Source organism: Gopherus flavomarginatus, chromosome 3, assembly GCF_025201925.1.
Source record: "Gopherus flavomarginatus isolate rGopFla2 chromosome 3, rGopFla2.mat.asm, whole genome shotgun sequence".
In the NCBI taxonomy this organism is placed as follows: domain Eukaryota; kingdom Metazoa; phylum Chordata; order Testudines; family Testudinidae; genus Gopherus; species Gopherus flavomarginatus.
In genome coordinates, this window is record NC_066619.1 from 145,559,044 (window position 1) to 145,631,132 (window position 72,089).

Below are 72,089 nucleotides of genomic sequence, written 5' to 3' on the forward strand. Positions count from 1 at the left end.
AATGGGGAAGTAGGTAATGAAATGTTGTTGTTCTTATTGTATGAGTAAAGGGCAGTAGAACTGTACTTAGCCTGTGCTGATTGAGGGCATCAAGAGAGATGGTGGGGAAGATGTTTTGCTTGATGGTCTGCCTGAGTCACAAGTATTATTTGACCTGCCCCCTCCACTGTTTAAAGACAGAGCTGATTAGGCTCCATAGATAGTCTTTTGTTTCGTTAAGTGACCACTGCAGCTGAAATCACTGATAATCAGGTCTAAGTGCTTAGACCTGCTGTGGGACAGTGTTTCTGTGGAAGAGACAGCCCAGTCTGCACTAGCAGCGAAGTTCCTGCACTGAGGGCTCAGCTGAAATCACTGAGAGCTGGGAGGAACCTCAAGAGACCAATGCACAGAGGTCACAGTGGTAGGTGGCAGCAGAAGGTGACGGCGCAGGGCCATTGGCAACAGAGCGATGGAGTGAATGGTGGCACAACAAACAATGGTGCCCACAGCCAATGGTGAGCAGCTGGAGGAACAAGCAAGATGCCGTCTTGCCCCCACCTGAGAGGTGAACTCATGTGAAAACACCTCTGAACTCTGAGTCTCCATTGACCAAAAACAACACTGGTGAGTGTTAATGAGGCTGTTAAGAATGCTGGAGACACAACACAGTTCATGTGAACAAACATGGCTGTGGCATCCTACTTTCTATTTAAACAAGAGAAACCACACACTACAAACTGGAGGCCAATGTTAAGTGCATTGTCACGTATTCATCCTGAAGTTGAGCAAATGCTCGCTATCTTTCTGCAAGAAACTCAACTGACTGGCTAGAAGCATGCGGTGCAACAGTGAAAGACTCAACAGTTGAAAAAGCGAAGAACTCTCTCACCACATTCAAAACATTTGCATACATGGCTGATGCGAATGGGAATCAAGTATTAAGTCATTGTGTACGTTATCTTGATGTCAGTGGTAGGCCAGTAGGTGCATTTCTAGATGTTTAAGTTATAGAAGACACATCGGCTTCATCTGTGACAACTCACATCTTAGAAAAGTTAAATGCTTGTCAATTGGACCCCAAACAGCTGGCTGCTTGTGCATTTGATGGAGCTGCAAACTTCTCTGGAAGACATGGTGGAGTACAAGCTTGATCAGAGAAAAGTGGAACCCTAATTTCTCCTATACACATTGCAGAGGCCATCTATTCTAACTAGCACTAGTATGAGCTACAGACTCTTCAAAAGATATTAAAAAAAGCTATAAATTTAATGTCTTCATTATATTCTTTTTTTCAGTAAAATCCCAAAAAGACTGAATGTCTTGGAAACAAATAGAAGATACACTGGGATTGAAGTTCAAATTAGTCCCACCTGGGAAAACCCTCTGGCTTTCTCATGAGTGATCCTTGGCTGTTGTCTTAAAATTACTCCAGCCATTTTTACTGGCTTTGGAAAATATCTACCAAGATGGGATGGCTCTAAGTAGTGAGGCTGGTGGATTACTTTGTTACTACATTCAGAAAAGACTATTGCCATTCTCTCTCTTCTTAGTCTGCTGTTGAAGCCACTTGGGTCATTAAACAATGCCATCCAGGCATCCTCTACAACAGTAGCAGATCTTTGTCCAGCAATAGAAGCTACATTTGGATCAATCAGAGAGCTATCCATTGAAAAAGTACTGGAAGAAGCAAAGACTTCAGTTAAGAAGTTGACTAATGAAGGCACTTATATTGAATCCTTAAGTGAAGAGGACAAGCAGTGTTTATTAAGACAACTGGAAAAGTACAGAGACTTGATTCTTAAAAATCTACAAGAGCAACTTCTAGGGTATGTCTACACTATGAAATTAGGTCAATTTTATAGAAGTTGATTTTTTAGAATTCAATTTTATACAGTCTATTGCGTATGTCCACACTAAGCTCATTAAGTCAGTGGAGTGCATCCTCACTACCATCGCTATCATCGACTTACAGAGTGGTGCACTGTGGGTAGCTATCCCACAGTTCCCCCAGTCTCTGCTGCCCATTGGAATTCTGGGTTAAGCTCCCAGTGCCTGATGGGGCAAAAACTTTTGGGTACATATTGTCTGTGCCCCCCCCCATGAAAGCAACGGCAGACAATTGTTTTGTGCCTTTTTTTCGGGGTCCTGTCTGCCGGACCCACTCAGCCCGCTGCCTGCCTGGATGATCGGAACCTCAGGCAGGCAGCGGGCTGAGCAGGGCCAGTGGATGGAGCCCCAGACTGGCAGCAGGCTGAGCGGCTCAGCCCACTGCTGGTCTGGGGCTCCATCCACCAGCTCCTGCCAGCCGGGGTCCCGCTCAGCCCCACTCAGCTGGCAGACCTTGGTGAGGTCGATTGGGGTGCCTAGACAGACATAGACTTATAGACTTTAAGGTCAGAAGGACCATTATGATCATCTAGTCTGACCTCCTGCACAATGCAGGCCACAGAATCTCACCCATCCACTTCTATAACAAACCCCTAACCTATGTCTGAGTTATTGAAGTCCTCAAATTGTGGTTTGAAGACCACAAGCTGCAGAGAATCCTCCAGCAAATGACCCGTGCCCCATGGCTATCCTCCTCTTAGAGCACCAAATGCGAGTGACTCCGGGTCATTCTCTTCTTTAAGTTTCATCTCATGGAGCTTCAGTCCTGCCTGGAATATCATGCGAGCTGGAGGCTTCTGCCTCAGGCCACTCTCCCAGCTGGTAGCACCGCGCAGTCGCACCTACTCCAGCCTGCCCCTTGCTCCCATGGCTCATGAAGCCTGGACAGCAGCAAGGAGCAGTTCAACTTGTGGAATGACAAATCCAGAACAAAGGATCGCACTCTATGGGCCACATTAAGATTATTTCAGTGCCCTAGATAGCATTTAGTACCTATAAAAGGCTTCAGGAAAATTTCCCCTACCCCTAACAAAAATGTTAATTTATTAGAGCAAGGGTAAGAACCTGGGACTATAACTCAGAGAGAGCTTCCATGTTATTTAACTCATAATTGATAAAATTCAAAGTAAAATTTCACAGTGTGGTCTGTTCTAAGACTAAAACTGCAGAAGAGGAATCAGAAAAAGGAACAGTGACCTGTTTCCACCTGGGGATGTTTCATGTGTTAGGTGAACATGATGACTACTACACTACAGGGCTTTTGTGTGTTAGGTAAACGTGATAACCACTACATTATGGGGCTTCTTTTTTTTGGCCACAGACCTTGCCGAATGCACAGGAATGTTTTCTCTAGCTACAGAAGCTACCTAATGCAATGTCTATATCTATGGCCTTCCTGCTCACAAAGTGGTCATGCCCCCGCCCAATGCTGACACAGTGAGGAGTGCATGTGACACAGCAACCTGGCTCGGGCAGGATCGCTAGCAAGACACGATGCTTTTTGCCGCTAAGCAAACACAGAATTCTTTCCAGGTCTCTGCCACTGAATGCCTCCGTGCATTACACTGTGCCCTATCTGTGCGGAAGGACTGCATGAGCTCAGAAAACATGTCATCACGAGTGTGTTTTTTTCACCTTCTAATCTGCAATAACCTCAGGGATGGAGATGATAGGGGGAGAGTAGAAACATTCTGGGGGGACTGCAAGTTCACCTGTGCTGCTGAGTTCACCACGCTGGCCAAACAGGAAACGAAATTTAAAAGTTCCCGGGGCTTTTCCTATGTACCTGACTAGTGCATCTGAGTTCAAAGTGCTGTCCAGAGCGGTCACAATAGATCACTCTGGGATAGCTCCTGGAGGCCAATACCACCAAATTGCATGCACACTACCTCAAATTCGACCCGGCGATGTCGATTTCAGTGTTAGTCCCCTTGTTGAGGAGTACAGAAATAGATTTTAAGAGCCCTTTAAGTCGACAAAAATGGCTTTGTCGTGTGGACGGGTGCAGGGTTAAATTGATCTAATGCTGCTAAATTCAACCTAAACTCTTAGTGTAGACCAGGGCCTAGATTCTACTCAACCTCTATGTAGCTTTTACAGATCCCTGTCCTATAAAACACCAACAGTTGAGTGGAATGAGGCACTATCAGCAATGGGGCTGCCATGTGCTCAGGACAGAAAAGGGAATTGAACACAGAGTGGAATATCATATGACGAATGAAGATTTGACTTCAACTTCTTTTTTATCATCACTAGTGGCTTGACCTGATATTTATGCTATGTTTCCTGGGATGAAAGAAGTAGGAATTCATCTGTTGCTACTTCCAGTAACAACAGCTACAGTTGAACATTCTTTTTCATCTTTGAATAGAATTTTATGTTCTGAAAGAAGTCACCTTCTGCCTGATCATGTGAATGAACTAATGAGCATATCAACTGAAGGAATGGAAGTACCGGACACACGATATGCCACCAAAGATGAACACATTGCATTCAAGAAATTCATTAACAGAGCTGTGCAAAATTATAACAAGAAACAAAAAAGGATGTAGATGTCATGCTTCATAGAAGGTTGGAGTAGCCAACTTTAATTTGTGTGATGATTTTAAAACATGAGTTAAATCTAATAAAATGGTCATGAAACACTTTTCAGTTTTTACTGTGGTGGCATAGAGCCCCCCTTCACACTCACCCCTTATTGGCCCTGACCCCCTCCTCCCCGGTAAATTCGAACCCCTCCCCCAATTTCAATTCCTGAGGAAGAACACTAATCAGGACCTCAAGAGGAACTGGTGAACAGAATAGCCTGTCCTACCATTATCTTGTTCACAAATTAGGCCTAGTTTCAACACACCAATTTTCGTTCCCTGAATCCTGGTTCCACACTTTTCTTGTTTATCAGACATGATCTTAAGACAGTCCTTCAGTGATAGCAGGACTAATTCAGTCTTTGTCTCCCTTTCATACTGTTTCCCATCAACATTTGTTGTTACAGGTTATTGTGAATAAAGCCCGCCATTGACAAAGGCAATACAAGGCAAACGAGCTCCCTCATTTCTCTGACAGCAATCAGAAGGTGGGAGAACATAATGCAAAAACACGTCATCACATCTCCAATCCGGTCTGTGGTGAACACATTGCCATTCTCATGGTCTGATGGGTGACCTGCAGCAGGTGAAGGGTCATGCTCCTTCAAAGTTAACATGCACTGAACATTTTTTCAGATGTAATTCACAGTTTATAAACCATCAGTTCATTCACATTCAGTGGCCTCATCCCTTATAGTCTCAGGCTGTCTCCTCATCCACTGTTTTCTGCTTCTGTAATTACCTCATTCTCTTGTCTTTCCATCTCATCCCAGATCTGTTATATTTTGACCTTCAACATGTTTTCCTCCCCAAAAAGTAAAGCGCTGCCTTCCCACCCTGTTCACTAAATTCCTGTTTTACCTTGAGGCAGATGTGCACATGCATATGCAATGCAGAGCAGAGCTGAGATTCCTACATAGTTTATACTTGCAACTCGATAATGTTATGGTGCTCTCTTTTACAGGGGGCAGACACTTTTACGAGTCCCATTTACTTTGTATTCCAAAGCAGTTACTTAAACCATGAATTTACCTTGCTTGCTTACAAATAAGCAATTTATGTTTGAAATGAACCCCTTTTTGTGATTAAGCTTTCCCCTTGAGACATGGTATTTAAATAGGCATGCACCTCTTAGTATCAGAGGTGGTGATGGAAGGAGCAGCGCTGCCTTCGGTGCAATGCACATTATAGTCCCCCTCCTGCAAATGCTTGCATAACTTTACTTACAGAAGTAATCCCAATGTGCATAGCCCAGTGGGGCTATGCACGTCCATAAAATTAAGCATGTCTATAAATGTTTGCTAGGCTATGCTTATATCTCTTTGGAACCAATAAGTATTTATTCAGTTACGGAGGGGTGGGTGGGCGTGGAGTGTTTGCCACTGGATCCAATGATCATTTTAAATGATTGGTCCTTAAGTGCTACAAGCATACTACACATTATGGAAAGGTACTCTTGACTTCTGATGTCTAGGGGAGCAGTACCCAACTCATGCTCCTCTCTCCACCTCCAACAAGTATCAGAGATGGATGCCACTGGACAGATATTAAATAACAGGAGTGAAATCCTGGCCCTACTAAAGACGATGGAAGTTTTGTCATTCACTTCAGTGGGGCCAGGATTTCACCCCACTTTTAGTGGGTAAAAGTGGAATAGCCAAAAGTGATTCATTGAAACAATACATTGTGTATTTCATGGAAGTGTTGGTAGTGACTCCACAGTTACGGATGTGTTGGATTGGGCCACACATATTAAAAAGACTCACCCTAATATTGATGGTAACAGGATCGAGTCCCTAAATCAGGAATAATGTTCCTCTGTATCATACAGTGCTTATCATATTTCATTTCCAATTTGGCCCACTAACTCTTCACAGGACAATTGAACTTTTATTAGGCCAACGCCTGCAGCTCTTACCACATTTAGTGACTTACTGCACAAGTATCTTAATGGAAATCAGCGGGTGTATCTGCAAGCAAAGCACAATGTGGCATGAGTAAGAGGAACAGAATCTGACCCTAGGGACTATTTTTAGTAAATATTTACTAGTGTTTGCAGAAGGAAAACTTTGAAATGTTGCCCCATTTTTTTCTTTCATTTCTTTGGGTTCTTCCAGCTAGCAGGCCACAGGCGTCATAATGCATGCATGCCCTGGCAGCATATTGGGCACTTGAAGTTATAAAATTTAATGGATCACTTTTCCTAATTGAGGTGAGGATGCCATGCTAGTCATGAAGCTGGGAATAGCCAACGATAGAACTGACTGGATGGTATTGCTGTACAACAACTGAGCAAGTGGCAAAGTGATTGTGAAAGGTCTGAGGATGGTCTTGTACTAGTTCACAGAGCAGAGACTCTATGCACACTTGCAGAGTCCTTGAAATATTCCCATTCCACCAGAGGCTGCCTCGGGAGGGGATAAAACAATCTTGTTTCATAACAGTGTCAGAGCCCTGTGCTTCAGGAGCAAGCAAAGCCTCCAGACACTCTGAGAAAACCTCCTTAGAGGAAATCAGATTAAACAAACACTGTGCTAGGTACTCCAGATAGATTAGGACATGCTGCACCGAACAAGTCAGGGACCTTTTACCCAGAAGAGTGTTAGCACATGAAGACCATACAAGGCAGAATTATTAAGGGAGACTTATTGTGTGTTATGAATTATGTTAACTTGGATTGCAGTAACATTTAGGAGCCCAAGTCACAGAGTAGGAGAGGACTGTGCTAGGTGCTGTATGAATTCAGAACAAAAAGAACTAACAAGTTTGCAGTTTAAGCTATTGTGCGGACAGCACAACAAGAATATAATTAAAGGCCACAATTTTCAAAAATAGCAGCCGAACATTAGGCTAAAATTAGGATCCTAGGGCAAACTTGTCAAAAGTGACTAAGTCATTTAAGAGCTTACATTTGACCCCTAAATAAATAACAGGGACCTAAATAGGTAACCTGATTTTCAGAGATGCTGATCACCTGACAGTTCCCATAGATTTCAACAGGAGCTTCTGGCTGCTCTGCACTTTTGAAAATCAGGTTATCTGTTTAGGTGCCTACACTGAGGTTTAGGCCAGAATTTTCAAAAGCGTCTAAGGAAGCGTTGCAACTCCTACTGCCTTTCAGTGGGCATTAGGCACTTGAACCCCTTAGGCCTCATTGAAAATCCCAGCCTGGATGTCTAAATTTATGCCCCTAATTTTGAAAGTCTTAGCTGAAAGGTTTATTATTGACCATCATCATACCAGTGATTTGACAAAGAAAATATTTGTAGAAGTCTTTGACATTGTTCATGGTCTGAAGTTTCATTGAAAATTGTCGTGTTAGAATTCAAATAATAACACATAAGAACCCAGATCAGAAAGAGACAAAGTAGGCTGCTCCCTAAAAACAGAGAGGCACAGCTCTCCCCAAGTTGCACTAGTCTCTTAGTCTGCAAAACTGATTGCATGTTTCTCTGCAGCGTCCCCTAGCCTGCAAGCAGGGCCAGGAACACTGCCCTCCCTGACACACACTGTTAAAGTGATAGCTTGCAATTTCAAACACCGTCCTCAACATACCATACAAGACACCACTCAGCAAAATAGGGACCAGGTTTCCCTCAGGCCCACATAAGGACAAAATAAGGATCACATTCCCTCATATGTATGCATGACTGGGAGCTACATGTGCACTTCTGAGGATAGAATTTGGCCTGATAGTCAGAAACCCGATAATCTGAAATGTTGATTGGCCAATCAGAGGTTAAAGATGTTTTGTAATGTTGTTGATTACATACACTTTCATTGGTAGATGCACTTTTGCATCTGTAAAGCACTTTGGAATATTATTTTAACAGTAGCTTTAAACATGAGTAACTGAGCATATCCAAATGACAATAAACAATGAGAAGGTGAAGCACATTAAAGGATGCCTACATACAGCAAATGTATTGGAAGCTTTTTTAATGGCTTTCTGTCTCTCTCATTATCAGCACATAATGGCAGCTCATGCAGTGTTAGTTTAATGAAAGAGACAATTTAAAGCCAAATGAAGTAACCTATAGCTATAGTGAGCGCTGAGAGAAAATACTTATTTCTTCACTACACATTAAAAGCTCAGCTTCAACTTTTTATTTGTTTATTTTTAAAGTGGTAATTTTGGAAATGTATTTAGCTTGATTTATTCCTGAATCAAGAGAGAGTTCAGATAAAAGGTGTATTTGTCATTTAATTCCTGCTTCAGGGCTTCCCTATACTCCGGGACTTGAATGAACATGGGGGAGACCTCTTCATTTACCAGTAAGCTTTACATTAAATGGGCCAGCTGGCAGCAGAACAAGTGAAGGCTGGGAGCACAACCGGGGGAAAGTGCAAATGCTGGAGCATTGCTCACATCCCCAACCGAGGACATTTTTATCCCTGAAAAGGCGGGTCCCTATGACGACTTTGAGCAGAATTTTTCACCATGCTGCTCCTTGTCCTTAGTACGGAGAAGCAGAGTTAAAAGCTTGCTTTTGCCTTTCTCCATTTTGACGTATGCCCAACATAAGACACAGAGGACCTTAGGCAGTGTACGCTTGGCTGCGGATGCGAATGGAAAGAAGTAGCAGCTTTGCAAAATAAATAAATAAGAAAGATATGGTGCCTTATAAAAACATCTGCAAAATAGTCTCCCTTTTCTGATCTATTAGCAAAGCAGGCACTTTCTCCAATCATATTCGGAGCTAAAGTTTGTATGTTTAACCCCCCCCCCCCCCAAGCAGAATGGAGCCCTGATAATGCAAACATTTAGTCAGAGGCAGAACTTTATGCAGGTGAGCAGGGCTGGGCTAAAGCTTTTATTTATTTATTTTTAATTTAATCAAAAATTTAGTTGCTTCCATTTCACCGGGATCAAAATTGTTCCATTTTTCCTTTTTGGGGGTGCGACTTTTTTTTAATTGAAGCCATTAGTGAAAGTTTTCATTGAGTGTGTGGTAGAAGATCCCCTTACTGGTAGTCAGTTCCAAACTCTCATCCCTCCTACAGCCGTTGGGAAGGCAGGAAAAACGCACCCACCCCTCCCAGTACTGCTATCAGAAACAAACCGTCCCCTCCATCAGCAAACAGCCAGCCCCAGTCCTGGCTCAGGGACCTCCTTCCCTTTGGACGCTGGCTGATCCTCACCTGCAGTGCTGTGGAGGCTCATGATGTCAGAGAATGAGATGTGGACAGTCAGGCCTAGAGATAGGAGTGGGCAGCCAGATTCAGCAGCCAGAGTCAGAGGTCAGTAACCAGAGCTGAGGATCACAAGTTGGTTAGGTGGAGCAAGGCAAGGCAAGAGCAGGGCTGGGAACCAGGATGCACAAAAGCTATCACAGTTATGGGCAATTCTTTTGAGCAGCTGCTGAATTGCTGCTGCTGCTGGGCTTACGAGCCAGTCTGCTGACTCTTCTAAGCCATCGGGTGCTGTAGCCAGTCCAGCAGCCTACAACAGGCCGGCTACACCTGTTAAATCGCCTGGAGACTGGCTCTCCTGTAGGCCCTGTTTCTAGACACATGGTGACCAAATTCTCAGGCTGCTCCCTGAGCCTGTTGCTCAGCGGGGTGGGGTCACTTTTTTGATTGGGGGAGAAAAATCCCATTTGAGAAACTCTGACCAGTTGTGTATGTGAGCACTTCCATTGAGTTATGTGCACGCGTCCATCCTTGTTGTCCCGTAACTACTCCAGAAGCCAGGTATTACTCACTTTCAGTAAGGGTATGAGAATCTGGGCTGTAGCATATTGTTAAAAAATCATTGGATACTTGTGAATAATAAGCACATTTGAGGAACTATCACTTTGCTTGCACATATCCAATCAGCAGAAAAGGAAGCTAAATTAATTTGATAGATTCATTTGTTGCTGTGGTTTCCAGTTCTCCTTTTTAGATGAAGATTCAAGCACAGTTTTACATTTTGAGTTTCTCTTTGCTGATCACTTCTTTGCCAATTTGTAGAGACAAAGAGAAACCACACTGAGACCATGGTACTGAAGTCCTGTTCAACAAGATATGTAAGCACAGGCCTAACTTTTAAGGATCTGAGTAATCATATGCTTAAAGTTGAGCACGTACCTAAGTGCCTTGCAGAATCAGGGCCTGAGACAGTGACTTGTTAGGCAATGAGAAGCCTGTTTAGGAACTCCTTCAGGTACAGCTATACAGATAAATGACTACATTTTATTGATGATCTGCAGGTACTCTGACCTACACTCAGCTAAGTGCATTCTGGCAGCAGGTAGGAGGGAGTTCTGAGTTGCATTTCCTCTTCTGTAGACATGTTGCAAATTTTGTTATTTTTCCTCATTGAAACTGTGTATGTGGCTGTCCTGACAGCCCCCCGGCTGCCACACAAGTGTCCTTGGCTCCCAGTCACTTGTTGTCTGGCAGAGCCCAGAAAGATCTAGTACCTAAAGAAGGTGGTGTGCTTCCTCTCCAAGTTGTCATACAAAACACACCTTACTGTCAGACTGAGGAAGTGACACATACTGGCTGCTTCTTTCAGGGTGACTCTGCTTTCTGCCCATCACACCAAGCAGAAAGGGATGATGTTTGCCCACTAGAAGGAAGTGAAAAAAAACCACAAGTAATAATACTGCTCCATTTACATAGCTCCTTTTGTTCAGGAACATCTCAAAGCATTTTGCCCTCACCTTGCTGGAGTCACTATGTGAATTTCATTGAAAATCCTTGTACAGAACAGAACCTGCACACTAACTGCTGCAGTTTGACTTGGGTAGCTGGTGGACAAAATAACTGCAGGGGGGCAGGGGGGAAGGAGCTGGAAGAGAGTGAAATGAACTGCTGCCAGTAGACAGGCAATATGGCTCTCTGCTGTACCTTAATCCTCAGAGATGAGAACAGATGAACGTCTCATCCTATCTCAGATGGCAAGTTCTTCAGGACAGGGCCTGTCATTTCCTATATGTTTGCATAGTGCCTACCGCAATGGAATCCCAGTCTGATTGACCTCTAGATGCTACTGCAATATAAATGTTAAATAATAACATCCCCTTTCAGAAGTCACCTGGCCACAAATCTTGCCCCCATATGGTCATATGAGAAAAAAAGGTAATACAAATAATACATAAAAGTAGTAATAATGACAATAGTCACAAGGCAGGGATGGCTAAGGAGTTGTGCTTTACTGCAGACTTTGAGATTTTTTTCTTTAGTGACGAGTGCAATGAAAGCTTCATGTGCAATTTGAAGTACATTTCAGCTAATGTGTGAATTCCTTCGTTTTGTAACAAAGATTTATAAATGGAACCTAAGTGCATGGTCAGTAGGTCATATTGCTTAGATTGTAATTATCATATATTGTTACCTTGCCCTGTTAATAAAGGAAGAAAGTGAAATGACAGGGGAATGCAGTGAAAGGTGGTCACAGCTTTAATGACTCTATACAAGAAGTTTCAGAAATATGCAATACAATAAAAAAAGAGAACTCTTGGAATTGCTGACAGATGAAAATGGCATTCCAGTGTAGAAATTCTAACACAACCTTCTGTTTGTACTTTGCACTATACAGAGACAGATTTAATAAACTAATGAATGGATTTACTAATAAATTCTCAAAGTGCTATTGGGGATGATACATTGTATTTTTCATACAAAACAAACAGGTCAAATCCCTGCTGTTATAACATCCCTAGATATTATAAGCATATAGACTCATAGACTTTAAGGTCAGAAGGGACCATTATGATCATCTAATCTGCACAACGCAGGGCACAGAATCTCACTCACCCACTCTTGTAACAAACCCCTGACCTATGTCTGAGTTATTCAAGTCCTCAAATCATGGTTTAAAGACCTTAAGGTGAAAAGAATCCTCCAGCAAGTGACCCATGCCCCACGCTGCAGAGGAAGGCGAAAAACCTCCAGGGCCTCTGCCAATCTGCCCTGGAGGAAAATTCCTTCCCGACTCCAAATATGGCGATCAGCTAAACCCTGAGCATGTGGTCAAGACTCACCAGCCAGCACCCAGGAAAGAATTCTCTGTAGTAACTTAGATCCCACCCATATAACATTCCATCACAGACCATTGGGCATATTTACCGCTAATAATCAAAGATCAATTAATTGCCAAAATTAGGCTATCCTATCATCCCATCCCCTCCATAAACTTATCAAGCTTAGTCTTGAAGCCAGATATGTCTCTTGCCCCCACTACTCCCCTTGGAAGGCTGTTCCAGAACTTCACTCCTTCATCTAATTTCAAGCCTAAACATCCTGATATCCAGTTTATATCCATTTGTTCTTGTGTCCACATTGGTACTAAGCTTAAATAATTCCTCTCCGTCCCTGATATTTATCCCTCTGATATATTTGTAAAGAGCTATCATATCTCCCCTCAGCCTTCTATTGGTTAGGCTAAACAAGCCAAGCTCTACTGCCAGTATTACCTGTTAGACTGGTACCTGCACTACCCTTCCTCCTTATGTCCATTCTCCTACCCACAGCTATACCTTTTCTTACTTTGTTTCTTCTCTCTCAATGTTAAATTCCGGCGTGGAGATCACATGGACATCTCCCAACCATCTCCCCCAAATTCCTAGTTTAAAGCTCTCTTAATCAGTTGTGCCAGCCTCCATCCTAGAAGTCTATTTCCCTCCTTACTCAGGTGAATTCCATCCCAAGAGAACAGTCCTCTGTCCATGAATGCTTCTCAGTGGCTATACATCCCAAAGCCCTCCTTATAGCACCACTGTCTGAGACATCTGTTGGTCATCATAATCTTGTCACACCTTTGTTGCCCTTCTCTAGAAACAGGCAGAATCCCACTGAAGATCACCTGAGCCTCGATTTCCTTAAGTGTCTTCCCCAGTCTGGCATAGTCTCCCTTGATACGTTCCAGCGAGAATCTAGACTTATCATTTGTTCCCACATGAAGGACAATCAGCAGATTCTTTTCCGCTCCTGTTAGGATCCCTTCTCAGCCTCAGGTCCACATCCCATATCTTAGCACTCGGCAGACAGCACACCCTTCTGTTCTTCGGATCAGCTCTAGTTACAGGCCTGTCTGTTCTTCTCAGTAAGGAGTCGCCAATCACGTAGACCTGCCTTTTCCTGGTGACAGTGCGATTCTCTAGTCTATCCCCTGTTCCCTCTGGCTGCAAGTCCTCTTGATTCCTATCGTCCCTTGCAATCCTCTGCAACCCATCCTGTATTCTCCTGGGGCTCATATTTGGTATTATCTCTATTGACTCTTCCCCTCTTCCTATAGGACTAGCTGCTCTTCTCTTTTTCCTTGCCCTCTCACCTTCAGCGACCACCTGCTGTGCCCCTTCTTCATTTTCCAACCCCATAAACCTGTTCCTGACTTCTATTTCTCCTTCACTGGCCGGTCTTTTCCTCTGCCTGGTTCTCTTAGTCACATGCTTCCACCGTTCACTTTCCTCACCCAGCAATCTCACCTCAGAAATCTTTGGTCCTGCTTCCATCTGCAAGTTTGAGCTTTTCCCTTCAGCGTCCTCATGTCTTTGCTCCATCATCCGTTCAAACCCCCTTCTAAACTCAACCAGAGTTTCCACCAGCATCTCCAGTTCTCGGATCTTTTCTTCCATCAGTTTTATCAGGCAGCACTTCATGCAGACAAAACTCTTTTCAGGTATCCCCTCCATGATCATGTACATGCCGCAGCTTCCACATCCAGTCATCTTCTTTGCATCTTCCACTGCTGCCTCTGTATCAGTCATAGCCTTCCCACCTAAAACCTGTTAGTCCAGGAAACACAAAGGAAAAAAAACCACCACCACCCACAGCAAAACAAACCCCCAACGGGTACCGGGATGCCGGTAGAACACCACCCACTCCCTTCACTAACCTGTCTATTCCTCTGCCTAGGTCTTTTAGTCTCCCCTTCAAACTCCTCTTGTAAACTCCCACTGAAACTCCCCTGTTTACAGCTCTGTTTGCTGGCTCCTGTGCCGCTGCAGCTGTCTGTGTCACTGGCTACCTTTATAGGACCCCTAGTCAGAGAAGCCCCACCCCCTAATCAGGGCTCAGCTTCTCTCCCATATGACAGAGATGACTCGCATGTGCTATAGATAACATTCGATTAACCGTTTATTACAAGAGCTATTGATCACTTAATAATCCTTTATAAATATACCCTTCACGTAAAGTGTGACAGCAGGGAATGCTGACAAAGAAAAAAAGTTCCGTGACAGCATCTTTATGAGTACTAGGTGGTGTGTATTAGCAACCTCAGTGTAGGGATGAGTGACCTTTTAAAAATAAGGTAAGAGCCAAACTGAAACCAAATCTCTACTCAAGTTTCAAAAACTTCAGGTAAATTTCCTCTCCCTCCCCCCATTATTATTTATATCCACATACCTTGGTGCTTTCTGATTCCATCCTATAGTGTAGAAGTGGCAATTACAAAGCAATAAAGATCAGATTTTGCTACACTTACACGCTGTATAATCTTACTTTGTGAGTATTTCCATGTAGTAAGGTCCTATTCTGCATGAGGAAAGGGGGCAGCATCGAGCCCTGGGAGAGATCCTGTTCTTGAAAGACTTCCATACGAATTTTGCAGACCAAAAAGTTCAGATAAGCATCCAAATTTCTGGGTGGCATATCTAAGCTGAATAGAACATCCCAGATTCTTAAGGTTCACAGATTGTCACACTGCAAAGTTAACTATGTGACTGTTTCTTTTCCTTTTGTTTAGTTTTAAAGTTAATTACTGTTTGTCTCTTCTCAACAGCTAATATGAACTTGACCAATTTCTAATTAATTTCGTTGGCTTTTCATGGACAAGCTCCTAGTAGTTGTATCAGTTAAACAGAAAATTGAGCAACACCAAGCAATTTAAGTATAAAAAGAATTGAAATCATCCGCAGAAGTTTCTTCCTATTTTTTTCCATTTGTTTTCCTCCTCTTCAGAAAAAAAAAAGGAAAAAAAAACCTATCCCTGTACTGTCAAAAATGCTAGCAACAACGGACAACCCTAGACACATCATCAAATTCATCCATTTCATGCTCAGCCATAAAAATTTTACCCTGAACAACAAACACTTTGTCCAAACCATGGGAACAACCATGGGTAGCAGAATGGTTCCCCAATATGCCCACATCTTCATGGGACACCTTGAGGAAGAATTTCTGGATAAATGCACATAAAACCAGTGATGTACCAATGATATTTTCATCCTCTGAACAGATGATGTAAATTCCCTCAGATTTCCACCACAACTTCAACCACCATCATCCATCCATCCAGTTCTCTCTAGAGCATTCTCTCCCCAGCATCAGCTTCCTGGACACCACAATCAGCTTCTGCCATGGAATTCTGAAGACAACTATATACAAGACACCCATAGATCACCCCACTTAACTTCACAGATCCAGTAATCACCTCAAACACACCAAGAAATCTGTTATCAACAACCAGGCACTCAGATACCACAGAACATGCTCCAAGGAGAAAGTCTAGGATGCACACTTTAGTGCACTTAAAATTGCCTTCACCAAATAAGGACACTCCACCCAAGAAATAGATTTCATCATTGAAAACGCTACCCTAATATCCCTATCACAATATGTGGTGTATCTCATCCAGTCACCAAATGTCCCAATAACAGCTGTAAGGTGTGAAACAAGAGAAATGAACTCACACAGAGAAATGATAAAAGACAAAAACACTGTATCATGGTGAACACTCTTCACAAAACAATCACTCCAATCTGACTTGTCAGTCCTCATCCTCAAAGGAAACCTGCACAACACTTTCAAAAGATGAGCCTGGGAGCTTAAATTCACAACTTTGCTAGACACTAAAAACCATGGACTTAATTAAGACACTGGATGTATGGCTTCTTCCAACACTCTAACTGACTAATCTCTATTTTGTTCTAAGACTGCAGAAGTGTTAACTGGGCACTTCTCCTGGAATTCTCTTTTACAATATGTGTTAGCTACTTACACTAAACAATCCGTTCCACTTTGTATTTAGCTGTGAAGCTTGAAGTACCTTTCCCAGACCTGAAGACAAGCTCTGTGTAGCTCAAAAGCTTGTCTCTTTCACCAGAAGAAGTTGGTCTAATAAAAGATATGACCTCCCCCATCTTATCTCTGTAATACCCTGGGACCAACACAACTACCACAATACTGTGTACAGCAAGAAGGGAGTCGTCCTGTACTGAAAGGCAGCCTCTGATAGAAACATGCTAAGAATGGATTCCAGGAGCTTTACACGATGCCAGTGAGACTACTTTTCCTGTGTTGGGCTGTTCCAGCACCTCAGTCCTCAAGTCCAGATCACGATTCAGTAACTGTTATTTCCAAGGTAGAACATCAGCATTGTGCTCTCTATCTGTCAGAACGTCACTGCTTCTTTAGGGCAGTTTTGCTTGGACAGCAAGCAAGCAAGCAATGTGCTAGAGACCTAAGAGAGACACGTTATGCTCTAATAACTAATGGTTTGCTTGAGGCAGTGCTTCTGTTGGTATCACTTGCAAAGGGAGTGACTTTACATTTGTTGTCAACAAGTAATTTTATATATTCATCTTCAGAAGAGTTGTAGATAAAATCAAGATGCAAAACCATATTAATACTATGTAGCACCATTCTATTAACCTGGCCCAGGAAGACTGATTTTTCACATATAGAGACCTGGATTTAAATGCTGATTTTAATCAACAATGGATGATGAGTTTCTTGACGCGCTAATCCACAGTAAAAAGCCAGCACAGTTCAGCATTACTGGCAATAAGTGCTTAGGATGGGCCTCATATAGGGTTTGGCCTGACTGACACAATTCCCATTCAGATCTTAGATTCATGTTATTTTGACTGGGTTCTGCTCTGGCTTTTTCTGTATTAGACCCAGGTTACTCAGTGCGGTTGGGCACTGGCAGTGGAGTCTGGATTCAGATCCGGACTGAAACTGTTCACTGTTTAAATATGGTGTTCTGATGCTGCCCCACTTCTGCATAGGCTAAGGAGAGCTGGAGTGTCATAAGTCAGTGCTGAATTTGCATGACATTTGCCAAGTATCAGGACACAGCCCTTCATCAGTATCCAACTGACTTCTGCCCCTCCATTGGACCATGGTAGCCAGCAGATGTTTGCCCCCCATCAGACCATGGCAGCCAACCATCTTCCCCTAGAACACAGCATCCAGCCTACATCTGTCACCCCATCAGAACACATGCCACTGAGATCTGACCCCCATCAGAACTCGGTATCCAACCAACATCTGCCCCCTATCAGACCTTGGCAGCCAACCAACATCTGCCCCCTTAGTTTTATGGACACCAAATTTTCACCGTTTTTTTTCCAAAGTATCATCATCTTTAAGTTTGGTTCCTTTCAAAAATGATAATTTGCTGTTTGTTTTTACTATAACATCACTCCCAGAAATCCCACTTTCTAGGCAGGAATTTCCCCAAATTTGTTTTTATTTAAAGTAACTCCAGTGTTGTGGGTAGTTTTCAAGCACCTGTGGGCAATAAGTATTGAATGCTATTACACAGAGCTCCGTAATTTGCACTGAATTGTGCATCTATACCTGGTTATCTGGGAACTGCTCATTATCTGTGAATTGGTGGCATCCACTGCAGTTTTGTCACACATCTCTATTTGATCAGTTTGACTAGGCACATCCCTATTCATTTGCATTTGGTAGCTCTCTATCTTCCACGGGCACTCGGTTTCCCCCACTTATTTCTCTGCCTACCCTGGAATCGTTTATAACTGAACAAATATACAGGAACTGGGTCTCTAGTTGTTAAGTTTATCCAGCATGAAAGAGCTTTTAAAGCACTCGGGAACTGCTCAATCCCCTCCTTTTGAACTTATGGCATAGGTAATAAATATACATATATTCCGTTTAGTCCAAGCTAATGATAACACAATGTACATACGTATAAATAACACGCCTCAGCAGCCAGGTATTAGGTTGTGTGCATGGTTGTGTAGAATAAACATGGCACTTCCAGCTTTATAATTATCTCACAACCCAATACCATGTATCCTGCATGAGTGCAACCATTCCCTCAGCTGCTGCACCCTGCAAACAATTTCCTGGGTTGTAATCTGTTGATTTGGCCTCAAAGAGTGTTTTCTGGGCTTTGGGGCCTGTCACTGGTTTTCAGCAATGCCAATGCTGAACCGTACATTCAGATGTCACAGAGTGAAGGGGTGAAGTGTACTGCTCTGTACGGGCCCAATCCTGCTCTATTAAGGTCAAAGGCTAAACTCCTATTGAGGGCTATGGAAGTAGGATATGGTCTTAACTGGGCAAAATGTGAGCAGCCTCAAGTCCCACCGGCTCTGTTAGTCCAGTAAAAGGTCTTACCCACCTTGTTCCTCTCAAAAATAACATTGCGGCTTCTAGTGAAATGTGATAGACCGCCCATGTTAACTAAAGGGTGAGCCCATGATCTATATTTGATAGTTTATAGTACAATCAAAGTCTGGACATTTAACAGGCATTTGAAACATGCTTTATTTTAGAAATGAATCAGACCAAGATTTTTCTTTTGTAAAATACTAAGATGTTGCCAGTTCTTGTCCAAGAGCATACGTCTGTACTGCAATCACGCGTGTGAATGCAACTCGGGTAGGCATGTCCAGTGGTGAGCTGGAGCTAGTTCGCACCGGTTTGCGCAAACCGGTTGTTAAATTTAGAAGTCGGTTTAGAACTGGCTGTTAAAGGAGAGGGCAGACTCCAACTTCTGTTGGTGGATGGGACAAGTTATTGAGCTTTACAGAGCTCTTCCTCAGTCCTGGGGAAGGTAGCCAGAGTGTCCAAGCTAAATACAAGGAGGGATGTATTGTTAAACATAAGGGATTCACGTATGCTATCAAAGTTCACTTAGAATGAAATAGGCAATTAATACCTCTTCAGTCATAAGGCAAAGGAGGGTAGTGGGTGGAGGATGTGTTAAAAATTGTTGTAATGAGCCATAAAGACAGTGTCTCCATTAAGTCCATGTTTTTTAGTGTCCAGCAGATTTATGAATTCACGTTCCCAGGCTTGTCTTCTGAAGGCATTGGGAAGATTTCCTTTACGACTATTAAATGAAGAACTTAAATGAAGCTCACAATCTGGAGCTCTGGGTTCTATTTTGGACTCCACCTTAGACTTCCTCTAAAATAATGAACAAGGAACTTAATCATTTCTTGCTTCATTTTATCCATCTATTAGAAAGGGGCAATATTTCCCTGCCTCCCAGGTGTTTCAGGAGAATAGAATCTATTCCTTTATGTTTACATGACACTATGATGCTACAGTGATAAGCCAATAAATTAACTAACTAAAGTTTCTTTAAAAAGCAAATATCTATATATAAATTCCTGGCCATAACAAGTAGGCCAAATATTTCAGATGAAGAGATTCAGAATGTACGTAACAAAACCTGTATTAAATACTTGTATCATCATGAACTGAAATGTATTGTCCGTTGAGGAAAATATTTGACCTTGGCTTCAGCTCAGCCAACATTTTATTCTCAGGTCAAAGAGACTTTATATTTTTTCAGTGGAATTCAAGAGATGACTATTAGGTTAATATTTCTAAACTATTTCTCATCTGTCTAGTTTTATACCAAAGCAATGTGTAATACGAATTGGGATAGTCTTTATACTGCATTGCATTTGTTTGGATATATGAATCTCCAGTGGGAAAGATTTTTTCCATAAAGAAGTCTAGCATCAGATCATTCAGTAGGAAACAAATTATTTTGAAAAGTTTGCTTCTCCTGCAGTGCAGAAACAACAAGGGGAGAGAACCTGACCTGTGTGTCTAGTTGGTTTATTTATTTATTTCTCCCTCGATTGCTTCAGAAGTCCAAGAGCAAAGAGCATCTGTGAGGATTCACAGAAGAATGCATTTAACTAAAGATAGTGAACAACAACAAGCTAGCTATTGTAAATCCTGGCTGGATTAGCTGTTAGGCCTAAATCAACAAAGCAGATAGAAAGCAGACAAGATATCCCCTACAACATATTTCTGAGTGGCAGAAGAGAGAAATTTTCTCTTGAAAACCCTTATGCTATGGGATTTAGGTGAGAGAAGCTTATGCTAGAAAGAGGATAATGGAGAGCTGGAAGCCTGATGCTCTTTGACAGTAGCAGGGACTACAGGTGGTTCACATTTAAAAGAGACTCCTCTTAGACTATAAAGGAGAAATTTCCCAGGAATCAAATTGCTCTGGTGGGAAAGCATGTAATAGCCTCTCTGGAGCAAATGTGAAGGGGAAACAAATCCTGGAGTAGAGAAGGTTTCAGAGCAGTAGCCGTGTTATTTTGTACCAGCAAAAACAACGAGGAGTCCTTGTGGCATGTTAGAGACTAACAAATTTATTTGGGCAGAAGCTTTCATAGGCTAGAACCCACTTCATCAGATGCATGGAGTGGAAAATACAGGAACAGGCATAAAGACATGAAAGGATGGGAGTTGCCTTACCAAGTGTAAGGTCAATCTAATGCAGGAATCGGCAACCTATGGCACACGGCTCACTGGGGTAACCCCCTGGCGGGCCGGGCCGGTTTGTTTACCTGTGGTGTCTGCAGGTTCGTCCGATCGCGGCTCCCACTGGTGGAGGTTTGCTGTCCCAGGCCAATGGGAGCTGCAGGAAGTGGTGTGGGCCAAGGAATATGCTGGCCACCACTTCCCACCACCTCATTGGCCTGGAGTGGCGAACCACGGCCAGTGGGAGCTGCGATCAGCTGAACTGCAGACACGGCAGGTAAACAAACAGTCTCAGCCTATCTGGGTACCAGGGTACTTACCCTGGTGGGCCACATGCCAAAGGTTGCCAATCCCTGGTCTAACAAGACAATTCAATTAAACAGCAGGATACCAACAGAGTAAAAATGACTTCTGAAGCGGTAATGAAAGTGGCTCATTACAGACAGTTGACAAGAAGGTGTGAGTAACAGTAGGGGTAAATTAGTATTGGGGAAATAAGGTTTAGGTTTTGTAATGACCCAACCACTCCCAGTCTTTATTCAGGCCTAATCTGATGGTGTCCAGTTTGCAAATTAATTCCAGTTCTGCAGTTTCACATTGGAGTCTGTTTTTGAAGGTTTTTTTGTTGAAGAATTGCCACTTTTAGGTCTGTTATTGAGTGACCAGAGAGACTGAAGTGTTCTTCTATTGGTTTTTGAATGTTATGATTCCTGATGTCAGATTTGTGCCCATTTATTCTTTTGCGTAGAGACTATCTGGTTTGGCCAATAAACATGGCAGAGGAGCATTGCTGGCACTTGATGGCATATATCACATTGGTAGATGTGCAGGTGAGCATGCCCCTGATGTGTGGCTGGTGTGGTTAGGTCCTATGATTGTGTCCCTTGAATAGATATGTGGACAGAGTTGGCACCAGGGTTTGGTTCCTGGGTTGGGGTTTTTATTGTATAGTTGCTGGTGAGTATTTGCTTCAGGTTAGGGGGCTGTTTGTAAGTGAGGCCTGTCTCCCAAGGTTGGTGAATTCCACCAAGATTTCAACAATTTCCACCCCACAATCAACCTCAGCCTGAACCAGTCCACACAAGAAGTCCACTTCCTAGACACCACAGTGCTAATAAGCAATTGTCATATAAACACCCCCTATACCGGAAACCTGCTGACCGCTTTATTTACCTACATGCCTCCAGCTTTCATCCAGACCACATCACACGATCCATTGTCTACAGCCAAGCTCTAAGATACAACCGCATTTGCTCCGATCCCTCAGACAGAGACAAACATCTACAGAATCTCTATCAAGCGTTCTTAAAACTGCAATATCCACCTGGTTAAGTGAAGAAACAGATTGACAGAGCCAGAAGGGTACAGAAGTCACCTACTACAGGACAGGCCCAACAAAGAAAGTAACAGAATGCCACTAGCCATCACCTACAGCCCCCAGCTAAAACCTCTCCAGTGAATTATCAAGGATCTACAACCTATCCTGAAGGCTGATCCCTCACTCTCACAAACCTTGGGAGACAGGCCAGTCCTCGCTTACAGACAGCCCCCTAACCTGAAGCACTGGCATAGCAATGTGAAGGGAAATTATTCTTTTGTGCTATGTTTTGTTCCACCAAATGCTATAAGGCCTTATCCAAAGCCAGATGACCTCAGCGGGAGTCTTTCCATTGACTTCAATGAGCATTGGCTGTATCCCATAGCCAGGGCTGGAATTCAGCCTTTACAGCAAGTAGGCCCCATAGGGACTTTTGGCCTGCAGGGAGTTTCACTAATACAGCACTTCGGTGAGCAACCAGAGCACAACTTCTTCTGTGCTGACAGCCTAGCAGGACTCCAGGGTTTGTCCCCTCTGGTGTCCAGTCAACAGGCAGCTGAACGCAAGCACCAGGGGAGGAGTTTGGTGGGTGGGACAATAGGGTCCGATAACCAAGACCCAGTTCTTCTCACCTGTAAGGAGTGGAGATGGAGTTGCAGGTCAGGGTGCCCCTATGCCCTCCCTCCACCCCATGAGGGAGAAACAGTAGGTAATCACATCCCACATGCCTAGGACGAGGCTGATGGAGAATAGAATTACCCCAACAGTGACTTACTTCCAATAAGTCAGCCTGCTGGCAGCTTTGGGGGCAGATCCAGACCTGCCACTCAGGGGCCAGGGCAGGACCCATCCTTCTGGAGTGTCAGGGACCAGGGCCTGCAGCAGAGCTAGTCTCCAGGCTGACTCATCAGTACATCTGGCCAGCAGCAGGCCACCTGCTGAACCACACCACCTGACTGGCTGGCTCTTATGTCAGCACCAGCAGCAGCTCACTGGCTTCTCTGTGCTCATGCCCACCACTGTGCCTGCTCATGTCTTGAGCCCCCCCCCTTGCATGCTACCCTGTGCTAGCTTCAGTTCCTGCCCACCGGTTTGACCCTCGACTCTGTCTCCCAACTACTGACGCCCGCTCTGACCACTAGGCTAGACTGCCCTCATCCCAGTGGCTGAGATGGAGACAGGCTACAAGCCACCTTCACTTTGGAATTTAATAATTAGCTTTCTCTTCTATAAACACTAAGTAGGACAGTGGCCAGTGAACTGAAGTGAGAACCAGTTTCAGAAAGGAAATGGATGTTTATAAGGATATCAGGATTATCCAGAGTTATCCTAATTAATAACAATACAAAATCTGGAAGGGATATTGAACTTTGTGCTCCAGAGTTTAAGCTAATCCCCAAGTATCTGAGATTGGGAGGAGACCTAACATGTGAGGGGGGTGGAGGGAGGGAGATTGTCCCACAACTGTGGTTGAGGGGCTCTCATACGTTCCTCTGAAGCATCTGATACCTGCCACTCTAACAGACAGGTACAGGACTGGGTATCGGGTCTGATCCAGCCCAGCCGTTCCTGTGTCTTGTTGTTCCCAACCAATCACCACACTGCAGAACAACAGGACTTGCTTTTCCCCATCTGCTATTGACAAACCCCATTCCCATCTTGACTGCAGGAGGCAGATCTGTGCACTGGCCTTGTTTGAAGAACAATATTTTTTCTTCTGACCCCAAATGTTCCTGTTCTGCAGCACAAAGGGATGGTCACAGCACTGCCTACCCTAAAATCAACACCCACTACAAATAGTACAGCTCTCAGTCAGCAGGCAGGACTTGCTGCCCTGTAAAGAAGGTGCCTGGGGGTTCTGCTGCCATGGTCATTCTATCCAATGTGGTGCTCTGAACATCACTGCTGCTTTCTTTTTCCAGATTCTTTGGATACACGTGTCTCTTGCTCATTTCTGTGAGAGACCATCAAGGGCATTTAATGCCAAGCCTCTTCACTTGGAGACATAGTTCTGTCATTTCTTGTTGTGCCTGTCTGCAAACAGATCTGCCCACGGCTAGCTGAACCTATTTTATTCTGGTGCACCCTTGTGCATAGGCTCCATGTCACGTCTGCTCTGCCAGTCCACAATAAGGACATTCTGACCTTTCACAATGACAGTCCTTGACATTCGGCATCACTTTCACCATCTCCCCGGCCTTGCTGTACTTGGAGACAACTCCCTTCCATAGTTAGGGTAGCTGAAAGGGGGCTAACCATGGCTTGCCCTCACCTACACTTACAGCTACACTGGAGTCAGTTGTGGTTCAGCTAACCTGATTGTTTGGAGGGTGCTATTTTTAGGTGCAGACGAGACTGGTACTTTCTCAGTCAGGCAATGCACAAGTCAAGCAGAGCACAAGAGCAGGTTCTGACAATAGGCAGCTGTATCAGAAGCAGCTGTGCTCCACACACTCACTATCACAATTTAGAAAGTTCAGCTGCCTAATTATCGGCTTCCTCCCACTTATGTGAAGTGTTTGAAAATGAACATGTTGACGTTAGAGTTGCTGATGTGTTCTTGTTCTATGGGCTGCCCATGATAGCTCCCTAAACAGCTCTGTATATACAAAGCATTCGCCCCAAGATGCACTGAGTCATTTGTACAAGCTGGTATCTTTAGAAATGTAGCAGCATGTAATTTAGCTTCAGCTAAAAGAACATTGAAGAAGAAGAAGAGCTAGAGAGCTCAGGGGCAATGGGTGGATAAGGGCGATGGGTTGTCTTGGCTTTCCACACAGAAAATCACTGAGCTGTCAAGATATCTAAATAATCAGTCACATATTTCAAAGTCTCTCTCTCCTCTCAGATTTGAACTTCATCCCCAGATTTTATCAGTAGATCTCAAGGAACTTTATGAAAGAGTTCAGTGCCATTATCTCCATTTTACAGATGGGGAAACTGAGGCACAGAGTGAGGATGTGACTTGCCCAAAGTCACCCCACAAGCCAGGAATAAAACCCAGGTTTCCTGAGGGCCATGTACTCTCCACTAGGCCACCCTGTTTCCCTCATATATAGTTGATGTATCGCTGCACCGGTCAGAATTCAGCCTCCTTCCCAAGAAGTTCTATGCAATCATCAACAAATTTTCACAATGACAGGTTTGTTGGACACCCATACTTCATGGCTGCTGTAAGTAATTTGCTCTTGGGCTCCGCAGTGCACGTGGGACACGATCACCCCACTTGCAATTCCCAGGTGTACGTATCAGTCATGGCCCATGGTTCATGCATTGTCACTGCAGAATGGCTTAAGAACGGGACTGTCTTAGGACACTGGCTACATCATGCCTTTCCATTGTCCCATCCAACAGACCAGCATAGATGTAAAAAATATCTGCTAGGCACAAATCCTCTCCACAGCCCCAGCCTGCCATACCAGCACAGTTCAGAGATTTAAAGACCAGAAGAGATCACTGTGATTGTCTAGTCTGACCTTCCATAAAACATAGGCCAGAGACTGGCCCCACAATAACTCCTAAAGCAGATATTTTGGAAAACCATCCAATCTTGACTGAAAAATTGTCAGTCATGGAGACTCCATCACAACCCTTGGTAGTTTGTTCCAATAGTTAATTACCCTCATTTTTCAAAAGTGTATACCGTATCTCCAGTCTGAATGTGTCTAGCTTTAACTTCCAGCCTTTCTCTGCTAGACTGTAGAGTCCATTATTAAACTTTTGTTCCCCATGGAGCTAAAATGGTACAACTTGTGTGCAGACAAGAATTGGGCACATAGGGTCAGATTTACAATGATATTTACACACCTAAAGTGATGCAGAAGACACCTAGTCGGATTTACAAAAGCAACGAAGCAGGCTACATACCTAATTCCCACTGACTTTCAATGAGACTTAGGGCTGGTCCACACTAGGGGGGGGAAATCGATCTTAGATACGCAACTTCAGCTACGTGAATAACGTAGCTGAAGTCGAATATCTAAGATCGGATTACTCACCCATCCACACCGCGCGGGATCGATGTTTGCGGCTCTCCGTGTCGATTCCGGAACTCCGTTGGGGTTGATGGAGTTCCGGAATCGATATAAGCGCACTCGGGGATCGATATATCGCGTCTAGATTAGACGCGATATATCGATCCCCGAGCAATTGATTTTAACCCACCGATACGACGGGTAGTCTGGACGTGGCCTTAGGCTCCTAAAATGCTCAACTCACTTTTGAGAACTGAATTTAGGAACCTAAACCACTTAAATGCTTTTGAAAATTTTACCCTATTTCTGATTGATTGGATTTTTTTCCTTCCATTTCCTGACTATTTCTCTGATCAGTGAGCAAAAGCTGGTGTACGGTACCTCCAGCCAATTGGATGTGAAAGTCCATAGAGACAGAAGTCAGACTGGTATTTTTAGGTGTGGATGACTGTGATGAGGTGTGTACCCCCCGCAGACCCAGTATGGGTTAATGTGATCCCTGGAGGCCAATTAGGGTACCTGGCTGCACCTGGAGGGAGATTCAGGCTTCATCGATCATGAAGCCCAGCTGGGCAGGATCAGGCTGATTAGTACAAAGAGAGGAAGTTTGTAGCACCAGAAGGCTCCTCTCTGGGAGCAGAGAGGTGATGAAGAGGAAGTGTAGAGTGGAGACTAAGCCCCGGGATCCTAGTCCTGAAAGAAGAGTCAACCCAGAGAAGCTGTATGGTAGAGGATCTGAGGAAGGATGACAGGAGGGTGCCCAGGGAAACAGCAGCAAGGAATGGGACTGTGCAGATATTGGCTGCTGGTTGTAGGGTCCCTGGACTGGCACCCAGTGTAGAGGGAGGGCCAGGGTGTCCCTATAAGCCACGGGGAAAATGGCATAAAGAGATAACGCTCATGCAAAGTCTGCAGGGGTGTGATGACCACTGAGCCCAGAGTCGGGGGCTAGAGACCTGACTCAAGGTCTAGGAGCTATTTGTTGGACTTCTGTTTCTTGGAAAGCTTGTTACTCTGAAAGGGGTAGACATAATCATTGGGGCCTGGCTGGAGGGTCAAGTAGTAAGAAAAGAGATCACCCTGGGGATGGGGAGCCAGGTGGAAAAACAATTGCTACACCGTGCCTGGCCACAAGGAGGTACCCCTGTGTGAAGCCATTTATAAGGACCCTGCAGTAGACAGCCAGAGTAGCACAGGCTTTTTTACCCACTTATGTATGACTTTGTGTGTGTGTGTGTGTATATATATATATATATATATATATATATATATATATATACACATACACATACAAGCTTGTTCATCTCCACAATGCTGTAGTGCTGGTAGCTTGTAAGACACAAGAAGTGTGTGTGTGTGTAAAGAGAGAGAGCTGGGAAGCTATACTCAAATGAAGACAAGAAATAACAGCTAATAATCTCTGAAGCTAATCAGTAAATTTTGTGACAGTCTCAAGAAAAAGAGAAGTAGGTTTGTCAACTCCTCAATTAACTGAGGCCTAATTTGGAAAGCCAGGGCACCTTAATGCAATGATTAAGTCCATCTAGACTGTCAAACCAACAACCAGAAGAATAATTAATTCAATCTATTAGAATACAACTGAGTAACTCACCACAGTAAAAAGCAGCAAAGGAATGCAGGGGCACTTTTAAATGATTCAGATACATACACATTTCAAGAAGAAACTTGTTATTAATGTTCCAGATCTGAAATTCTTCAAATGAGCATCATCTAAAGTAACAGACTTTTTGTGTGTGTGTGGATGCAAAAGACCCTGGAAGCAAATAAAAGTCCAGGAGTTGCTCTAATCTGGGCCAGCTGCTACCGATTTCCCCTGAGGACTATGCACCAGCTGCAAATAACTGGAGAACAGTATGTTTTAGCCACTGTCCTTCCTGGCTTTACAGGTGCAGAATTATTTCTAAAATAATTTCAGTTAATTACATAGCATAAAAAACCTGGTATGATGCGGCCTAGTGTAATTTGTACACTCTTGGGACTGGGCTGTAAAGTATGGAAACAGTCCCCTGTTGATCTCACTACACTTGACTATAATGTTGCTTATCTATATTAAAGCCCTGACACTTGTCTGTCCCTGCTCCTGCTTGACCCACAATATCACACAGTGGACCTTGTAAAGCAGTGATCTGAAAAGGGCCTATCAGTCCTGGGGTATAACCAGCTGAACAGGAGCCCCCTTGCTGCCTCAGCTGGGACTTCTCGAAATCAATGCACAGACTCCTATTGACTTCAGTGACCTTTGGGTCAGGCCCTCCTCATGCTCTTTACTACTTGACTGAGATTAATTAATGGCCTGATCCTGCAAATCACTACTCACTTAAATAGCCATTATTCACGCGAGTAATAGTCACAAGATTGGGCCACATGCTTCTACATCAAGAAAGACTAGCTTGTATCTGTTTAAAGCATCCTCCATTCTCATTCTCTTTGAAATACCGGAGACAGGATACCAACTCCCTGTAACTTATTTTGAGAGGAGTAACTTACAGTGCTGAGAGATTCATAGGATGGTCACTAGAGAGCCAGTGTTGCCTAGTGGTTAGCACTGTGCACTGACACTCAGCAGACCTGGGTTCAGTAACTGGCCTTCTGGTGTCCTTGGGCACTTTAACCCCTCTGTGCCTCAGTTTCCCTGTCTGAAAAAGATAATGACACCAGCCTCCTCTGTAAAGCACTTTGGGTGAGACACACAAAGGGACTTGGTTGTTGCAATGCTGAACATCACGAAACCCAACTCTGTGGAGCCTAGAAAATCTCTGGAACAATACTGCAACCCACACAGCCAAGCTAGGTCCCTGGGCTCCCTACTCAACAAATGGGGCAAAGGAGGTGCCTAAGAAAGTGATCCACAAAGCCCCAGGCTGGCGGGGCGAGAGATGCCAATGACAGGTGTGTGCTGACCCCTGCCCCTCTCACAGATAGGTGCTCATCTCTGCTTGGAACCTGCTGCCTGGAGTTAGGCAGGGTGGGTGCCTAGGGCCTTTCTTGTGGGAATGCCTGCCTCATTCCACACAAAGCGGCTGGAGGAGGAGTCCACCTGATCACTTTTAGTCCAGTACAGAAAGCACTCACCTGGGATGGGGGCAAAATTTCAGTATTTATCCACAGGAGCACAGTCACTGATTAGAGAGCAGGAAGGCCTCTGTACCTAGTGGTTAGGGCACCCACCTGGCAGATGGGAGACCCAGGGTCCTGTCCCTCTGCTCTAACCACCACTTTCAGTATTTATTCACAGAGGGTCAGGAGAGACTGAGGGAGGAGCACATCAGAATATCCAAAGCTCAGTGATTAGAGTACTGCTGAGGGGTGGAGACCCCTCTACAAATCTTTTCTCTACCTCAGGAAAGAGTAATTGAACCTGGTTCTTCTGCATCCCAGCTGGGTGCTCTAATCACTGGGCTAAAATCCCCATCACCTACTCTTCTGGCTGGGTTTTTCTGGTTAGCCTCTGAGGACACCTATTGGATCAGGGCCCACATGCAGCTTAGGTGGCCCAATGCCTCTTCTCCTGGTTTATGAATCACTCTGGAGCTTAGGTGGGAGACAAGCATCCAGACACCTAGAGTGAGGCAGCAGTATGCAAGCCCAGAGGCAGAAACATAGGTGCAGAGGGAACTTCTACCTGGAAAATTTAGGCTCCAAATGAGTTTAGGAACCTACAGGATATGGCAAGAGTTTTGCAGAGCCAAAACTGAGACTTCAGTGCCTAAACTTGAGACTTAGGTGCCTAGGACTGGGATTTGGGCACCTATTCACCTCTGTTGGTCTGGGCTCTTGAGGTCTTGGAATGAAAATGCTACAGAAGAACAAGTTATGTGTGACTATTACAATAAAACACACCTCCCCAAACGGTACCTTGTGTCTAAGCAGGCTGTTAAGGGAACTGCTGGTACGCTTGCTCTGAGTAAGTCCAGGGCAGAGCTACAAGTGAGCGTTCATAAAGGAAGAACCTTTCTAAGAACAGCACATAGCACAGTGGGGTCCTGATCCATGACTAGCTGCCACAGTTCAAGTAATAAATTAGAAGAAAGAGGAGCAAATGATTGAGCCCAGATGCTACAGAGCACACACACAGAAGTGCTGGCATGTGCATATCACTGCCTTAGGAAACCCATGAGTGAGATTATAACATCATAGAAGATTAGGATTGGAAGAGACCTCAGGAGGCATCCAGTCCAGCCCCCCGCTCAAAGTAGGACCAACCCCAACTAAATCATGCCAGCCAGGGCTTTGTCAAGCCTGACCTTAAAAACCTCTAAGGATGGAGATTCCACCACCTCCCTAGGTAACCCATTCCAGTGCTTCACCACCCTCCTAGTGAAACGTCCCCCACTGCAACTTGAGACCATTACTCCTTGTTCTGTCATCTGCTACCACTGAGAACAGTCTAGATCCATCCTCTTTGGAACCCCCTTTCAGGTAGTTGAAGGCTGCTATCAAATCCCCCCTCATTCTTCTCTTCTGCAGACTAAACAATCCCAGTTCCCTCAGCCTTTCCTCATACGTCATGTGCTCCAGCCTCCTAATCATTTTCCTTTCCCTCCGCTGGAATCTCTCCATGATCAACATTGTTAAGCAAGTGCAAGTGGGGAAAAAGGGATGAATAATCCTTGTTCTAGAGCCGCTATGTAAGATCAGCGCCCTATTCTGCTAGGTGCTGTACGATAGTAACAGACAGCCCCTGGGCTAATGAGCTGACAGTCTAAAGGCAATATTATTTCCAATCCATATATATTTCACTGGGACAGAACTAGAACAGTGCAAAATTTCAATTCCTGCCAGAGCCTGCCTAGAGTGTTGGGTAGGGGTGGGTGTTGTAGTGGTTTTGCCTATACTTGAAGCCAACTGAAATGTGTGTTCAAAAATCTGACTGTCTCAAATGTTATCGGGTTTCCATTTAGGGGAGACTGTAAAATGTGTGGAGGAGGGGACCAGAGTGACAGTACAATAGAAAGACCAATGGAATAGAGAGTGGGCAGTATGGTGAACCGGTGTAAAGAGACTATTCAAGGAGCAGAGAGTGAGAGAGAAATTGTAATGCAAATGAAATACAATATATACAATGCACTCAAGGCCAGATTTTCAAAAGAACTTAAAACCCAACAGTTCCCACAGAGAACAATGGAAGCTGTTGGCTGCTGAGCACTTCTGAAGATCTGATATAGGTGCCTACACAGGATGTGTTCTGCTGCTGACCTCTTTTGAAAACCTGGCCCTATGAGTGTAATTTCAGGCTCCTAAATTTGAAAATCTTGGCCAGTATTTCCAGCATTTTTTTTTGCGTCAGAGAAAATGCCATCAAACTCTAGGCATTACCTTTCGGGTGTGCCTACATTCAATGGTTTTCAGAATAATTTCTTACACTGATGTAGTCCCCTGGCTGTGACATCTTTGTTCTTGATCATTTCATTTTATCCCAGAATGGAGCAACACTTGCAATGTGAACTGAACTTGTGGGAATCCAAACCCTGACTCCAATTCCCCCGCCCCCCGCAACCTAAACCAATGATTAAACCCTTTCTGAATGAAAACCCGAACACCAGCTTTTTGGCAAAGCTCTAGCAATAAACTTTAGCTGAACTTTTGATCTCATCTCAACACTCAGTAATTGACATATGTTACTTTTATTAATGCCACGGCGTATTATTCCCATAAATTCCCATATATTGCACCTATGAGTTTAACAGTCCATTGCAAGCCTGTGGCTATAATTTCCGCACTGTGATGATTTGATAAAAGATGCAGAAATAAGAGTCTATATATATTTACAAGCTCCCAGGTTTGTTGTCTGCATTTCAAGCCTTATGGATTACATGCCAGAAGATTCTGCTATTAGATGCTCCAGCTGACTTCATTAAGTGGACAGAGCTACAGCTGAGTTCAGCAGGAGCCATGCATGCATGTATCCCTGGGGTGAATTTGTCTCTAAGAGTTTATCAGAATCCATCCCATCTTTTTCCCTGCTGCCCTCTCGTCAAACTGCAACACACAAGTACTTCAGGGCAGTGTATAATATCCCAATACAAAGAGCAGAACAAAAACCATGGCTTTGTGCTTCCTTGCTAAAGCATAGGCTTCAGAAAGCAATTAGAATCGATTTCTTTTAAGTGTCTTTGTCAAGGAGGATATCAGTCTAGCATACAGGGTCTCCCTCTCCTCGTATTTCTTTTTATCATCACAAACTAGCATCAAGTTTTCTCCTAAACAGCGCGGGTAACTATATTAAAGGCACTTCAGCAGAATCTATATTAGTATGGAGTAATTTTTCCCAGCAGTGTCATTTTAAATTTACCTAAAGCACTAGGCTACTCCCGTGGGCCCACTAGATGCAAGTATTTTGCTATAGCTTTGACAGTATTAAAAAAAAAACAGGCTTCCAATATGAGGTTAGCGCTCTTTATCAGCCATGGATTTTTTTAATACAAAAAAATACCTGTGCACTTTTTGCAGGCTTTCCCTGCAGATCCCTTAGTTGCTCTGCATTGTTTTGTAATAAAACAACTCTCCCCTTTAAAAATTAAATAGACTCCCCCATTCTATTCATTATCATATGATTATTTTGTTTTCTAAAGAATAATAATAATAATTAATGCACTTACTGTCTCTTCAGAACCCTCCATGTATGTACAAACACTTTACAAACCTATATTCCAATCAAATGGCACTCATGCCAACATTCACATCTCAGCGCAATACATGCTCCCCACATTATGACTCTCAATTCCAGTTAACCCACCACCTCAAGGAAAGCCTAGTAAAATAGCTAAGCCTTGCAATAGTCCATATTGGGGGAGGGATAGCTCAGTGCTTTGAGTATTGGGCTGCTAAGCCCAGGCTAGTAAGCTCAATCCTTGAGGGAACCATTTAGGGATTGGTCCTCCTTTGAGCAGGGGATTGGACTAGATGACCTCCTGAGGTCCCTTCCAATGCTGATATTCTATGATGGCTTGGCTTTCTGGGCCTGTGTTAGATCAGGGGGGAAAATGGGCTAGAATCATAGAATATCAGGGCTGGAAGGGACCTCAGGAGGTCCTCTAATCCAACCCCCTGCTCAAAGCAGGACCACTCCCCAGACAGATTTTTGCCAAAAATCTCTAAATGGCCCCCTCGAGGACTGAACTCACAACCCTGGGTTTAACAGGCCAATACTCAAACCGTTGTGCTATCCTCCCCCCAACTGGCTCCCACATTGAGGATTCCTCACTGGAAATGCATGGCCACCAGTTCCTTGTCATGTAAACCTAGGAGCTCTGTAAGTGCATCCACTCTTGCTAATTGCTGTGGTCTGACATGAAGCAGTCTCCTAGCTGCTACCATGATACAAATAATAATAGCAATGGTGTGGGAGGTAGACATAGCCAAACCATTTGCAGTTCTCCATTCAGATCTTCTGCTATGCAGGGTTAGAAATGTGCTGCTTCATGTCACTGTACTCCAGTTTTCTTGACTAAGAACATATGTTTTCACTTCTTTTTTCACGTTAAAAGTTACTTGGAGTTAGTAAATATTAAGGAGCAGCTAGCAGTGCATTCCCTGTCAGAGCACTTCACCTTTGGAATTTGTGTTCCCCTTTTGCCCCAAAACACTCTACTCTACTCTCCTATTACAGCCTGCACCAAGTTTCTCTCTGTCAAAAGTGTTAAAAAGTGACTGGATGAGGTTAAGCTCCTAAGTCCATCTTTAAGCTCCTAAACAAGTTTGGTCTCAAAAGTGCTGGACACTCTCTGAGACAGCTGGCCTCAGTAGGGTAGCGGTGCTGGATGCGTAGCACTTTTCAAAAGGAGGCTGCAGGAGCCTAAATATTAGGGTTGAAATGCTAGCCCCATCAAAGTGATAGGAGTTTCACCATTGACTTCAACAGGATCAGAATTTCACCCTAAAGCTGCTTGGGAAATGTGTTTTTCCTGTGAAAATGTTTTGGTGAAAATGAAGACTTTTTGGTTTTGTTCTTCACTGAAAAAAATGCTTATTTCTTAACAAAAAATGGAAATAAATTGAATAGCTGAAAAGCCATTTTTGTCAGAAAAAAATGTTGAAACATTTTCAATCAACTCTGCTAAATATAGATTTAGGCACCTAACTACAGGCTCCGATAATTCATAGTCCTGGCTTATGCTGCATCCCTGGCATCCAGATACCTGACAGTAAATGTGGTTTTGATGGTGGTTTTGTTTTGAGTTTTTGATGTCACGCACTGAGTCAATCCACAGCTTCAGATTTATATCCTAGCTGTGCAAGATGAGACCCTGCCCTGGTAAATAAGTCAGGCTGGAAATGAAAAACACTATCAATTGTCTGGCTTTGCTTTGGGTTTTGCTTTGTCACAATGGACATGCTTCAACGATCCCTGGAGCACAGATGGCTTTTTGCTTTATTGTTTTTAAAGGAAGAGCTGGAACAATATAATCATGGGCTTGTTGCGTTCAAACAGTGGATCCTGTCCGCTGGGAATTCATTCAAAGAGCTAGTCAAGTTGGGCAACAGGGGGTCACTTGATGATTACCTGTTCTGTTCATTCCCTTTGAAGCATTGACCACTGTCAGAAGACAGGATGCTGGGCTAGATGGACCATTGGTCTGACCCAGTATGGCCATTCTTATGTTCTTAAGAAGGTTATACATATTTCTCAGCCAAATACAGCTGTGTGATAGATACTAAGAAGTAGTGTGCTGGTTATAGAGTGTTCTTCCCATGGGAAACACTATACACAATTCATAACTTTATCCATGGTATGTTTCCAGTTATGAAGGGCTAGATCCTTGGCTCTGTCCAGCTCAGGGTGTGGTAGTCTTTAGAAGGCTATTGTGTCCCTGGTTTGTGGTTTGAGTCTACACTAGCTCCATACCTGGCTGCTCTCATATACATCACTGGCTTCAAGAGATCAATTAAACTTGGGGAGGGGTACCTTTAACATAAACCTTCCTCCACCTCCTGGCTGTCTTAAATTGCAAGCATTCAAACTCCCCTGGATGGAGCAGAATGCACCCAAGTTAAAATGCAGGACTAGTTTAAACTAACATAAAGGGAATTTAACTCGCAGTTCATCTCTCAGTTTGGCCCTGTGAGTCAAGTTCAGAGATGAATGTAAGCAAGTCTGGGGGAAGCCTAGGAAGGTATATTCAAGTGTGAGGGATTGGGAGAGAGTGTAAGGTAACCAACGTAGCCCTTGTCTATGCACCAACTTGTATTGGTTTAATTACACTACTGTCGTTAAACTGGCTTAGTTAAAACAGTGCACCCCCAGTGTTGATGCTGTAATGTTGGGTTACAAGTACAGAATTTCAGTTTATCTCAAAGCTATTCCCAGCTGATTTAAACAAAACTGAAATAAGCCTGGTTTAAACTGAAGTAAGCATGTCTACAAAGGGGTCTTCATCAGTTTAAATTCACACCATTAGAAAAACCAATGCAGCTCTTCATGGAGGCAAGGCTTTAGGCTTCCCCGAGATTTTCTTAGCCTGCCTCAGCCTCACATATGGGTTTGGTCCTGTATGTGTCAGGCCACATCTGTGATTTTCTAATAAGATGGATTCCAAGGATGTTTGTTTAAACTGCAGATTCATTTAGGTGCACAGACGAAGACGCAAATTTTCCAAATGCCCTGCTTGAGGAAAGACTCATGGTTGGATCCTTAAATGTTTAGTTTAGTTTAGCACGAGCACTCCTTTCACACCTGGGAGCTTCCAGGGCATAACCCTCCACCATTCAAGTCACTGGGAATTTTTCCATTGATTTGAATGGGAACAGGATCAAGGCCTCATTGGCTAAGAACTACTCTCATACATAAGCCTTGCAGGATCAGGCCCTTACGGCAATAAATCTTACAAAAATAATTCAGTGTATTGAACATTAAATTATGCCTTCATGTACACTCAAAATCCTGGAAATGTGTCCTTTGCAAGTGTAGCACTCACACTGATAAATCAGAGGCTCTCTCTCAATGTAATACATTGTAATGTTTCCTTTAACATTGACTTTGATTGTGTCTCTTTATTCACCATATGTTGTTTAAGGCAATATGAAGGAACAATTGATATGAAAGTGTTTTGGAATCTTGATGCTCAACTGGCACATGGGAGAGAAGAAAAAATCTGTCATTCATTCAGAACTTTTTGTGCTACCTATTTTATTTTTTATATAAGAACCAAGCATTGTTAAACAAATTCATTTTGCTCTTTATGTCCTGTGTTCTTTAGATAAAAGCAGCTATCCATCACCATTAACGCTGCTTAAAACACAGTGATCACAACTCCCTTCATTATTACTGCTAATAATTCCACCTGGCCCTCAACCAGCAATAGCCAAGTAAAATGAAGATGGAAACAATTCCTCTCCTGTCATCACTGTTGGCATTATACCCACCCCTCTGTGAATGCTACAGAAGTGAGGGCCAACATTTTCATAACTAGGAACCTGAAGCTAGGCTTCTATATCTCTGTTTTAGGCCCGAGCCAGAGCCAAAAGAGAGAGTCCTATTGACTTCAGTTGGATCAGGCCATTACTGTCCAGAATAAGAGGCGTGTTTTTCAAAAATACTAAGCAACCAGTGGCTGCAGTACAAGATAATAAGCATAATTCTCTGCAGCCTGGCCCTATTTGCAGTCATTCTTTGATAAATTAAACAGTAAGTCACCAGGACCAGATGGTATTCACCCAAGAGTTCGGAAGGAACTCAAATGTGAAATGGCAGAACTACTAACTGTGGAATAATGAGGAGTCCTTGTGGCACCTTAGAGACTACAAAATTTAGTTGGGCATAAGCTTTCACGGGCTGGAACCCACTTCATTGGATGCATGAAGTGAAAAATACAGGAGCAGGTATAAATACATGACAGGATGGAGGTTGCTTTACCAAGTGTGAGGTCAGTCTAATGAGATAAATCAATTAAGAGCAGGATACCAAAGGAGGAAAAATAACTTTTGAAGTGGTAAGAGAGTGGCCCATTACAGTCAGTTGACAAGATGGTGTGAGTAACAGTAGGGGTAAATTAGTATTGGGGAAATTAAGTTTAGGTTTTGTAATGACCCAGCCACTTCTAGTCTTTATTCAGGTTTAATCTGATGGTATCCAGTTTGCAAATTAATTCCAGTTCTGCAGCTTCACATTGGAGTCTGTTTTTGAAGATTTTGTTGAAGAATTGCCACTTTTAGGTCTGTTATTGAGTGACCAGAGAGATTGAAGTGTTCTCCTACTGGTTTTTGAATGTTATGATTCCTGATGTGAGATTTTTGTCCATTTATTCTTTTGCATAAAGACTGTCCGGTTTGGCCAATGTACATGGCAGAGGGGCATTGCTGTCACATGATGACATATATCACATTGGTAGATGTGTAGGTGAACGAACCCCTGATGGTGTGGCTGATGTGGTTAGGTCCTATGATGGTATCCCCTGAATAGATATGTGGACAGAGTTAGCATCAGGGTTTGTAGCTGGGTTTTGTTCCTGGGTTGGTGTTTTTGTTGTGTGATGTGTAGTTGCTGGTGAGTATTTGCTTCAGGTTGGGTGCTGTCTGTAGGCGAGGACTGGCCTGTCTCCCACGGTTTGTGAGAGTGAGGGATCATCCCAGAGTGAGGTTGTAGATCCTTGATGATGCGCTGAAGAGCTTTCAGTTGGGGGCTGTAGGTGATGGCTAGTGGCGTTCTGTTACTTTCTTTGTTGGCCTGTCTTGTAGTAGGTGACTTCTCGGTACCCTTCTGGCTCTGTCAATCTATTTCTTCACTTCACCAGGTGGCTATTGCAGTTTTAAGAACGCTTGATAGAGATTCTGTAGGTGTTTGTCTGTCTAAGGGATTGGAGCAAATGCAGTTGTATCTTAGAGCTTGGCTGTAGACAATGGATAGTGTGATGTGGTTTGGATGAAAGCTGGAGGCATGTAGGTAAGTATAGCAGTCAGTAGGTTTCCAGTATAGGGTGGCGTTTATGTGACTGTCGCTTATTAGCACTGGAGTGCTGAGGAAGTGGACCTCTTGTGTGGATTGGTCTAGGCTGAGGTTGATGGTAGGGTGGAAATCATTGAAATCTTGGTGGAATTCCTCAAGGGCCTCCTTCCCCTGTGTCCAGATGATGAAGATGTCATCAGTGTAGCGCAAGTAGAGCAGAGGCATAAGGGGACAAGAGCTGAGGAAGCATTGTTCTAAGTCAGTCATAAAAATGTTGGCATACTGAGGGGCCATGCGGGTACACGTAGCAATCCTTCTGACTTGAAGGTACAAATTTTCCCCAAATCTGAAATAGTTTTGGGTGCAGACAAAGTCACAAAGTTCAGCCACCAGGTTTGCCATGATGGTATCAGGGATGCTATTCCTGATGGCTTGTAGTCCATCTTTGTGTGGAATGTTGGTGTAGAGGACTTCTACATCTATAGTGGCTAGAATGATGTTTTCTGGAAGATCACCAAAAGATTTGTAGTTTGGAATGTAATGTATCATTTAAATCAGCTTCTGTATCAGATGACTGCTAATGTGACACCAATTTTTTTAAAAGGCTCCAGAGGCAATCCTGGCAATTACAGGCCAGTGAGCGTAACTTTAGTACCAGGCAAATTGATTGAAACTATAGTAAAAAACAGAATTATCAGACACATAGATGAACACAATTTGTTGGAAGAGTCAACATGCCTTTTCTAAAGGGAAATAATGCCTCACCGATCTATTAGAGTTCTTGGAGGAAGTCAACAAACAGGTGGACAAGGATGTTTCAGTGGATATAGTGTATTTTGACTTTCAGAAAGCCTTTGACAAAGTCCCTCACCAAAGACTCTTAACCAAAGTAGGCAGTAATGAGATATGAGGGAAGGTAACTGGTTAAAAGTCAGGAAACAAAGGGTAGGAATACATAGTCAGCTTTCAAAATGGAGAGAGGTAAATAGTGGTGTCTCCCATGGATCTGTACTGGGACGAGTGCTGTTCAACATATTCATAGAGGATCTGGAAAAAGGGGTAAACATTGAGGTGGAAAAATTTGCAGACAATAAAAAACTACTCAAGATAGATAAGTCCCAAGCAGACTGCAAAGAGTTACAAAGGATTCTCACAAAACTGGGTAACTGGGAGACAAAATGGCAGATGATATTACTTGGTGATACATGCAAAGTTATGCACATTGGAAAACATAATCCCAACTATACATATAAAGTGATGGGGTCTAAATTAGTTGTTACCACTCAAGAAAGAGATCTTGGAGACAATATGGATAGTTCTCTGAAAACATCTGCTAAATATGCAGCAGCAGCCAAAAAACCTGGCAACGTTAGGAACCATTAGAAAAGGGATAGAAAATAAGACATACAATATTATAATGCCACTATATAAATCCATGGTATGCTCAATGATTGCCTGTTATGTTCATTCCCTATGAAGCATTTGGCATTGGCTACTGTTGAAGACAGAATATTGAGATAGATGGATCATTGGTCTGACCTAGTATGTATACAAGGTCTTGTCAAAATACAAGATTAACTGCAGCAGTAAAGTCAAAACAATTAGATTTGGTTGAATATTTTTAGGCAGAATGTTTTTCCATTGGAAAATGCCATTTCACCAGAATCAAAACTGTCAATGGGAAGATGTTAGTTTTGACACAAATTTGTATTAAAACATCAAAATAAAGTTTCAACATTTTTTAAATGGAATATTTTGATTTTACATTTCAAAGTGCTGTTGTTTTGAAATTTATTGTATTTTACATTCTAAAATTTAAAAACTATCAATCAAAACAAAGCAATTTTTTGAAATATTTCAATTGTCCTGAAACACTTTTTTCTCAAAAACTTCAGTTAGAGGGAAATTTTAAATTTAAGGATTTTGTTCCAGTTTTAACCCTTTAAAAATCACAGACTCATAGACACGTAGAAGTCCAAGAAGTCCTCAAGTCCAGCCCCTGTGCTCATGCAGGACCAAGTAAACCTGGAACATCCCTGGCAGGTGTTTTTCCAGCCTGTGCTTAAAAACTTCCTGGGATTCCACAACCTCTCTTGGAAGCCTATCCCAGAGCTTAACTACTCTTATAATTAGATTTTTTTTTTTTGCTAATACCTAACTATATCTCCCTTGCTACAGATTAAGGCCATTAGTACTTCTCCTACCTTCAGTGGACAATGTCAATTTCCCATGGAACAGATATTTTGGTTTTTGACCAGCTCCAAAAGCAGTACAATTGCCATAATGTGCACATAGTTGTTATACTGATAGAAAGGTGTTTATAACAGTATAACTTATTCCCATATGGAATGGGGAATGAGTTATACCACTACAAGGCAGTTTTATACTAGTGTAACCACTCCCACATGAGGGGTTTATTGGGATACATTATTTTGGTAAAACATCAGCGCCCTAACAAAATAGTTATACAGGGACAAAAACTGTGTATAGACTAAGCATAAATGTGAATGCAGAAGGAGTGTGAACCAGCACCATTCTGATATGAAAGTCAAATTTACAAATGTAGAATTATGTACCAAAAATGACTTCACTCAAAAACAAAACAATGTAAAACTTTAGAACCTACAAGTCCACTCAGTCCTACTTCAGCCAATCACTCAGACAAACAAGTTTGGTTACAATTTTCAGGAGATAATGCTGCCCACGTTTTGTTTACAGTGTCATCTGAAAGTGAGAATAGGCATTCACATGGCACTGTTTTAGCCGGAATTGCGAGATATTTACAAGCCAGATGCACTAAAGATTCACATGTCCCTTCATGCTTCAACAACCATTCCAGAATATATGTGTTCGTGCTGGCGGGTTCTGCTCTATAACGATCCAAAGCAGAGTGGAATGACACATGTTCATTTTCATCATCTGAGTCAGATGCCACCAGCAGAAGGTTGATTTTCTTTTTTGGTGGTTCGGGTTCTGTAGTTTGCACATCAGAGTGTTGCTCTCTCAAGACATCCGAAAGCATGCTCCACACCTCATCCCTCTCAGATTTTGAAAGGCACTTCAGATTCTTAAATATTGGGTCAAGTGCTGTATCCATCCTTAGAAATCTCACACTGGTACTTTCTTTGCATTTTGTCAAATCTGCTGTGAAAGTGTTCTTAAAATGAACATGTGCTGAGCCATCATCCAGGAGTGCTATAACATGAAATATATGGCAGAATGCAGGTAAAACAGAACAGGAGACATACAAATCTCCCCCAAGGAGTGCAGTCACATATTTAATTACGGCATTATTTTTTTAATGAGCATCATCAGCATGGAACCATGTCCTCCAGAATGGTGGCCGAAGCATGAAAAAAATCTACATTTGTAAGTTACACTTTCACAATAAAGAGACTGCACTACAGTACTTGTATGAGGTGAATTGAAAAAGTCTGTTTCTTTTGTTTATTATTTTTATAGTGCAAATATTTGTAATAAAAACAATAATCTAAAGTGAGCACTGTACACTTTGCATTCTGCATTGTAATAGAAATCAGTATACTTGAAAATCCTTGGAGTATACTTGGAGAAAACCATCCAAAAATATTTAATACATTTCAGTTGGTATTCTGTAGTTTAACTGTGCGCAGTTAATTTTTTTGAGTTAATCGCGAGTTAACTGCAATTAATCGACAGCCCTACTAACAATGTTTATTTCAAGCCTGCAACATTTCTCTTAGACTGTGGGTCTGAAATGAGTTCGGCGCCTAGATACCTTTGAGGGCCTGAGTCTGTCTCCCTAAGCCTTCGTTTGCAATCTATGAATGGGGATAACAGAACTTTCTTGCCTCCTGGGGTGGTGTGAGGATAAGCACATTAAAGAGTCTAGTATAAGAGATACACTGTTTCTCTAGCCTGTGCCTCACTGGAAAAGCTTTTTTGTAGCTCTTAATATCAAGATGTGATATCAGCATAAATTGGATGAGACAAATGTCTTGAAACCTTGAATGCCAGGAAGAGCTATGTGCAGCTTGAAAGCTTCTCTCTTTCACCAGTGGAAGTTGGTCCAATAAAAGATACTTCCTCACCTACTCTGTCTGTCTCATATCCTGGGACCAACGAGACTACCGCTATACTGCAAACATGCATTGGAAAACATTTAACATGAGAAGCCCTCTGCATTTCTATTCTCTTCTACTTGTTACACAGAATAATTAATATTCATGGAGATTGTGTTTCCTCTAGCATTCCCTCATACCAACCCGTTTTGGATTCCTACAACGTCCCCAGCAAGGACAGATTCAAAGATACATTTTGATTTATTTTTTGACCATTGTGTGAAACATTCAAGTACACCTCTACCCTGATATAACACTGTCCTCGGGAGCCAAAAAAATCTTATCGCGTTATAGGTGAAACCGCATTATATCGAACTTGCTTTGACTCGCCGGAGAGCTCAGCCACGCCCCTCGCCCCCCTCCCGGAGCACTGCTTTACCATGGTATATCCGAATTCGTGTTATGTCAGGTGTCGTTATATTGGGTAGAGGTGCAGCTGTCTTGTCAAACTACCCACAGATATTAAATAATACTTTTGGCAAATATTAGTTACTTCTGAGTTCAGTATTGTTCTTGTTTATGCTCTTTTGCATTTGTCAACTCCTTAGCTTTTACCTGCCTCCCACCGTCTGACTGCACAGACCCTGAACTGCAGATTTCTATAGAAAACTAGGCCATTTACCACATTGGCACTAAGAGGCATTGCAGAGGAAGGCAGCTCACATGCCTGGATTTCTAATAAATAGCTTCACGTGTAAAAAACAACAGACGCTGGGCTAGACCTTCAGTTAGTGTAAATGAGCAACACGCCACTGATTCCAATGGAGCAACGTGGAGTTAACCAGCTGAAGACCTGGCCCTTAGTTTCTGTCTGGCAAGAAAGGTGAGCAACAATGCTCCATCATGCCTGGCCTCACTTATCCGAGCCATGCTGATGAGTATAATGTGTCCTCATATGCTGGGCTCAATTCACTGGGTTTCTTTTTATTTTCCTAGTGAAAGTGGCACTGGGAACAAATTTTGCTCTCATTTTCACCAGTGAAAATCTAGAGTAACTTCCCAGACTTCATGGGAGTTACTCTCTATTTACAGCCATGTGATGGAGAGAAGAAAATGGACTCTGCATAGCTTGTTTGTATTATTATAAAATTTATATCACTCCATAAACATTACAAATGTTGTTCGTATAGGGCCTGATCCCAAGCCTATTGAAGCAAAAAAAAAAAAAAAAAGGTTCTCATTGACTTCAATGGAAGTTGAATCAGTCTCTCAACTTATGAGAGATGTTGTGAACCTGATATAAATATTTTCTCTTCTACTCAATATACAGTTAACTTGGATTTTCAACAGTAACTGAGCCTATTAAATAGCTTCAAAAGTAAATGCAACAACTATCCAAGTACAATATCTTGTTCCTTTACAATTATGTGTGGTTTTGGCAAAAAAAAAGGACCACCACTGAAAATCAGAATTTTTTAAAAGATTTTTCACCAAGTCACAGGACCATTTCAGAGTGGAAATGCACATTTTTCACTCCCAAACAGGTTTTTTTTGCTTCTCTTCTCCACACCCTTTGCCCCCTCAAAAAAGGGACATTGTGATACTTCAGAATTCCTTCCAGGAATCAAGTCACATTGGAAACATACAAAACATTGAGAGTGTCCTGTTTGGGGCCATTTCAAGAATAGGTAGTGAAAATAATATTTCAGAGTCATTACTGAAATGAAATGAGGGAGATTTTGGTGTACAAGACCTGGAAAACATTTTTCATTTTTGCATAGTTCTATGCTGAACTGCTCTTTAGAAAAAGAGAGAGAAATAGGACAGCTGCAGATGATCACTTTGTTTTGTGAGTCATCATCTGAGCTTCTGTCAGTTGCATCACTGCCCTTTGTATTGGAATGTGACTGGGACAGACAATGGGATCCATCAGCTGGGAGATTTATTAATACTTTTCTGTTGGAAAAACTCTTTAGACCTGATTGTCCAGTGGGTTGTGCTGGTGTGACTCCACTGATTTCACTGGGGTTACACTGATGTAAAACTGGAGTAACACAGTGGTGAATTAACCCCATTATTATTGTCAATAAGAGGTGCCCAGAGAATGGAAACTCCTCTATTCAGTCACAGAATGAGCATAGCAAGAGAAGTGGCAAACAAGTCATTTCAGATTGTCCCATAAACCTGATTTGGACAGAACACCAAGCCACATCTACTTAGAAATTTGCATCAATTTAATTAAATCAGTTTAGAAATTGGTGTAGTGGAATCAGTGTAACTTCCTTGTGTGGACAGCCTTAAGCATGCCTTATAATGATTTTGGCTTAAGGGTCGAATTTTCAAAAAATGACTAAGGGTATATTCACACTGCAATTAAAAACCCACATCAGGCCTGTGCCAGCTGTGTACAAATCACCTCATGAAAGGATGCAGAGATAAAGTTTCTTGACACCTTAAATAACTGCTTCTTGGAGCAGCTAGTCCGGGAACACGCAAAGGGAGATGCAATTCTTGATTTAGTCCTAAGTGGAGCACAGAATCTGGTCCAAGAGGTGAATATAGCTGGACCGCTTGGTAATAGTGACCATAATATGATTAAATTTAACATGCCTGTGGTGGGGAAAACTCCACAGCGGTCCAACACAAAACCATTTAATTTCAGAAAGGGGAACTACACAAAAATGAGAAGCGGCAAAGAGTTCTGTGGCACCTTATAGACTAACAAATCTATGGGAGCATGAGCTTTCATGGGTGAATACCCACTTCGTCAGATGAGGAGGTTAGTGAAACAGAAATTAAAAGGTACAATACCAAAAGTAAAATCCCTGCAAACTGCATGGAAACTTTTTAAAGACACCATAATAGAGGCTCAACTTAAATGTATCCCCCAAGTTAAAAAACATAGTAAGACATGGGTCCCCAACGTTGTGCCTGTGGGAGCCATGGCACCTGCCGGGCGTCTAAGTGCACCCACGTACTGGCCGGCGGACTAGCATCCGCCGAAATGCCACCGACAAGCTGCGTCAACCATATGCGTTGCCGCCAAAATGCCAGGTACTAATGACTTTCACTCACTCATAACCCTCTCTGAAATTCAGCCAAACACTCAGAGATGAACGACTTCATATTCTATTACAATTCAGTGCCCTAACTAGTCCAAGCATTTTAATTTTGCTTTAAGGTTCCTCCTGCCTGCCAAAAGATCTTGCACCTCAACATTTTTAACATAAATGTTCTTGGCCGAGTAGAAAAATGTATGAAATGGTTGTAAATACAGAACAGCAGCTCATGTTTCTAGAGAGTTGCTGAGAATTGCCCCAATTCATACAGCACCTCATTACAGTCAACTACATTTGATATATGTTCTCATGTTATGGTTTCTGTAGAACATTTGACACTCAGTATCTCAACCTGACTTAGACTCAGCCTCTGTGGAGCTTGAGACAACAGACGGAAACAGTATGTTAGAGTTCATCCAATACCATTCTTTTTTTAGATTCTGACCTTAGCAAACAATCTCTAGCATGTCCTTTAATGCATATTAGTCATCAGGGAAATTATGGAATTGGCAACAACAATTCTGCCCTAAAGCTTGGAATGTTTTCTGATCTGTAGGTCTTCCTGCAATATTATAGGCACTGGTAAATAATTCAAATTAAAGTACTTTTCTCTAGATATACCACTTTTTAAAGGGATTTCATTTACTTTTTTTCAATAGTTTCATCCTGTGCTGTTCTCACCCTACATTATTCATGTGCAACCTTGCAAATTGCTTCTAGCGCTAACAGAACTGATATAAATCATAGGGCCATTTTCTCTGGAGGACTTCAGCCTTAAGCTCCACAGCTTGTTTTCAAATGAAAACTGTGCTCAATTAAGGTGATTTGTTTGCTGCAAAAAAACTTAAGTATCTCATATTGCCATTTATGGAGAGGGAAAACTGAAACTCTATTAACACAATGTGGATATTTAAATTTCATCATACATTTGAACCCCACTCTCTGCTTTCCCTTCTTCCAGTTTATTGAGGGAGCTAAGCCACAGTCTACTGGTGGAGACGGTGGTGCTACCAATAGCATTTTGCAAGATAATCTGCCTTTGGAAAGGGTTATCTATTGTACTATATACCGCCATGAATGGTGAAACACCTCCTTCTTTTCCACTATCTTATACCTGTTTCAGGTGCTCAGGAAAGAAAGGAAGAAGGTACTCACATGTGCTGGCCAAAATTTGCAAAAATAGGAACCTAAAGTTAGGCTTCTAAATAAATAACCTGATTTTGAAAACTGCTGAGCATCCAACAGCCAGGTCAGTTAGGTAGTGCAGCAGAAACACTGGGAATCTTCTGTCCTTGGGAAGATCTGGAGGGTATCCCATGAGTTTCAGAGGATAAGTCCCCCTGCCTTTCATAACCCCTTCAAACTAAGAATGAGTAAATTCCTCAGCAAGTGGAAAATCGGTGTATGTCTGTTCCCATAGGCAGCTATTGCCGACCTTGGGTCCTCCTGTTTTAGGGAATTAGCTTTCTTCAAGGACCACCTACATCTAAGACCCTGCGCAGCTGCTCCTTGTTGGGTTCTCTCAGACAACTCCACCTCATTCCACCCCAGCTGGTATTGAGGCTTTTGGCACCCAGAACCTGTCCTCTGTCCCTCAGTCCTAGGTTTCTGACACCTCACTGAGACAAAGCGGCTGCTGTGGCTGTGTGGCTGTGGCAATGTCAGAGTGGTGCATGGGGTGTCACACATGGGGAGAGGCACCGGTCCATTCTGTGGAATACTGTCCCATGGGAATTTCTCTATCCCCTGAGAGAACCCAATCCTGCATAAGATGCATCCCAAGGCAGACACCGGCTGGGTTGCCTGTTCAATATGGGAGACACCAGAGCCAAGACAGACACACCAAGGCGTGTGGAGTCAGGTCAGCTAACAACCACAATCATGGCCTCCCTAAACATCGTTTCTGCATATAGGGACGAGGTGTTGGCTGCGGGGAAGGGACAGAGAGAGAAGTAGCTAGGTTTTCTCCCCCATCACCCTTACAAACTCCACATAGACATAGGCCAGTGCTGTGGTAGCGGATGGGAGGGGAAAAGGAGTTGTCTATTTGGTGCCCCAGAGGTTAGTAGATATTTCCAAGGAGACTGAGCACTTCCAAAAGCAAACTGGGGTCTTCGTCATAGTGGTTTTTGACACCTTTTGAGTATACAGAATCCACAGTCCTGAATTTTGTCCAGGAAGGACTCCCAAGAACAGACAGGCCCTACAAAGAGTGTGTTCACATACAGGGGAAAGCCATTCTCCTGCTACCCTTTCCATACGGACGTCAAGAGGGCTATCAAGGGACACCATGATAAGCTAGAAGCTTACCCTTCATTAGGCCAATGCACCATATTTTACCTCTTGTCTAAGAGATGCTACAGGACCTGTCTGCTGCACAAACATGGCACCACCTTTGCAAAGAAGTCAGCTCTCCCCATGGAGGGCAGGAAGCTGAGGGCAAATGATGACCATTTTGACCGGCTCAGATATGGCCTCGTGTTTTATGGATTTAACCATTTGGTGTACAATTCTGGCTCCAGACTCCCCAGTGCATCACATGGAGATGAAGATGACCTGGCCAAACTGCACTTGATTCCTGGCCTGATTTGTCCTTGAACCTAGCTTCCCTAGGCTCTGTGCTGCTTATGAATGACACAGCAGGGAGGTTGACCCTGAGTAAGGCCATGGTGATGAATCTGGTTTTGGGCACCATGTCTTGAAGGGCTGAGCTTCCCAGACTGAGTCTGAGCAGGTCTCTGTGACACTCTTGTTGGAACTGGACACAGAATAAAGTGCTCTCTTGCCAGCACCTTAGTCACTGAGTGATCATTGAACTTGACACTGGACAACCCAGACTAACAGGATCATCACCACCCCTTTTCAGGTGAAGATTTTTTAGGAGCTTCAAGCTCTTCTAGGTTATCCTGCTGAGAAGAATGCCTTCAAAGCCCTTTGTTATCCTTCTTTGGCCAGGGTAGCACAGGTCCTGGCAGATGCCCTTTTAAGAATCACTTCATTTTGAGGTTCCAAGCCATGAGGAGCAGGTCCAAACTGGCAGAGTTCACCAACCTGGCTAAGGAGGATTTAGGATGCCAGGTCTCCTCTGACCGGCTCTATACGAACAACAGGAGCAGATCACTAAATCCCTGTGGTTGGCAAGTCAGATGACTCAGTGTTGTGCTTCCCAAGACACCTCTCAAGGCAGATTTCATCCTTCCTTCCTCGATATGCAATTGCGTGCCTGCTGTGGCTGTCAGATCCGGGTCCTACAAACACATGCATGAATCACTTTCATCTCACAGAGTACTTGAGCCAGTCCAAAGTGCACCTAAAATGTTTCCAGAATGGCATTGCAGTGGAGAATCTGACCAATGGGTTTTACTCTCCTGGATAAAGATATTCACATGCATGATCTCAGGACTGAGCCAGCTCTCTTTTCAAGGCTGAGAGAAGCAAGGTCTGTCCTCTATTCAATATTAAATTTTGCCAAAGCTACATCAACTAATTCTTAGCTCTTATTCTACAAGAAAACCATTAACAGCTATTCTCTTTCTCAAAACAAGTTAATAACCCTCTCAACTTCTCTTCCATTCTATGAGCCCCTTTTCTTCCACTGTTATCTTCCTATGTGTGTCATCAATAAAATGCATTTGTTTATAAGAGAATTCACAGGGATGAAGGGTTCCTTTCAAGTCCCAGTGAAAGAAGGAGAAATACAATAAAAGATTTCATGCCAGTATCCATCCAAGCAGGAGCAGCAGTGCAGTTAGAAATGATTTCAAATTACATTTCCCTTCATGTTTCAAAAAGTAATTATATAAAATAATATAAGAAAGACTGAGTTCAGTTAATCATACATAATATTAACGTTGAAATTACAGATTAGGCTTTGACTTTTTGTTATTCAAATTAATTAAAACACCTAGGTTTCCTGTGCATCAATTACATTATTATTTTTTTTAGATTGCTACACAATGTATCTGCACTGTTTAATACCATCAAGGCTCCTTATGAAAGGCTGACAGCACTGAATATGTAGAAATCCGTTGCCTATTGCAAGTTGTTATGTCAGACAGTAGAATAGAATTAATGGAGCATTTCAGATCTTGTACTCCACATCTGGTTGAATTAAAAGGACAAATGGGTATACAAGATCTTTCTACAATGAATACTTTGTCGAGCTGACAAGTGTCTCGCCCATTGGAATCAGTGGAAAGATGTCCATTGTCTTCAAAGGGCTTTCAACCAGACCTTCTGTTATTCAATAGCCATTACGTACTCCACCCCCCCATTCACTCCCCAGCTCTGCTAGTCCATCCCATCCCCAACCCCCTGCAATACATTAATGCAGCGTTAAGTTTGGTTGGTAGTATATTGTCCCCTTGCAGAATGGTGGGTTGAAGAAAACTCACATTTCTGGAAACCAGAAAAGACACAGTAGAGGTTACCAATGCAACATTGACTTTGCTCTCTTTAGGCAATACCCCAGTGTGCCCCATTAACACAGGTACCTCCTTTCTCTGCCAACTCCATAGCTGCAGAAATATACAAGCTCTTCATCATCTTTCACAACTCATTCACTCTCACTTGTTTGTACACTATTAAAGGACAAAAAGGAAAAACAAGACAGGTCCTGGGGAGCTGGAGGTGCACTGGCGAAGCTGTGAGATGCCTCACCTCCCCCATCTGAGCTCCCCAACATCTTGCCCCTCCCCAACCAAACATCCCCATTTATCCTCCTCCCTGTAACTCCCCTCCTTTCACTGCCACCCTTTAAAACCCTCCCCTCTCATTCATGTCTCATTTTTTTACCCCACAATATTCTGATTGCATTCTGCCAAACTAAAATTTGCATCCATGTCTTAGGTCGGGGCTTGTGATTAACATATATGTAGTTATGTTAATTGAAAGGTGAATTCACACCCATCAAGAGGTCTGTGATTCATCCAGTTATTAGTACCTTTCAGATAACAGTACAAGGCAATGGAAGGAAAGCATTTGGGGGAGGGAGAACTCAAGAACCCTTCAGTTGAATGATAACCCCAAATTTGGATGACTAGTGCTACCCTGTGTGCCCATGACATCCATGAAATTTCAAAGCAATCCAATTAGCAGTTTGGATTGTAGTCCACTTACAAGAGTCGAGATTTAAAGCATGTACAATGGTGGGAATGGAAACACTTGAGCAGTTTTTCTATGTTGGTGCATGCACAGTGTAACAATGTCCATTTTCCTAAATACCAGTCTCAATTTGGGCTTCGAAAGATTTAGTGGAGGCCATGCATGACCTTTAATAAAACTTGATGGATTAAGACCATTTTGACCCATATCTCATCAATAGTTTGATCTCTGCACACAAAAATACAACCCGTCTAGAAACTTTCTTTAAAATGGCTATATTTTTCAGGGCTCATACCTTCAAACCCCATGCTCAAATTACTCCAGATTTGGGTCACTAACCCTACCCTGCATTCCTCTGAGGCACACCAAATTTCACAGAAATCTGACTAAGCATATCCGTTTTATATAGGATTTAGAAAGATCAAGCTTTAAATAGATGTCATGTTGCGAACTTAACTACAGTGGTGCAACTGCACCACTATAATTAAACCTTCCAAGACTATACAGCCAGACTTGTTGCAAATCTAGGGCCTGACTCTACATGGGCTTCAGCACATGAGTAACCTTACTCAGGTGAAAAATTTCATTGACTTGTTTTTATTTCTGGGGTGACGCATCTTCTGCATCTAAGCGTATGTCTACACTCCAGCCACTACACTGACATGCCTATGGCACTGCATCTGTGCCACTGTAGTACCAGAGTATAGATGTTTCCTACATTGACAGAAGTGGTTTTTCACCTCTGCTAGAGGTAGTATCTAGGTCAACAGAAGAATTCTTCCATTGACCTATCTGCATCTACATCGGGGTATAGGTCAACCTAACTACATTGCCCAGCGAGTGAAATTTTTCACAGCTCTGAGAGACATAGCTAAGACTATCTAATTTTTAAAAGCAGACAAAGTCGCAGCATGGAGAAGAATGAGACTCCTATTCAACCTCCTTGTGTGTTTTTTGCCTTGTTCTTGGTTAGTTAGTTTCTTAGTTAGTTTTGTATTGAGTAGCCTGTGGAGGCTAAAAGAGCTAAAATAGGGTTGGGCTTGCATTAATTTATTTCTGAAATTAGACTCAAGCCACATCTTCTATATCCATCCATTCAGACTCTTGTATTCTAATAGCTATACCTCTATATAGGAGAAATACCTGGAATCTTTGTTTTCTAAGGTTTAATGTCCAGCTTGCAACTGTGTATATTGATTAAAATAAATGTATTTCTATACAGCTAAGTAAAAGATGGGTTTGGGCAGGATTTCTATTACAAATGGTTGTAGATATCAAGCTTCAGTTGTTGTTGTATTCAAGTGCAATTTTTTTCCCCATGGATTTTGTTTTGTTTCTTTGAAGTCTGCTGGATAAGCAAATCAAATGGAACGTTCTTTACTTCCTTACCAAAAGCAGCAAGTATTGCATCCTGGGAAATGGAAAGTGCAGCAAACTGACCTTGGCTGATCTCCACAGCCAAGTCCTTTCCATTATGTTACTGTACCTTTACCCAATTGTACAATGGACTCCAGCAAACAATAAAGAAAATGATTAGAGAACAAGGAGAACACATACATGTCACAGAGATCAAATTTAAACCCTGGGGCCTTCTGGATAGGCCATACGGAAGAGCAGTGATGTGTAAAGCACTAGACTGCTATATTCACAGAACTGCACTATTACTGCGTGTCAGACAAAGCAGCTACAAAGCCTAAGCCAGGAACCCTAAGCATTAGCCTGCTTGCGTACATATCAGATCACTTTGTTTGAGCAAAACTCCATACAAGCCTGGAACATCCATAAAGATTCAGCAAAGCATGACAATGATCATACATGATGGGGAATATGTGTCTGGGCCTTTGCATCTATTATAGATAAGGATGATGATGCTAGTCTCAGAATGGAATGGTTTGAATAAAAAGAACTCCTGGTAGTTTACTGTCAGTAAATATGCTACATTACTAATGGAAAATGTCGGGCATCTTTCAGCTTGTAACTATTCCATTAAGGATAATGGTGGCTAGGTGTAAAATGAAGACTGATAAAGGTATTTTAATTAAGATGTAAGTATGCACTAGTCACATAACAATAATAAAGGGCTGATATGTAGAAGGGTGCAGAATCATAGATATACACCCACAGCATCATTGTGAAGTCTCTCTCTCATGCCCCTACAGATATGTGATCGGTATGTAATGGAACCAAAGCTGCCAAGTTCCATATAGACTTTGAAGAATGATTTGTATGGTGTTCGGCAGAGTTTATGCAAAGCGTGAGGGAGGTTTTGAGCAGATAATTGGTACAAACAACTTCTAGCGGCAAATAACAAGCCAGGCACCATCAATATTTAATGCAGAGGTACATTTAATAATATTTTAGAAAAAATGCAAAAATATGATTTTGCCATTAAAATTCCTCCCATAAAGATGTTCAGGAAATGCAAAAAACAAAACAAAACAAAAACTCACCTCTTTTAACTTATGAAAATACAATAGGTATCTCCAAAGTAATTACTAGAGCTCGGTGACAGAACAGGATTCAGTGTGGGATTTTCAACAGCACAGCATGGGATTTTCAATGGGAGTTAGGTGCCTTAAAATGCCACCCTCAGTGGCTCTCAGCCAGAACTAGCTAATCTCACCTCCTGTTGTGAACCCAGTTGCCAACTGAGGTTATAGAATCATAGTTCACCAAGGCCCTGATCCTACACTGAGATGCATGCAGGCAGAACGCTGCACCCCTTGGAATCCCAATTAAGTCTGTAGGGCTCCCTGCAGATGCAGGTACAGTTCTCAGCGCCTGACCAGGGCCAAATTTTGAGACCTACTGAGCATTTACAGCTCAGTCAGCGTGGATAGAAAGTGTGGGTGCTTGGATCCTCGGAAAAGCAAGTCCCAGCTCCAGCTGCAGTAGCTCTCCTATAGTCAAGTCCACGTGGAAGTGTGAGCACTTCAGTTTAAACAGATGCTGCTACCAAAACCTACCAGGTAAGGGGAAAACAACAGCTCCTAACCTGGCTCCTAGTTAAAGGGCTGTTGGTGACCGGTTTAGCCCTCAGGCATTTACCTTAATCCTTCTATTTGCAGACTATAGTCAAATTGAATCATATTTACGTTAGCATAGTTGTGCCTCTTTACACCCAACCTACATTTGGTCCTAACATTTGGTTGGTGGTGTTGAGCCCTCAAGGAAGCAAACATAACTATTAATACTCTCAAAGTCAATGTACATGGCCCAGCCTTGCTTGCTTTATTTGCTCAGTCAATGGGATTGTTCATATGCGAATAGTGAGTTGGTGGTGGTCCATATAGCACATATAAAATGTACCTTTTTAAGCATCTTACCCAAGTCATACTAAAGTCATGGAAAGGACACCCATGTGGAGCTGTGTCAGCCTATGTAGATTTAATAAAGCAGCATGTGGGGGGCTAGCTCAGTGGTTTGAGCTTTGACTTGTTTAAACCCAAGATTGTGAGTTCAATCCTTGAGGGGGCTATTTAGGGAACTGAGATAAAAATCTGTCTGGGGAGTAGCCCTGCTTTAAGCAGGGAGTTGGACTAGATGAGGTCCTTCCTAACTCTGATATTCTAGGTGGGTAGTGTCCCCTTAATCAAAGACATAGCAAATACCATCCTTGTTGTCTTTCCTCCCCACCAATAATCATTAGAAACCTTCAGGGCATACAAGTTAGTGTATTTTGGACACACACAGCTATGTGCAGCATTTACCTGTGATTAGAATTTGGCTCTGGATCTTACAGTTATCATATTTTTGGCTGATGTTTTTAAATGAACATGCTGCCTCACTTCAGAAGCTGTTATGCCATTTGCTTGGAACAATTGCTGTGAGAAATTTAACAAGTGCCTATAACTAGAGCCCCTGTAAGAAAAATCATTCTCTTTTAAAGTTTTCCACCCACTGTTGTTTACTCATCTCAGGTGAATTATTTTTTGCATTCTCTTGTTTTGGTAAATGGAACATTGTTGTATGTTTATGGAAGTAAATAAATAAAATGGGAAAAGAAAATCACTGTTCTGTACCCACAGCTCATATGCACCTGCTAGGAGCCAAATTCTGTCCTCAGTTACACTCTTCCGGTCCTGTTGGTTTTACTGTGGTCCTCTCTGTGGGGAGAGCTAGTTAAAGTTTATTAAACTCAGGCGCAGATAGATTAGATAGATTAGCTATGGTGTGTGTGTGTATTATCCTATGTGGGAAAAGACCAGCCAGGTTCAATTTTTTTTATTTTAAATAGATACTGTCACTAGAAAGATAGTCATACATTTGTGGTCTCAAAGCCAGGCCAAAACATCTGTTAACATTAAAAGAAACAACCCATATGCTTTCAGAGGTTGAACGCGCCCTTTGAACTGATATAGTTGGTAAAGCCACAGCTCTATTTTCCCCATCTAAACTCAGAAATAAGGGCCAGCTTTGTATTGTTTATTTAGGTACCTAACAGAGAACTAAGCTCCCTAAATGATCCAACTCCAGTTGTGGGTGCTAAGCCCTTTTGAAAATTGGACTTAAACGTTTATAAAATTCGGTGCTATGATCCTGCAGAGTGTTTGCTGGATTTTGCCACGAGACCCCAGAGGCTCCATGGCACTGCGGTTGAAATGATTTCTCTTCCATATCAGCTCTTTAACAACTGGGTTATATATTTTTATGGTACACAAAATATATTGCATGAAAACATGATTTTGTTTTTGTGGCTGCAGAAAGACGCGGGGAAGGAAGTAAATAAAAAATGAGACAATGAGAAGAGTGCAGGATCCGAATACACAACTTATGCACTTATAAAAATAAAGATGTGCTGCCAGGCAGCAAGCAATCTCCTCATTATCCCAACTGGCAGCCTGGTTCCATTTTTTGTAGTGAAAAACAGTTTGAGCATGCTTGACCTTGAGGTCTAACGTGTGACACTGTTGGGATAGCAGACTGCAGCTTCCTTTCCAAAAACAGCTCTGCCGGGCTGAATTATTTTGCTATAGGTGTCGACCAGTATGCTAATCACAGGTGCCAACTCCATGGGTACTCTGGGGTTGGAGCATCCTCTAGGAAAATATGGTGGGTGTTGAGCGCCCACTGGCAGTCCCCCTGTCAGATCCTCTCCCCTGCCCCAGTGCCTCCCACCTGCCCAGCAAGTCTTGCTGATCAGCATCTCCCCCACTGTCCCCGCACCTCCCGTGCAGGAGGCTGAGAGGGAAGGCAGAGGAGCAAGGATGCGGTGCGCTAGGGGAAGGGGAGGAACTAGGCAAGAAGAGGAGGGGCTGGGTGGGGCTTGGGAGGAAGGGGTGGGGTGGGGGCGAGGCCTTGGGCAGAGTTGGGGGTTGAGCAACCCCTGGCACTTTGAAAAGTTGGCACCTGTGATGCTAATTGAGCAAGATGACGTTCTGAGGATTTAGAAAGGAATTGTTTTAGAGTCTTTCCACACATTTTGCTTTCCCAGTACTCTGGAGGAACAAGGTGCTAGATGTATCATGACTGAAACTCTAGGTCTCTGCAAATCTCTCAAAGGTCTCCAAAGGAAACTGGGAACCATTGTCAGAGACTAATTGCTCTGGAATCCTAGAACAGGCAAAAATGTATTTTATCTTATGCACAACTGTAGCTATTGTGGTACTGAACAACTCGGCAACTTCAATACATCTTGAAAAACAATCTGTTACCAAAAGTTAGGTTGTATTATCCAGATGCAAAAGGTCAGTCCTGACTTTCTGCCCTCGTCTATCTGATAGAACACATGGCAGTAACTGTTCCTATTGGTTGGTTTTCATGTGAGCACAGATATCACATTTCTTAACTCTCTGTTGTAGTTGTTTGCTGAGCCCAGGTCACCAAACAGACTATTTAGCTCTCTCTGCATAATGTAATACCTTGGTGTCCCTCATGTAGTCTGTCAAGGATTTCCTGTTGCACTGATGTAGGGATAACCTGGATCCTTTCAACAACAGACATTGGTTTATGGTATGATCACCTGAAACTGCATGGAAATTTCTGACTTTTTATGAGTAGTCCAATCCTCTCTGCAATGGGTCATGACTCAGCTCAGGACTTCATCTACCTTGTTTCTTTTTTCAGTTCTTGCAGGCATTTTGCTGTGATTTATAAAGTAATAAGTACGGCATCTACAAAACCTTCTATGAGCAGATCCTCTGGTTTAGTCTCTTGCTGTGGTGCATTAGGGAGTATGGACCTGGAGATCATATCAGCTATATTGAGGTTCTACCCTGGCATATGAGCAATCGAGAATGGAAACCTCATGAGTCTCATTCAAAAATGTTGTATCCTGGGTTGCGACTCATGTATGGTTTTTGAATCTCCAAGAGCGACTAGTGGTTTGTGATCAGTTTTCACATGAAATGTTATGCTCATGAGAAAGTTTCTGAACCATTCACAAGTCCACATAATGGCTTGGGCTGCTTCTTCTATTTGCTCAGAGCACTGTTCTGTATTGGTGAGTGCTTGTGAGGGATATGATCCTAGATGCCACAGTGAAGGACTACCCCTATCTTGTAAGCTGAGGCATGAGCTGAAACTGCCGTGGTTTTATAAGGCCAAAAGTGGTGGAAAGTGCAGGTCTTGTTTTATTTCTGTAAATGCCTGGGTTGGTTTCGTTCCCCAATACCCTGAATTTTGTGGGCTCAGGAGATCTCAAAATGGCTTTGATGTCCCTATTACGTGAGGGAATTTTTTCAGGCATGTTACCATAGCCATGGATTGATGTGTCTCACTGATATTCTGAGATATCCTTCATGTGGGTAATTTCTTTCACTCTCATGCAATCTGGTCTGACTCCTGCTCCATCAAATGATCTGGCCTAGAAACTTAATTTTATCTTTTAAGAATTAATTCTTGTCATTGAGTGTTATGCCTGTCTTCTCTAGTAGCGTCAGGACTACAAAGAGATGTTGGTCATGTTGGGATTGAGTTGATCCATCGATAAGGATGTCATCCATGCATTGTGACATTGTCCTCTGGAAGTGTTTAGGAGCTGATGATATGCCAGAAGGTAAATCGATTGAAACAAAACCTTCCAAATGGTGTAAAGAAAGTGGTTAGTAGTGCCGACACTGCAGCAAGGGGTATCTGCCAGAATTCAGACCAAACATCCAATTATGGAAATAATTTTGCTTCAATAAGTTGTTATAGGGTGTATTCCACACAAAGGCTCACAAGTCACTTTCTACAAACATTTTCATTGAGCTTGGTAAGGTCTACACAGATCCTAACCTTATCATTTGGGTTTAGGATCACCTATGCTGCTTGCACACCATTATATTGGAGTGTGTAGTCTGGAAATGACACCCGTCTGCTCCACGCAGATAAGCTCTGCTTTCATTCTGGGTAGTAAAGGGAGGGAGATTTTTTTAGTGGCTAAACTTCACTACAGGGGAGATCAATGCTGCTGCAATCGATGCAGCAGCGATCAATTTAGCGGGTCTTCACTAGCCCTGTTAAATCGATGGCAGAGCACTTTCTGGTTGACTTCAGTACTCCAGCTCTCCAAGAAGATCAAAAGGGTTTGCACTTGGTATGAGTTTAATGTGATATTCTTCCCCTAGGTTTCCCAGTCTTTGGAACAATTTCAGGAACGCTTCTTAATCTCAGGTTCTAGGTCCATGGTGACTGGTTCTATCCTTATTACAAGGCCTAGGACTATAACATGCTGATATAACAATTTTTGGAAGGGGATTTGAGGTGTGGTCAGGAACTAAAACACAGATGGTTTAGTGTCCCATAACCTATTTCACTGTCAAATTTTCCAAAGGCCAACACCATTCTAAGCCCAAGTCCTATAAACACTTAGAGGGTGTCTTCACAGCAAAAAAAGATGTGTCTTTAACTTGGGTTAACTAATTTGGGTTAAAACAGCAGTGAAGACAGCAGCTTGGGGTTTAACTTAGGATAGCAGCTCAAGCCTATAAGGGAGCCTGAGGTGGAACTTAAGCAACTCAAGTTAAAACCCAGTTGCCTGGTCTTCATTGCTATTTTAACCCACGTTAGCTAATAGAGCTCAGTGCAACTACTTACATGTGTAAACTTACTCACATGTGCCAGTGCACACTGAGACCTAAAAGCACAGTTACTGTGCTCATGGACTTTACTGCCTACTGGCTGCTTATGCCCAATCCTATGAAAATCCATTATCCTCTTTTCATTAAGTTGTAAAACAAACTGTGCTAAATGCATATATTTCTTTGAAAGACAAAGGTGGATGTTCTTCATTGCATTTCACTAGCAAAACCAACGTTATTAGTTTTATTACACTGTTTTTACGCATTAAAATTTAATAATGTTTGTTGATGAATCACATAAAACTAACTAAATTTCTTAAATAATTTAGTGCTAACTGACTTCCTTCAATTTATGAAGTTGCTACATTGCTTTCCGGAATGTTTTGAACTGAAATCCCAAAGGCCTTTCATGTTTTTAGTCAACTGCCTCGGAAACATTTAATTACCAGCTATTCTCAGCTTGAGGCTTGCCTTGTCAATGGGAGAGTCTCCAGAAGGAGAGAAGAATGAAAAGCTTTATCTTTCAGTTTATGAAGTTCTTAATGCACTAAATGCTTATCATTGCTAATCCCTCTGATTCCAGCTAATGGGAAAGAATTCAGCTCAGCTCCCCACAGCAGTGGGTGTTACCTTTCATAGCAAGCTACCCCGCTGCATGACTGACATGGGAGTTCTTTACTGCCTGCCAAATCCGCTGCATTGCTGAGGCAGGACACTTGAAACCGTTACAGGAAATGAAGGGAAGAAGGTTCAATGTCCCCCAAGACACCACCTCTTTTCATATATCGGGACCTGTGATCCACAGCTGTCTGGTGTCAATGGAAAGACTCCAACTGACTTAACTGGGCTTTGGATCAGGCCCTTGATGCACCTTGATTTAAAGGTGTGAATGTCTTTGGTACAGGCAGACTAGCAAATTCTACAAAGTTCAGAAAAGAAATAAGGCACAAAATGGGGGTCCAGTTTACCTCAGGATATGGTGGAGTCTCCATTACTTTAAGTCTTTAAATTAAATTGGATGTCTTCCTTAAAGATATGCTCTAGCTTGATGTGAGAACCACTTGGTAAAATTCTCTGACCTGTGTTATGCAGGAGGTCAGACTAGAGCATGGGTCGGCAATGTTCAGCACGTGGCCCATCAGTGTCATCCACTGGTGGGCTGTGAGACATTTTGTTTATGTGGACCGTCCACAGGCACGCCCCCCCATAACTCCCAGTGGCTGCAGTTAGCCGTTCCCAGCCAATGGGAGGTGTGAGAAGTGGCAGCCAGCACGTCCATGTGGCCCACACCACTTCCTGCAGATCCCACTGGCTGGGAACAGTGAGCCGGGGCCACTGGGAGCTGCGGGGAGCCATGCCTGCAGACAGTCAATGTAAACAAAATGTCTCGCAGCCCACCAGAGGATTACCCTGATGGGCTGCCTGCCAAAGGTTGTCGACCCCCGGACTAGATCATTATACTGGTCCCTTCTGGCCTTAGAATCCATGAGTCTAGAGGGCTTCTACCAGGCAGTGTTCTCAATGGGAGTTTTAAGAGTTTCTTCTTCTATGAATCAATGACAAAAGGAGGAAAGTCTGAGTGAGCTGGACATGAGGCTGCTTGGAGCCCAGGGCACAGGATTTATTTTTCCACAAATTTCTTGTCATTAGCAACTTTCTTATTATGTGCCCCAAGAGTTGTACAGCATTTCCAGAAATAATAGTTCTATAGTTTGATCACTGATGGGCTGGCCCCCTGACATCATTGCCATAATTACTGTCTTCTGCAGGTAATAATAGTTCTGGAAAGGGCATCAGAGCTTAGTGATTCAATGAAACTGCCTAGGATTTTATAGAGACCTGAGGTTACACATGTGAAGCAGGTGCTTTTATTCCAGCTCATTTCACTTTGCAGCAGTAACACTAGGTATATACCAATACCGACATTTCTTTAAACCTATTTTCTAAGGTCAGCCAACATTTTTACTAAGAAAACAACCTCACTATAAACACATTTATTTTAAAATCCCACCCTTTACTATTATAATGTCAATGTGGTGCCCCATTATAAATGAGGGTAGAATTAGGTCTCATTCTCTGCCTAGCAAGTGATACAAGTCTATTTTTGAAATGCATGATGCTTACAGCATATATATGAAATACCTTGTCTATATATCAACATTTAGACAATCAGGCAAGTGGTTCAGGGTCAGGCTTACATGATACCTTACAGTAATTGTTTGTCAGACTTAAAGGGACAATGTCAAGTTACAAATCATGCCTCTTTAGGCTTTTTTGCTACAGCTCTTCCTGGGAACACACAAGATTGCTCTAGTGAAGGAAATAAGAACAAATGTCTGTCTCTATGTTAGACATTTCTACTGGAAGGAGAACATCCACAGTTTTATTAGATAGGATGAAGACATAGAGATCTAGGGTAACACTTTCGAAAGCTCCTGAGGTGCTTTGGAAGTTAAGTCTCAATCAAAGTTGGAGGGAATTAGGCTCCTGGGGCTAGATCCACAACAGTATTTAGGCACCCAACTGCCTGTTTAGGTGTCAAAGTCCAACATTTAGGTGCCATTGACATTCTAAAAACTATCTCTGAGCCCCAGTGGTTAGGGAACCCACCTGGGATGCAGGACACCCAAATTCAAGCTCTCTGCAGTGAGGACTTGAACACAGGTCTTCTACATTCCAGGTGAGTGCCCTGCCCTGGACCACTGGTCTACTGGCTATAATATGGTTGGAGTCTTGCTCTGTATTTGCATGAGAAAGCGCTGTCCTGGCTTCGGCAGCTAACTCCCAGAGAGGGTTCGCAGCTGAGAATCCCAAGCAGAGATTGGTGCATCCCTCTGACCTGTCAGTCAGGTGCCTAAGGCCCAGCTCAAGGATAGCTAAGCATCTAGCTTTGCAGATCTGGGCCCTAAGCCCTGCTTCTTTCCTCTACATTTTCACTCCTGGCTAGTTTAGGTGGCCCCCTCCCAAGCTTCCTGGCTTCTGCGAATTCTTTTCTATGTGCCTAACTCTTCTATACAAATACAAGAGACACAGATCCTGTGCACCCACAGATCCTGTGCACCCAACATAGGGCTGTGACTTCCGCTGGGCAGCAGGGCGCCAAGGAGTTAGACACTGCAATTCTTACATCCCCTAGGCACTTTTTAAAAATAAAGCCTAACGCCGCAAAAACAACAAGGAGTCTGATGGCACCTTAAAGACTAACAGATTTATTTGGGCATAAGCTTTCGTGAGCTATAACCCACTTCATCAGCTGCACGGAGTGAAAAATACAGTAGGCAGGTATAAATATACAGCACATGAAAAGATAGGAGTTGCCTTACCAAGTGAGAGGGGTCCAGTGCTAACGAGGCCAATTCACTCCAGGTAGATATGCCCCATTCCCATTCCCATTCCTAATGCTGCAGGGCATAAGCCAGCCACTGACTGAGCAGGGAGGGTGGGAAGAAACTTTGCCTTTGGACTTTCCCCTCATCCATGTGGGGACGTCTTGACACCTTCCCAGACTGGTACCAGCTAGTGTTGAAATCAGGATACTGGATACTGTATATATGACAGTTCTTATGTTCTGTTCTGTTCTGTTTTTTTTCTCAGTTTATTTACTTGCACTGAACAGTAATTTCCAGGTAGTAGTCAGTTTCCTCTTTTGTAACTGTGAGTCTTTGCCACAGCTAAGCATTTGAAAACAAAAGAAAAATGTAAGTGTGAAACCACAAAAATTGGCAAGGGGACACAGAAATGGGAGTGGTGCCTGAAACTACTTTGGATTCAATATCTGAAACTGTACAGATTCCTAATTAGAGAGACAAGGTGGGGGAGATAATATCTTTTATTGGACCAACTTCTGCGGGTGACAGTGATAAGCTTTGGAGCTTACACAAAGCTCTCTCTCACCAACAGAAGTTGGTCCAATAAATGATATTACCTCACCCACCTTGTGCCTCTAATATCCTGAGACCAACACAGCTACAACAACACTGCATATACAATCCAAATTAACAGTTGCCCTTTGAGCATGTATTCTAAGCACTGCACTACACAACGCCTGTGAATTTTAGCAATCAGTTACTTAGTTGCCTTCCAGTCTATGTTTTTTCCTAGTAGATGCTTTAAATTGTGCTCCGTAACTTCTATTTGTTTATATAAATCCAGACCTTTGTGTGCCAGAGCTCCACTTATCCTCCGAGGGGTTGAACTGGCCTTTTCAAGTCCGTGATGCAAAGAGTCAGGGCATACTAAAAAATCTATAGGTGTCAGCCACGTGCAGGCTGAAATGTCCTCCAATAAGTCTCCGATGAAAAATAAAGTATTAATACAGTTGTGATACTGAAATGGCTTTGATACCATAAAAACTAGGTATTAAACATCATAAACTCTACAGCTTTCACCTCCGGCTTTTTATTTTGGTTATAAAGAGATCTCTTGAATTAAAACAGTGGGAAATGAACCTCTTCTATGTCAAAAAGAATAGATTATCTGGAACTGCTCGTTTATTGGACATGGCTACTCCCAAACTTTTCAGACTGAACCTTAAGTCTCTTCAAAGTGTGTCAAATGCTAACACAGCCATGACTTTGCTAACAGCCAAATGCAAAGATTTCTAATGTTGAAATAACTAACCAAGCTCATAAAAACTTACGGACACGTCCAACAGGTTTTCTTTCAAGCAAAGCATAGGTTTTGTGGTTTTGCTACAATCAGACTATAATACTGTTAATGAAAACAAGTATTTTAGCTAATATTTCTGTATTTACTTTCTAGGCCAAAGGATTTGCTTCAAATCAGAAAGTGAGGCCCTGATCCTCCAAACCTTAGGAGGGATGGTCTTGTGATTAGAGGTGTGCACTGGCAAGCTAAAGATGGTGGTTCCATGTCTGCCATGCAATAACAAGGCCTTGGGCCAATCTCTCTGTGCCTCTCTGGCCATAACAGTACTGCCCTACCTCACAGAGGTGTTGCAAGGATAAATGCATTAACAATTGAGGGCTTAGTGTTAAACAGAACCACCATGCTTTTGTTTATTTCCATTGCCTGGGAGACGTGATTAATGCCTTCTGAGGGAGACAATGAAGCATGATTTTCAGTGTGCTGAATGGCACTTTCTTCTGCATCATCAATCAATCAATCAATCAATCAATCATCATCATCATCATCATGAAGGCAAATCCCAAAGGGGCACAGTCTCCCTGCAGATCAAGCACCACCTGTATCGATCTCTAGCTAGGTGCTTAGGGCAGTCCAGCTGGATGTTCAGTCTGTGCTTATCATTGGCGAGCTTATCGCACCACCAGAGCTTCTGGCAAGCATGTGATCACTTACCATATACCAGCATATCTTGGTAAATGCCCTTCATAATCCATTGGTCTTCCATCCTAATCCTCATCTTGCCTTGCAATGTTACATGGTGCAGCTGACAAAGATGGCGAGCACTGAAAGTATAATCCACTGCTTTCCAGCCTTTCTCAGTGCCCACATTTCACTGCCATACAATATAGCTGATATAAGCAGCGTTCTATAGGTCTGCTACTTCATAGTAGCTTGATGTTGTCTAAAACTGTCCTATTAAAAATGTCTGGGTTTGGGGCATTTTTTTCTCATACTGACTGTTGTCATTTCCATGAATTTCTAGTACAACAATGTCATTTTAATTCTATTTGTTTGTGTCAGGTGTAAAGAACAGTAACTATGGATGGGAATGAATGGCAGGGGAGAGCTTTTAAAAAAAGGCTGCCTGACAGCATAAACATATCTGTCAGGAAGGTACGATTGCTTGATTAATTCCCTTGGAAATATCCTTCTCAGTGTTTCAAAACAGGCACAGCATCAATCAGCGTATAAGCAGTCTAGGTTATATATAGGTTATAGAGAGAGTATATACCATGTGTTGAGTTCACTATGGCAAGCGCTGGTAGTGCCCAGTAAAGGCCTTGCCTATGATTTTCTGAAGTGACTAGGAGTTCATGTGTCTCATTTGGGGGCACGCCCTCCCAATTTGAGACACCATAAAGGAGCTTGAGCATCCATCCTCTAAAAACCAAGGCCCTGAAATCACAAGTTGCTGTTGAAAATCTTGGCTCTTGGCTCCATTAGAAATGTACCCTAACTCCAAGCAATTGATCTTCAGCCGTTGTGGGGCTACATGGGCACCGATCCCATATGCAGATAAGGAAAGCTGTGAATTGCACCAACTGTTCTGACTCCCATTTTAATCAGAGGCAAACACTAACAATGCAAACATAGCTTTCCTTGACTACTCAAGGGGTTTGCAGGTCAAATCAGGACAGATTGCCAGTATGGACATGGCCACAGTTTTTATTCCAAACCCTTATTGACACACATGTAACTGCTCTTCTGTAGTGCTGCAGGGTGCCAGGCTGGTCTCTGCCAGGTGATTTTATTTTTATGTATGTGAGGAAAATCTCTTGGGACATTTTCACTAATGGGTGAGTGCCAAGGAAAACACATATTTCCCATTGTAAGAAAAGGCTCATTTCACTGACTAGGAAGATAACGGCTAAACGCTGAGGTCAAAACTTGGTTTGTATTAGAGCTGGTCAAAATATTCAATACAATATGTTTTTCTGGTGAAAAATAGACTTTAGGTTCCCCCAAACTCAACTTTTCAGGAAAAAATATTAACGCTGTCCACATTTTCTGATTTTCATGAATGTTTCAGCAATGTTTTTATTGACTTCCATTAAAACAATCCAAATGTTTCGCATTTAGATTATCATCAAACACGTCAGCTTACTGGAAATGGGTTTGTGGACTAGCCTCGTCTGCACTGAATCCAGGAAGTGCCGAAGCCGCCATACTGCCGAGGCCTCTTCTGGCAGCAGCTGTACCCAGCCCTCTTTTGAGGTGGGGTTGCACTCCTGTGGACCAAGTGGGGAGGATGGTGGGGTGCCCTCCCCACCCAAATACGCACTCCCCTGTGGAAGGGAGTGCGGTTGGTGCCATGGAGGCATTTGACTTCTCCCTTTCCACTTGAGGGAGGTGAGATCCAGGTGATGAGGGGTCCCCAATCTGTCCTAAAGGTATGGGATGAAAATTCTCTGCTGAGCTTGCTCAGTAGGCCTCTTCTAAGGTTATGGTGGAGCTTAGTGAAGACTAGTGAAGACTCTCTGGTTTTGTACAACACTCATCACTGCAGGACCCAACCCCTATCCCTTTTGTGGATCAGTTACAGAACTACAAAGATGAAGAGGCAACTGCCCTAGTTATAATGAACAACTCTCTCTCCCTGCTTACCAGATGACATTCTAATGTGCCCCTTCCCTCGGTGCTAGGTGGTGATTTTATGAAGTGCTTGTGGCACTGGCACACCACCACCTTGGAATGGCCTTCAGCATGGACAGCAATGCTCCCTTGGACACTCGTGGTATTTTCCATAAGGTTCTCTTTCGGGAGTCTTAACTCTTTTTCTCCTCACGTTTGTCTGGCTGATAAAAAGGCCTGGTGTGCTGGCATTCCTGCGACATGCTACTCTGCTCCAGAGAAACTCTCTCCCAGAGTTTTGCTGCAGTATTATCTCATGCAGTTCACTGACTACCTAAATGGCACATCTCTAGTGAATAACTCCTTGAATGACAATACGAAATGTCAGACACTGAGCTAGAAAGCACTGCAAATGACTCAAGATGAAGCAATTTATTGTCACATTAATTAAATTAGTGTCAACACCTCAGGCTGGCGTTATATATATTTACATCAAATCAGATGGTTTATACACCTCCCCCTCCAGTGTCGGTTTTCCCCCTCACTTTAGCAGGCACAGGGGACCCAAGGGCACAGAAACCTGTATGCAAGAGGTGCTGGGATTTGGCCAGCCACAAGGACACACTTATAGGGGTAGCAGGCAGGGCCTGCCAAAGGCATTTTGTCACCCAGGATGAAAAGTGTTTTTGGCAGCCCCCACAAACTGCTGATCAAACAAGAAACATCCCAATCTGGCGCTCCATCCACCCAGATGTTGATTTGGTGCCCCTGGAATTTGGTGCCCAGCCACCCGTAAGATGAGCCCTGCTAGCAGGGACAGGCTGGGCCTGGGGCAGGATGGGAGAATCTGTTGCTGAGCTTATACTCTGGTCTTTTTTTTCCTTTACCATCCACACAGCTGGTGGGTAGGACTGGCTGAAAAGTTTCGATTGAAACTGTTTTTTGACAGAAAATTGGGCTTTTGACTAGGGTTGGTTTGGTTTTTTTTTTTGGATGTTGTTGTTTGTTTTTGTTTTGGAGAAGTGTCTGCTTTCCACAGGATTTTTTTTTTAAACTGAAGTATTTCAGCGAAGAAATGAAACATTTCAATTTGAAAATACCGCTGCAGTGCCTTCTAGGAGTGGTAGTTCAGATTTCTCGCTCCCCCATACTCTTCTATGGGTCAGGTTTCCTGACTAGATTACAATCCCCATGATGCATCACAGTAAGGAACTCCCTTCATGCAACCACCTCCCCTCACCATGAGGGGAGATTGTGGTGTTTCATGGGAGATGTAGACAGACTAAGGATCTCAGCCATAAGAGGCGAATGGGGGCACCCAAACTACAATTCCCATGAGGCACCTTAGCAGCTTTCTCAAAAGGTGAAATATTTTGGTATCTGAATTTTAGCTCAAAAATCAAAATTCTCAGTGACCACAAAACATTTTCTTATCAGCTTGAGTGGTGGGCTAGGCGCATAGCTGTCAATCTGATTGCTAGACTGTTGTGGTCTACACAGAGCCACTCCATTGCTGCTCAGCAGCTCTGGGTTCTCCCTCCCTTTTTTTTCTGAGAAACGCCTGGCACCAATGTCTCTGGCTGAACTGGACTTGTGTCTAAGTGAGAGTATGATGCAGACACAACCCAGAGGTGTCTTGCAAATAATGTAACCTTTAACACTGGCTCATCATTAAGTGGACTCATTTTACATGAAATGCTCACAGAAGAGTGTTGTCACAGTTACCACCACAGTTACCTTAGAAACACCATGGGAGTTAGCTGGTATCAATTCACAAAAATCAATTTTGTTTTATTTTTTGCAAGCCTCCTCAGCAAATAAATTTTGTTGTACCTAGGATCAGGCAGCTGCTGATTTCAGCTTGTATTTTTCCTTTCACCTGACATTTAGCCCTTATATACCAGACAGTCCTGTGCAAAAGTGAATTTGTAAAGGCATATCAATCATACTGCCCTTTAGTTGTCTAAAGCAAGCAGCAGCTCCTATCTATGACTAGAGAGAATGCCATTGCTTGGGGAGGGGGAAGGGAACACCTGCTAATACTTTACTTGGGTTTCTGTCACTTTAAAAAACTGTTTTAAAACATTAAGTGACTAGGAATGAGAGTGGAGTCACTGTTAGTTCATACTACCCACCCTTCAGCTTCATCAGATGTCTGGAACATTCAGCGACTATCCTGTTTATGTTTATTAAGGGAACACTTATTGTGATTGCAGTTGAAAATCAAAAAACTTGATTTCCCTTCTGTTATGTTTGCGATTTAAGGTTAAAGCATCTCTGAAGCTAGCAATGCACACCGAAGCAGACTAATAAACACTTTGTCACTCTTGTGTCAGGTTCTTTTATTTTTGAGGGCACTGGGGGGTAGCAGAGTGGCAACAACATACCAGAATTTTAACAGTGATCAAGACAAATATTTGTGATAAAAAACTATCAAACAAAATCATTTTCTCTATTGAAAAGCTATGCAAATATCTACAGAAATTACCTCATTTCTTCTATGAATATTGTCCTTGCCTGTTAGCCACATCACTCTACTTAGGGTCCCATGGAAACAGAACTAATTAAAGCAACATTCGCAAAAGCTAGTGTAAATATCACATTTCAATGCAAGCATCCAGGCCTTGGATACAGAAACATACTCAGAATTCAGACTAAGAGCAGGAAGTGAAGTTCTTTCAGTATAACTGGCACTTAGAAGATTTCAGTGACTGGGTAACAATGATCAGCATATGGAATGTATTCATCTTGGATTTCCTTGTGACCTTATGGTGTTCTTCAGAAGAAGCATTTCACTAGTGTATGGACATACAAACTTCTGGAGAATGTAATTAGCAGTGGCCCAAGGGGAAAAGTCTGGTTATGGATCTTGATGACACACATCCCCGTAGTGCCCCTCTTTCCCCAAAAAGTAAAGGTGTTCATATCCAAATTTTTGGATTTGGGCCATCTGTATAATAACTATTTCCAACAATGTAACATTAGAACAATACTGTATATAGTTGTGTGTTGTTTCTTCCATTTTCATCATGCCCTAATAACTCCCTCTATCATATTCTTCATTACTCATTTTCTGGGGTCTAGAGCTGCAACTGGTATAAATTGGGGTAGCTCCAGTTGAATTTATAAATGTACACTTTAGATTCATCTTTATCATGTGGGGCAGCATAACCTTGGAGACAGGTTTCACTATCAGGTACATGTATCATCACAAACTGCTTTAGCATAACATTATTTGTAGGAACTTTCCTCTAGCATCCATTTAGTTTTGTGTGAGGCAAGCTACTTTGGGCTATTCTCCACGAGAAGTTGATGTAAACCCAGAAAGGCTTTCACTGCACCGTATTCCTGAGCATATATAATTGTACCAAAGTGCACACAGCAAGACATATTATTTCTTGCACAACACATCACACGTGGAATGGGAAAGAAATCAGCAAAGCTATTTGTATTAGGACCTCATGATACAAACAAAAAAGATTGCTTTTCAGTTTAGCCTCTGAGATCCCACACATACTCCACTGGTTTTGTAAACTTTGGCTTTGTAAATAAACAAACTCAGACCACAAAGGAATTACCATACTGAGACAGTATTGCCAAAACACTTTGTTACTGTATAAATAGATGCAGGGAAGCAATCTGAATTCAGTTCAAGTGGTCACAGAAGTGTCACACAGAAGTACAACACTATTTCAGGAAATCTCCCTGCTGAAAGGCTAAGCAATTCCTGGATATATTCATACTCTAAAGCCAAGTTGGCTAAATTACTGGACAGACATTCTTCCTATAGACAATTTTAGAGTTCTTATATTATTTTGGTTGCTCCAGATTCTGTCTGGTCTGACATGCACACTTTGTCTTCCAAGCAACCAGACATTTACTTCCTCAGTCTATATAATAATCTGCTGCCCTCTTATAGGAGTTATATTACATTGTAAATAAAAGTTCAAGACAGACCTATTTCTTCTTACATTTTGATAAAATTAGACTGGGTGAGGTCAGACATTTTGGATTTGAATGGCACATTTAATTTCTAGTTGATTAAGGGCATTGACACTAGCATGTGTGTTTACACTGTAATACTGGAATAATATAGGAACCAATGGCCCATCCAGCCAAGTCTCTGACAATACCGGAAGGTGCAAGAAACCCCTTAGTTATTAATTATGAAATGACCTGCTCATAGGGGAAGTTTCTTCCTTAATCCCATCAGCTAGTGGTGGTTTATGCTCTGAAACAGCCGGCTTTATAGATTCATAAATATTAAGGCCAGAAGTGACCATTATGACCATCCCATCTGACCTCCTACATAGCACAGGTCAGAGAATTTTACCAAGTGGTCCTCACATCACGCCCATAGCTTCTGTTTGAGGTAAGGACTATTTTTAGAAAGACATGCAGTAATAATTCAAAAAGGCTTCAAAAGATGGAGAATCTGCTACTCCCTATGTAAGTTGTGGTAATGGTTATTCATAGATTCCAAAACTAGAAGGGACCATTGTGATCATCTTGTCAGTCATGGAGAAACCACTACAACCCTCAGTAAGTTATTCCAAGTGTTCGTGACTCTCACTGTTACAAAGACACACTTTAGAGGTTTTTAAGATCAGGTTTGACAAAGCCGCCACTGGGATGATTTAGTTGGGGTTGGTCCTGCTTTGAGCAGGGGGCTGGACTAGATGACCTCCTGTGATCCCTTCCAACCCTGATATTATATGACTCTATGATTCTATTTCCAGTCTGGATTTTTCTAGCTTCAGCTTCCAGCCATTGGATCATGCTATCCTTTTCTCTGCTAGATTGAAGAGCCCATTATTAAATATCTTTTCCTCAATGTAGATTGTGCTTATAGATTGTAATCAACTCACCTTCTTCTTGTTCAGCTCAATAGATTGAGGTCTCAGAGTCTATCACTATAAGGCAGGTTTTCTAATCCTTAATCATTCTTGTGGCTTTTCTCTGACCCCTCTCCAATTTATCAACATCCTTCTTGAATAGTGGATACCAGAACTAGACACAGAATTCCAGCAGTGGTTGTGCCAGTGCCAAACACAGAGGTAAAATAACCACTGTGCTCCTACTTGAGATTCCCCTGTTAATGCATCCGGGGCTCTTTTGGCCACAGGATCACACTGAGAGCTCACGTTCAGCTGATTATCCACCACGACCCCCCAAATCTTGCTGAGTCGCTGCTTCCCAGGCTAGAGCCCCCCATCATGTAAGCATGGCCTACGTTCTTTGTTCCTACATGTACACATTTAACCGTATTAAAACACAGATTGTTTGCTTGAGCCCAGCCTACCAAGTGATCCAGATCACTCTGTATCAGTGACCTGTCCTCTTCATTATTTACCACGCCCCCAACTTTAGTGTCATCTTCAAACTTTATTAGTTTCTTACTCTTGCTATTATGTTCAATTGTGTAAAAATAAAAAAGAAAGAAATCTAATGTGGATACTTTTGTTATCTATACAAACATCTAACTGGGTTGTTGGGGGGGATGTTTTATTTTTTACAATGTTACTACGCTTTGTGTTTCATAGATTAATCATATGTAATGTAAAAATAAGTCTTTTAAAATCAATTTTATTTTTTTACATTTCTCTGTCACTGAATGTCTCATTCTTATGGTATGATAAAAGGCAGAATAAGAACATCTAATTTACCTTCAGAGTAACAGTCTAGAACAATAACATTTTGTTTAGCTCTCTCCTGTTACCTCTTACCTATCCAGCTCTTCTCTAAACTAAACAGTCCTATTCATTTTAATCTCTCATCATACAGCAAACTCTCTAGGTTTCTAGTAATTTGTATTGCTCCTCTCTGAATCCCTTCGGTTTCTGGTGTATCTTTTCCAGATTGGATGACCAGAACTAAACAGTATTTCATCTGAGGGTGTATCACAGATTTATACAATAGTATTTTAATATTGTCAGTATTATTTTCTATTCTATTCTTTCTGCAGCCTAACATTTTGCTTGATTTTCAGACCACCATCTCCCTGTGCAAAATGACATCTTGGCATTTTGCCTTTGTGGTTACTGTAAATTAAGAGCTCAGCAATATGTCTGAGTAGTTTAAATGATTCCTTCCAATGTGCATTATCATTATATCTCCAGTGAACTCCACAAGTTACCAGGCTTCCATTCACCTCATTGCATGAGATCCCTCTGAAATTTCTCACAGCCTTTTCTTGTCTTGAGTAACCTACGTAATTTGGTGTCAACTGCAAATAATGCCATCACACTGGACACCTCTTTTCGCAAATCTTTGAGGAATCTATTAAACAACACCCTGTAGTGCTGTTAACCCTTTGCCATGTGGAAAACTGACCATTTATTCCTTCTCCTTGTTTTTAGTCTGTTAGCCACAAGAAATTGGAAAATGCAATCATTCAGAAGACCCCTAAAGTACTGAAGCAGAATCACCAGTGCAAAGTTCATAGGCCCAGATGTTCAAAGGTATTTTTGTTTCTAACTCCCATTGAAATCAGTAGGCATTAGGGACCTAAATACCTTTGAGAAGCTGGGCCATATAGACAACTAAAGACTATTGCTGGGGGTTGGGTTGATATATTTTTAATGTTTTAT